Source organism: Coenobita brevimanus, chromosome 30 (genome assembly GCF_032717465.1).
Source record: "Coenobita brevimanus isolate Jiangsu-jjx chromosome 30, ASM3271746v2, whole genome shotgun sequence".
In the NCBI taxonomy this organism is placed as follows: Eukaryota; Metazoa; Arthropoda; class Malacostraca; order Decapoda; family Coenobitidae; genus Coenobita; species Coenobita brevimanus.
Genome location: NC_136983.1, coordinates 11,552,751 through 11,624,839, shown reverse-complemented (window position 1 = coordinate 11,624,839; position 72,089 = coordinate 11,552,751). Strand labels below are relative to the sequence as shown.

The window sequence follows — 72,089 nt, the reverse complement described above, 5'->3', positions numbered from 1 at the left end:
TTCAAGCACTTCATCCTCCAAACTTCTATCCTTACTCATCACACTACCCAAGTACTTAAACGTACTCACATTTTCCATTTCCTTACGATCCATCGTCACTGTACATTCACTGACTTCACCTCTCTCGAAGACCATAACTTTACTCTTCCCTACATTCACCTTTAAATTCCGTTTCTTACATACTCTCCCAAACTCATCCACCAAGCCTCGCAGCTCCCCTTCACTCAACAACACAGTATCACCTGCAAACAACAGTACAGGGAATTTCCAAACACTGCCCTCTCTCATTAGGGCCACTCCAACATCCACTGCCCTGCTTTGTATCTCTTTTATAACCCCATCCATATACAGATTGAACAACCATGGAGACATGACACATCCCTGTTTCAACCCAACCTTCAAACAGAAAAACTCTAGTCACTCAATTCACTATCCACACTCTGTGCAGCCTTAGCACCATCATACATACTCTTCACAGCATTCAACAACTTCCCATCTACTCCATAATTATATTCTTAATACTTTCCACAATCCTTGTCTATCCACCCTGTCATATGCTCCCTCCAAATCCATGAAGGCCGCATACAACTTCTTTTCCTTCTCTAGAAACTTTTCCACTAAAGATCTAAGAATGAATATCTGATCTACACAACCTCTTCCTTTCCAAATCCTCCCTGTTCTTCTCCAACCTTATTCCTCTGTTATTTCCCTACTTCCCTCAATAAGTATCCTACCGTATGTTTTTCCTATTACACTAAGAAGACAAATGCCCCTATGATTACCACACACTTCATTTTCCCCTTTCCCTTTGTACAAGGGAATAATTATACCTGACTTCCAAACCTCCGGGTCTCTACCTTCCTCCCAGGCCAATCTGCACAACTTTCACATCCATTCTACTACTATCTCTCCCCCATGCTTCAGCATTTCACCACACACTCCATCAATTCCTGGGGCTTTCCCCGATTTGACTTTCTTCAGTGCTTCCACAACTTCCATCCTACTGATTCCTTCCTGTCTTCTCACCTCCCTCCTTCTCCCAGCCATTCCCCAGCCACTTATACTCACATTACTTTCATTCTCTATGTTTAACAATTCCTTAAAGTGTTCTCTCCATATGCTCACTTTTTTTCCCTTCTCAACTAGTAATCTACCATTTTTATCTTTCAGTCCCCTACTAACTTCATTGCCACCCTGTCTGACTCACCTCTTTCCAGAACAATTTCTTACATTCCCTCCATTTTACACTCAAATTCCTTCCAAGTTCCTCATCCACTCTCTTCTTACTCTCTCTTACTAATCTTTTCACCTGTCTCTTCCTTTCTACATATAACTCTCTCTTCCGTCTCTCAACTTTTTCCACGCCCCTATTTCTCATCCATTCACTATATGCTTTCCTTTTTTTGTGCCACAGCCTGTCTCACCTCTTCATTCCACCATGCTGTTCCTTGCACCCCCTTTTGTCTTCTCTTCACCCCACACACCACTTCGCATGCTGCACATATTTCCTTTGTGAATATCTTGCACACACCTTTCACACCCCCCATCTGCTCCAATTCATATTTACAGGATCGTTCCTTCACTTCTCTCTTATATTCTACTTTTTTCTCATCCTCTTGTAACCTTACCACTCTCCTTATATCTACTAATTCCTCCCGTCCTTCCCTTCTTCTATTTCTCCATTTTACTTGGGCCTTGATTCTGACCACCACCAAGTGGTGGTCAGAAAGTCCACTCCCCCAACCTCTGTATGCTCTTGAATCCATTTCACATCTTCGCACCCTTTCATCCACACACACATAATCAATCATTGCCTTCCTTTCATTCAGTTCACCATCCACCCTTCTCATCACACGCCATGTAACGTATACCTGTGGATCATTTTGTGCCTGAAGAGGATATTGGCTGTCACCAACCCCCTCCCGGCACAAATGTCCACTAAAACACTGCCATTCTCATCTATCTCATCAGGCACACCCCACTCACCAACTACTCCATCCACATTCACATTCCCTACTTTACCATTCATTTCACCAATCAATAACACTCTCATTCCTTTCAAACTTTTCCATGCACACTTCCACATTTGTCCAGAGCTCTTTTCTCACTTTGCTTGCACGATCTTGTATTGGCGCATACACGCACACTATCCCCCATATTTGTAGTCCAACTTTCAGTCTTACCAAACACAATCCTTGAACCAACTGATCCATACTCTCTTATATTCTCCTTGCATCTGTTACTCACAACAATACATACTCCTTCTTTTGCCCTCTCTTTGTCACCTACTCCTGCTTGTATCCCCCATCCATACTCCCATTCTCTCACACACTAACCTCGCCATTTAGGTTCAGTTAATCCACATACATCCACTTTCGCACCCTCAAGCACCTGGACAATTTCTCTCTCTTTCACCTCGTCATTTGCACCCCTTACATTGCAGGTCGCCATCCGTATCATGTCCTTTGTACGGTTCTTAGTCGTCATCTTTTGGTCAGTCCTGGTCCAAGGCTTCTTGTTCGTATTTTTAGTTAGTTGTTTTCCGGGGAGGGGCACCAACCCTTCGCCAACCAACTTGCTGTCACGTAGGGAACACGTGTCGGTTGGTTATAAGGTTACCACTCAGCGTTGTAAATGATTTTCTGGTTAATAGGAAATCATTTGGCTTGCCATTCGATGTACAGCTACCATAAAAACAGGGTACCACTACACTAAGTAGTTGGATGTTGGGCTCCCCCACCAACCGATTGACGGAATTAAATGCATTTGAGGCATCAACTAATAATACTGCCTGTCAGTCCTCTTCCTCATATATTTACCTCATGGAGTGGACTGCTGCCTCACCTCCTGCCTGCTGGCCTGCACACACTTGGAGGTTGCCAACTGCCTGCTTCACATCATCTTTCTCCACCTCCATGATGCGTTTTCCTATAATCCGTCTTAAGATTTCACCCACCCCGTTGAGCCTACATCCAGGATTCTTATCAAGGGGGATTAGTGTGCAGGCTGTCAGTGCTTCGATGTAACTGCACTGACTTGAAGCCACCTTCCTTGACAGTGAGGCAATGTGTTACATAGGTCTGTTGCTGCCTCCACAAACTTGATGTTACTGAGGATTACTCACCAAGATTTTTCATCCAGGCCTGACGGTCCTGCCCCTTCCTGTGTGTGCATTGCTTTCCGCCACATCATATCTCCAGTTATCCTGTCATATATGATGGGACTGGGAGTAGTGTAGTTGCCTTCAAGCTTTGAATGGCCACTTGCTTGTCGTGCAGTTGGGTGTTTTTCTTTTAGTTGTTGCACCGTTTCATCTGTCAGGTCAAATACTCCATTTGGTGATTCAGCTGACAGGGATCTTGTCGCCATCAAGACCTTCCCCTGTCTCATCTTGCTGCCAAAAATCCTTGCCACATCGTTGGTATTCTGGTTTCTTCTGCTTCTATTGTTTATTCTCATTTGCAAGGCCCTTGCTTCCTCAAGTAGGTTGTCGATTTCACCTCTTATCCATGTTTCAACCCGCCTTTGGATGGCCTTAGTATTTTCTGCAATGCTAGCTCTTGGGCGGGTCTTGTTGAGGAAGAGATGTGGTATCAGTGCAAGGACCTTAAGACAGAATGAGGCAATGGGTGAGTTATTGTTGTAATTGGCTATCAGGCGAGTGATTTCCTTGATCAAGTCAGTTGTAGCATTGCATTTGGGAGGTTCGAAAAGGTTACTTGACGACCATCCAACAATTTCATTATAAGTGGTGTTCACCCAAGTTACTGGATTTTCTCTGGATTTGCCCATCCAGTATGTGGGATAATCCTCTCACACAGACCTGTAAGGCTGTTCTACTTCCTCGTTGTTTGTGTCACTACCGTTCTGGGGACGTATAATACCTGGATGATTCACTCTTTCATGCACTCCTCTATGGTGGTCTTCATCCTGAGTTTCATTTGTATCATAAACTTCATGATGTTCCTCACCCCCAACTTAACTACTATTCACATCCCCATGGTGATTTAACCCACCCAGCGCTTCCACATCTCTCGCATCTTGGCATCCATCCCTATCCCCCTATTCACCACGGGGTCTTTCACCACCACGCATGTCCGTGTGATCGTGCATATTGTCATTGACCGTCCCATCAATTTCCATGTCACCAATCTGTCGCCTGCTATGTTGGAAGCGGTCAAGTACCACTTCTGGTGGGCTGTGATTCCCTAACACATTCATACCGAAAGATCCCAGTCTACAGTGTGTACTGTACATGGCGACCTGTTTGTTGCACAAGAGCACCTGATCCATTTGTGCTGCCTACTGGAGCACTGACAACAATACTGTGGCGTGGCCATGGTGTTAATTAAGTTTTGATACTGTGGTATAGTATTAATAGTAATAATTATGGCTACTTTTTGTAGTACTTTTAAATGAGAATTAAATATAATGTTACTAGAACTACTGGTTTACTATACGATTCTTAAATTTAGATTTGATATAAATGAAGAATATGCTTGTTTTACTCCTATTTTTGCAGATAATATGATGAAGTTATGAAGCAGTTTGCCCGTTTTGCTCTAGTTTTGCCTATCAGTTAATATCTAATTGGTCTTATACTAATAATCGACTGAACTGATACTATTATGTATTTAAATATTGATATGAAGTAAAACAACGCTTCTTTGCGTAAGAGTTAAATAGGTGGCCAATGGGTGTGGTGCAATACTGTGGAGCCTTGTTTATTGGTAATGGGTCTTCAGGCGTTACGGTGTAGGGGTGAGGGTGGTGTGTGGTGTTGTGGTAGTGTGTGTGTGTGTGTGTGTGTGTGTGTGTGTGTGTGTGTGTGTGTGTGTGTGTGTGTGTGTGTGTGTGTGTGTGTGTGTGTGTGTGTTGTTTAGTGATATTGGGTCTTCGGACATTATAGTATTGGGGTGAGAGTGGTGTGATGTGTGGTGTTTGGACAGTGTGTGTGTGTGTGTGTGTGTGTGTGTGTGTGTGTGTGTGTGTGTGTGTGTGTGTGTGTGTGTGTGTGTGTGTGTGTGTGTGTGTGTGTGTGTGTGTGTGTGTGTGTGTGTTGTTTAGTGATATTGGGTCTTCGGACATTATAGTACTGGGGTGAGAGTGGTGTGATGTGTGGTGTTTGGACAGTGTGTGTGTGTGTGTGTGTGTGTGTGTGTGTGTGTGTGTGTGTGTGTGTTTAATGTTACTGGGTCTTCGGACGTTATGGTATAGGGGTAAGAGTGGTGTGATGTGTGGTGTTTGGACAGTGTGTGTGTGTGTGTGTGTGTGTGTGTGTGTGTGTGTGTGTGTGTGTGTGTGTGTGTGTGTGTGTGTGTGTGTGTGTGTGTGTGTGTGTGTGTGTGTGTGTGTGTGTGTGTGTGTGTGTGTGTGTGTGTGTGTGTGTGTGTGTGTGTGTGTGTGTGTGTGTTGTGATATGTGATGTGTGGTTGTGGTGTGTTGTGGGGTTAAGATAGAGGCACCTTGGTTTACTAAGGCACATTGGCATTAAGAAGGTTAGTTTAGTATTTGTTTTGATTACAAGATTGTGATAGAGAATTTTGAGAGGGTTGAGAAAGTAGTTGTAGTTTTTAATTTTATGGAGCTTACATTAGCCCTATTATATTGATATTATATTAAAATTACCCTTATTACTACTGCATTGAATGATAAGAGTGTATTTAAAACTAGGGTATTAAACTTAACTTTGTAATTGAATTGAATTTATATTTATTAATTTTATATATTAAAATTAAAGTCCTATTTAATACTATGCTATTTATTATTATATTATTGACTTATCTCCTGTGATTGGTTGTATATTTATATGATGAGAGTCTGCTACTACAACTATTACTGCTTATAAAAAATAATAATAATATTAACAGTAATAGTAAAAATAATGTTATTGTTATTATTATTATTATTTTTTTTTTCTTCTTCTTCCGCTTCTTCTTCTTCTTCTTCTTCTTCTTATTATTATTATTATTATTATTATTATTATTATTATTATAAAAATGGTAGATTACTAGTGGAGAAGGAAGAAAAAGTGAGCACATGGAGAGAACACTTTAAGGAATTGTTGAACATAGAGAATGGAAGTAATGCGATTATAAGTGGCTGGGGAATGGCTGGGAGAAGGAGGGAGGTGAAGACAGGAAGAAATCAGTAGGATAGAAGATATGAAAACAATGAAGAAAGTCAAATTGGGGAAACCCCTAGGAATTGATGGAGTGTGTGGTGAAATGCTGAAGCATGGGGGAGAGATAGTAGTAGAATGGATGTGGAAGATGTGCAGATTGGCCTGGGAGGAAGGTAGAGTCCCGGAGGATTAGAAGTCAGGTATAATTATTCCCTTGTACATAGGAAAAGGGGAAAAGAAGTGTGTGGTAATCATAGGGGCATTTGTCTTCTTAGTGTAATAGGAAAAGAGTACGGTAGGACACTTATTGACAGAGTTAGGAAAATAACAGAGAAATTAGTTGGAGAAGAACAGGGAGGCTTTAGGAAGGAAAGAGGTTGTGTAGATTAGATAATCATTCTTAGATCTTTACTGCAAAAGTGTCTAGAGAAGAGAAAGAAGTTGTATGCGACCTTCATGGATTTGGAGAAAGCATATGACAGGGTGGATAGACAAAGATTGTAGACAGTATTATGAATATATGGAGTAGATGGGAAGTTGGTGAATGCTGTGAAGAGTATGTGTGATGGTGGTAAGGCTGCAGTGCGTATGGATGGTGAACTGAGTGAATTTTTCTCTTTGAAGATTGGGTTGAAACAGGGATGTGTCATGTCTCCATGGTTGTTCAATCTGTACATGGATGGGGTAATAAAAGAGGTACAAGGTAGGGTAGTGGATGTTGGATTGGTCCTGGTGAGAGAGGATAGTGTTTGGAAACTCCCTGTACTGTTGTTTGCTGATCATACTGTGTTGTTGAGTGAAGACGAAGGGGAGCTGCAAGGCTTGGTGGATGAGTTTGGGAGAGTGTGTAAGAAACGGAATCTAAAAGTGAATGTAGGTAACGTGACGGTCTTTGAGAGAGGTGAAGTCAGTGAATGTACAGTGAGGTTGGATCGTGAGGAAATGGAAAATGTGAATACGTTTAAGTACTTTGGTAGTGTGATGAGTAGGAATGGAAGTTGAGATGGTGAAGTGCTTGAAAGGGTACAACAAGGAAGAAAAGTTGCTGGTTCCTTGAAAGCAGTGATATGAAACAGGGAAGTGAGCATGGAAGTGAAAAAGTTACTACATGACAGTATTGTGATATCAAGTCTGACGTATGGAACTGAAGCTTGGATGTCATTGGACGGACACAAGTCAAGAATGAGAGCAGTGAAAATGGGTTATTTAGGAGGAGCCTGTGGAGTCACATGGAGAAACATGCTGACAAATAAGGATATAAAGGAGAGTTGTGGTGTGGATGTGGATGTGATAGGAAGTGTTAGGAGGAACACACTGAGGTGGTTTGGCCATGTGGAGAGGATGGAGGGTGAAAGACTGACGAGGAGAGTGTATGTGAGTGAGGTGGAGGGGGGAGAGGGAGGGGGAGGCCGAGGATGAGATGGAGGGATGGAATGGAGAGGTATATGAGAGAGGGGGGTGTGAGTTGGGAGCAGGGCAGTGAAATGGCGGGGGACAGGGCGACGTGGAGGCGATTTGTTTGTGGCTACCCCTTACGGGATTAAGGCATCTGGCAATAGATAGATAGATAGATTATTATTATTATTATTATTATTATATTATTATTATTATTATTATTATTATTATTATCATTGTTTTTATGGAAGGAATTTGAGTGAAAGGTGGAGGATATGTAAGAAAATGTTCTGGAAGGAGGTAAAGAGAGTTAAACTGGCTGATACAGAAGTTAGTAGGTGAGTGGAAGATTAAAATGGTAGACTGATAGTTGAGAAAGGAGAAAAAGTGAGCAGGTGGAGAGAACACTTTAAGGAACTATTAAACATAGAGAATGAAAGCAATGCCAGTATATTGTAAGTGGCTGGTGAATGGCTTGGAGGTGGAGGAGGTGAGACGGGAGGAAGAAATCAGTATGTTGGAAGAAGTGGAAGCAGAGAAGAAAGTCAAATTGGGGAAAGCCTAGGAACTGATGTAGTGTGTGGTGAAATCCTGAATCATGGGGGAGAGATAGTAGCAGATTGAATGTGGAAGATGTGGAGATTGGCCTGGAAGGAAGGTAGAGTCCCAAAGGATTGAAAGTAAGGCTTAATTATGCCAGTGTACGAAGGAAATGGGAAAAAAGAAGTGTGTGGTAATCATGTGGACATCTGTCTTCCTGGTGTAGTAGGAAAATTATATGGTAGGATACTTATTCACAGAGTTAGGGAAAAATACAGGAATTAGTTGGAGAAGAACAAGGATGTTTTAGGAAAGGAGTAGGTTGTGTAGATCAGATATTCCTCCTTTGGTTTTTCGTGGAAAAGTTTCCAGAGAAGGGAAAGAAGTTGTATGGTGCCATTATGGATTTGGAGACAGCATATGACAGAGTGGATAGGCAAGGAATGTGGAAAATATTAAGAACATATCGAGTAAATGGGAAGTTGCTGAATGCTATGAACAGTATGTATGAGGGTGCTAAGGCAGCAGTGCTTGTGGACTGTGAACTTAGTGAGTTTTTCTATCTGAATGTTGAACTGAAATAGGGATGTGTTAGGTCTCCATGGTTGTTCAGTCTGTATATGAATGGGGTTATGAATGAGGTACACGGTAGGGCAGTGGATGTTGGAGCGGCCCTAATGAGAGAGGGCAGCGTTTGAAAATTTCCTGTACTGTTGCTTGCAGATGATACTGTATATTAAGTGAAGACAAAGGGGAACTGCAAGGCTTAGCGAATGAGTTTGGGAGAGTGTGTAAGAAATGGATTCTGAAGGTGAATACAGGGAAGAATAAAGTTATGGTCTTTGAGAGGAATGTACAGTGAGGTGGGATGACGAGGAAATGGAAAATGCGAGTGCATTTAAGTACAGTACATACTGTACAGTAGGTAATGTGATGAATAAGGATGGACGTTAGAAGGATGAACTGCTATAAAGGGTGCAACGAGGAAGAAAGGTTGCTGATTCTTTGAAACCAGGGATAAGAAATAGGGACGTGAGCCTGGAAGTGAAAAAACTCTCTGCATTATATTATTGTGATACCAGCTCTAACATATGGCAGTGAAGCTTGGACCTTGTTGGAAGGACACAAGTCATGAGTGGGAGCAGTAAAAACGAGTTATTGGAAAGGTGCATGTGGAGTTACATGGACGACAGGCTGGCAAAAGAGGAAGTGAAGGAGCATTGTGGTGTTTTCGTTTTCGTTTTCGTTTTTAAAGGCTCCAACATGCTTGCATGTGTCGGCCTTGGTCACCTAATGGCGGCTCTCCACGCTGTACGATCCATTGCAGCCTCCCTGTTCAGTCCCTTAACCCTAAGGTCACACTTAATGACCTCGTCCCATGTCTTTCTCGGTCTACCCCTCATAACCCCACCCCCAATATTAACACTTCTCACCTTCCTCACCCAACTATCATCCCCCATCCTCTCCACATGTCCAAACCACCTCAGTCTACCTCTCCTCATCACAACACCAATACACTCCAGTCCCATCCTACCTCTCAACTCTTCCATTGTAAACCCAGCCCCTCCAGGCCTTGGACGCAGGGACGCACTGCACATCCACCTAATCATTGTCATTTCTGTATGTCTGAGCTGGCGAATGTCTTCCTCCTTCACTGCCCAGGTCTCACTGCCATACAGCGTTACACTCCTAACACATGCTGCATACAAAGACCCCTTAGCACGTAGGGAGAGCCCTCTCAATGTCAGGAGAGGCAAGAGCTCCCTGAACTTCTTCCAACCACTTCTCACCCTAGCCACAGAGCTAGCTCCAGCCCCACCTCCAGCACACAACATGTCTCCCAAATAACAAAACTCTTCCACACACTCAAGACATTCACCAGCAAGTTCAATCCTTTCACGTCTGACAATCTCCACCTGCTCACCCCGGCACGCCGTACACATAAAATCAGCATTATCTCAAAGTCTACCTCTGATACCACTACATCTCTTATGCACCCATTTATCACACACACCGCACAAGATGGAATTACTTCCCACGCCCTTGTGGCAAAATGCACATGGCCACTCTCCCTCGTATTTGACAGTACCGCCACCAACCGTAGATATCATCACTTTTGTTTTATCTACATTTACCCTTAAACCCTTTTGTCCCATACCATCTCTCCACTTCCTAAACCTTTCCTCCGCCTCCCTTTCATTCTCTGCAATCAACACCAAATCATCAGCATACAACAACTCCCACGGGAGTCCGTTTCTAAAGTCACGTGAAAGGGCTTCAAGTACCATGATAAACAACATGGGACTCAAGACTGACCCCTGATGCACACCAACATTCACGGAAAACTCATCACTCAAATCTCCATTCACTCTCACCTGGGTGTGAGCACCCACATACATGGCCATAACCACCCTAACCAGCCACTTCTCCAAGCCAAGCTTTCTCATTGCCCACTTCACCACCTCTCTAGGGACTCTGTCAAAGGCCTTTTCCAAATCAACAAAAACAAAATAAAGATCCCTTCTCCTACCAATATATTTTTCCTGAAGCTGTCGAACAATGAATATGGCATCAGTGGTCCCCCTACCTGGCATAAACCCAAACTGCATCTCATCAATATTCACTCTTTCTCTAATCATACCTTCTAAAACTCTCTCCATTACCTTCATTATCTGATCTAAAAGCTTTATACCATTATAATTTCCTCTTTCCAGAGCATCACCCTTCCCTTTATGCACATTTACAATTACACTCTTCAGCCAATCATCTGGGACAACACACTCATAAATAATCCTATTTATCAGGTCAGTGACTAAACTCACCCCTATATCGCCTGAGGCCTTCAACATTTCGGCAGTCAACCCAGACACACCTGCTGCCTTCCCCACCCTCATCCTGCCTATTGCCTCACTCACAGTAGCAGTATCAATCAAAGGCCAAGGGCCAGACACTGGATCTGCTGGCTCCAAACCTTCCCTGTCCCAGTCAAACTCCTCGTTCAACAACCGGTTATAATGCTCTCTCCATGCATCTTTAATATCCTCACTGTTCACCACTACCCTTCCTTCATCATTCTTCACACACTGCTCACCTATGATATCCCGATTATCCCTCTTCACCTGACCTGCCACCCTAAATATATTTTTCCTTTCCCCATGATTTAGGTTATCAAGTAATTGTCTCTGTGACTCAGACTTTGCCCTGTATACCTCTCTTCTAGCCCTACGCTTGGCAGCCAAATATTCCTCTTTGCTACCACCCTTCTTCCATTCCCGGAAAAGCCCTCTTTTCTCCTTAATTGCAGCTTCTACACCCTCATCCCACCATCAAGTTACTTTATGTCTTGGTGGTCCTCTTGTCCAGCCGCATGTTACATCAGTAACTCAAGAAATTGTTCTTGAGGGCTCTGTACTGTTCATTAACGCCTCTGTCTACAGCTTCCTGTTCAGCCACCGCTCTCCTCAACTCGCTATAGAAGGCATCCCTTACTACTTTGTTTTTCAGCTTCCATATTTTCCTCCTAGGTACATAAGTCCTCTTTTTCATCACTTGTTCTTTAAGCACCATATCACAAATCAATAGTTTGTGCTGCTGCACACACTCCTCACTTCCTATAACTTTAACATCCCTCACTAACCTCCTATCGGCCCTCCTAACCAGAAAATAATCTATCTGACTGCTATTTCCCCCACACTCATACGTAATTAACCTACTGTCTCTTTTCCTAAAATATGTATTGCACACAATCATGTCCGTTGCCTCCCCAAACTCGAGTATCCTTTCCCCTTCTGCATTCCTTAGACCATACGCACATCCCCCATGCACTCCTTCATAACCTTGTGCTGCTTCACCTACATGACCATTTAAGTCCCCTCCCAAAATCACTATCTCATCATCCCGCATACCACCCACGACACGTATTAAATCATCCCAAAATCTATCTTTCTCTGATTCATCCAATCTTACCTGTGGAGCATATGCCGATATAATCGCAACTATCTTTCTTCCCAACAGAATTTTCACTACCAATATCCTATCGCTTACTCTCAAAACATTCATAACATATTCCACCCATTTCTCCGCAACCATCACACCAACACCTCCATGTCCGTCTGTCCCCCCCTGCCAAAACAACTTATAGCAACAGTCCTTCCCAACAATCTTTCTGGCTGATCCACCCCTGTACTGGACTTCCTGCAAACACGCCACATCCACCCACCTCCTACTGAATGCCTCAACGACTTCCCCTGCTCTTCCCCTCAAACTTCCCACATTCCATGAACCCACCCTCATCCCCATGGGTGATTTACTGTCCTCAGGCTTGCTTTGAGACTTATTTTGTTTTGTCATCTTCTGTATTAATAAAGGGGGAGAGACACAGCACAGGTCCCACTCACTGCACAGTCCCAGGTCAGGCAATGGATCTGGGACCCCTAGCCCACCAGCTTACCAGTGGCTGTGGTAGTGGCCGCGGGGCACCCTGCCAGGACAGCTGCAGGGACACCCTCCAAGCGCGTCTTGGCACTGCAACTATCCCGCCATTATACACCCACTGATAGGGCAGCCTCCTGGGGCGCTACTCCCAGGTTCGGGCCCCTCTCTATTGGGCGGAAGCGGCAGCCTGGGAACCGCAATGTCCTGTACCCTCTAGCACAGGCCCGAGCCCCATCTAGCCCTAGACCCACGATCTCTGCTGGCGGAACCCACGCTACGCCTCCCCCCAGAAGTCCGCCACTAAGTAGCGGGGGCAAAGTTTTCTGGCCGCATGCCCTTGCTGGTGCCAACCCCTGTAACGTAGTGGGATACGTTGTGTGAAATGTAAAGTGCATGTGGTGTAGTGCATAGATAGTTAGAGGAAATGTTTGGGAGAGTATGCTGGTCTACTCTCCATGTTACTGTCACACTGAAAAGGTCAGCAAAGGGGGATGGTTAGATAGCTAGTGAAACAGGAGCTCCAGCTCTCCCTATCACCAGCATTCCCATTCCCCTCGGGAGTACTACCCTGTTCGGCCCGTGCTATGGATGTGGTTATGATAGAAAGCGTTAGGAGAAATACACTGAGTTGGATTGGCCATGTGGAGAGGATGGAGAGCGAGAGACTAGTGAGGAGAGTGTATATGAGTGAGGTGAAAGGGGGGAGACGGATGGGGAGGCCGAGGATGAGATGGAGGGGTGGAGTGGAGTGGTAAATGAGAGAGGGAGGGTATGAGCTGGGGGAGGGCAGTGAAATGGCCGGAGACGGCGAAATGGAAACAATTTGTAGTCACCCCTTGTGGGATCGAGGCGTCTATAGATAGATGGGTAGACAGATTATTATTATTATTATTATTATTAATATTATTATTATTATATTATTGTTGTTGTGGCTGTTGTTGTTGTTTTTATTATTTTCATTCTTTTTATTATTTTTACTAATAATATTATTAATACCTCTGACAAGGAGGTTATGTTTTAACCTGTGTTGGTCTGTTAGCAGGATTACTCAAAAAGTTATGAAAGGATTTTGATGTTTTATTGAAGGGTGCGCCATGGGACAAGGAAGAAATTATTAAATTTGTGGGCAGAACCGGATCCAGATCCAGAGTATTCCACAGTGTCTCTATGAATTGCAATGAAATTTTGTGGAATGGTGGGCCATAGACCAAGAAAGAACTGATAAAATTTTGGGGCGGATCCGAATCCTATATCTATGGATATGGATCGGGGAATACTGAAATAAGTTATGAGCGGATTTTGATGAAATTTTGGGAAAGGGTGGGCCATGGGCCATGGAAGAAATGATTAAATTTGAAGGCAGATCCGGATCCGGATCAGGAGTATCCCGCACAATATCTCCAAAAATTCTCAATTAATTTCAAAGAAATTTTGTGGAAAGGTGAGCCATTGACCAAGAAAAAATTGATTAAATTTGGGGGCGGCTCCGGATCCGGATACTTTCAAATGGCAATGACACTGGCGGAGATATGCGCTGTCTGGGTGCATTCTAGTCATTATTATTATTATTATTACTTCTACTACTACTATTGGTGTTGTTGTTATTATTGTTATTATTATTATTATCATCCCTCCCGTTAAACAGTATTTAAACACACGAGTATGAAAGTACAGATTTGAAGCCTTACACAAAACGCTGCGCTCACGTACAGTACTGTACTTACATTCTGATAACAACATTATAAGTCCGAAGTGGGTGATAATTAAGACCATATTATAAACAGTAGGACTATTTTACTTCTGCCAATTGACACTTTCGCGCCATCTGAGACAAATGAAATGATCAGGTGTAAGCTGGAAATGGCGATAATAACAGAGTTGTCCCGACAGTGAGGGTGGCTAATAGTACCAGAAATAACACTCTTAGGCTTCTGAATTGTAAGTGCCATGACCTTTAAATAAGCTGGTTTTGTTGCATGACATCAATTTCTTTATTCCTACTCAGTGGAGTGGGCAAGGCACGGTAATGCTCCAGACTGGGTGGAGACGGAAAAGGAAATGGTTCCTATACACAGGTTTTATGGCTCCCTTAAATACTCGGTATCTCTTTGGAAAACGAATGGGGTGGAAGGTTTTCGGAGAATTAAGAATACTAACTTGCATGGAAGCTAAGCAGCTATCTTTATGTTGAAATACACTGTTATAAAATCATTGTGTCTGTCTTCCTCTAACTTAAGGATTGGAAACGTGGAGTCAAGCAAAAATTATTGCAAGGTAAAATTGTAAAATTAGTCACCCTGAGAGAGAGAGAGAGAGAGAGAGAGAGAGAGAGAGAGAGAGAGAGAGAGAGAGAGAGAGAGAGAGGAGTTCACAAATAAAAATTTGTCGTACACAAATGAAAATGAAACAGCATCCTGTATCAGGGAACACGCGAAAGTGGATGATAAAATCACTGCAATAAAAAAGAGGCTGTTATGATCGTGCCCTGACAACCTACCCCTTCAGATTTCGTGTATATGAGACGCATGTGTTTCGTGTATAATATGTTCGTATTTAATAATATTCGTGTATAATATATTCGTGCATAATAATATGATTCATGCATAATATGATACGAAATCGGAAGCACTTTTGAATGGTAGATTGCCAGGGTACGATAATGACAACCTCAGAGTCGTGCGCCGCGACTATAGCCACATATCAGGTGTTCGGATTCAGGCTGATCATGATGGTTGCGATGATAAATGCCCATATGATGAACTGACATCTCTTCCTCTGCTTGACATCAGTAGCCTTAGCACTTTGCAAAGAAATTATGACGTTGATGCGGGGGTGTCGTTAAGAGTTACATTATATCGATATAGCTGGGTGGTGAACTACCCTTTTTATATAAATGTCCTTCAGCTCCCTCCTTATTTCTAGAAAGATGGATGGTTGACTGCAGGATGATGGCATCTTCAGCTTGCAGTCCACTGGGTTCACATCCGGATAGCCTAAACTTGAGACTACAACAATAACAACACAGCAACCTAAATTATTCAAGCTTTCTTCCTTTGAGTTCCATTTACTGCTGTGGTTGGCACCAATGGTCAGTCTTTTCCAATGGGATTACTGAGGCCACAGAACGTTAAGTACACTCATAAATTTGGAATAATTTTAAACTTTTCAAGGATTTCTTATTTCCTCGGCCACAAGTTGTTTCCAGACAATTAAGACAATGACTCTTCTCATATTTTCTCGGAACTGGACCTCACGGGGAAGTTTGTTAGGCTATTATCACTATCGCCCACCCGTTGTTTTCAACATGTTGTAGATAATTGTTATGCCACTATCACCATCAACGTCCTTTTGGTTTAACACGGTAGCAGATAACTGTTACGCCATATCACCATCACCGCCCCGTTGTTTTCAACCTGGTAGTCGATAATTGTTGCGCCACTATCACCATCACCGCTACTTTGTCTTCAACACGGTAGTAGATAATTGCAACGCCACTATCACAATCAACGCCCCTTTGTCATCAGTACGGTAGTAGAGTGTTGCTGATCCACTGTCATCACCGAGCCTTTGCCTTCGGTACGGTAGTAGATAGTTGTTGCGAATCTAACACCATCAGTCACCTTGCTTTGATATTAAAGACACACAGTTTAAAGTGGCAGCCTGAGCTAATACACACCACCCCGAGTATTATATTACAGAGACTCATAACGTAGCTAGGCACATAAAACAATCACCAGACAAAAAATATCATTCCCGCTTAAACAACACCAGACCTTCAAACATTACAATATTTGCAATGAAGAAACAACAACATAGTCATTAATGTGCAGGGCAATACAACACCTCGATCAAAAAATTGTATTACAAGCCCCCTCTCGACATTCATCCAGTCAAAGGTATCCTTAAATAAAACTGGTCGTGTACATCTAGCTAGACTTACTACACGACATCACCCAGCCCTCTTTAATTACCAGCTTAGATTCGGGTTGGGTGGAATCGTAAATGACAAGCGTCCCGTTGAAAGACTAGGCCCGCAAGACACAACACCCATACTGGAGCACAGCACAGCATATTCCAAATTAAGAAACAGACACAATATCAGCAATGTAGAAACATTTGGGACGACCCCACAAGGCAGTTGTTTACCTATGGTTATGGTCGACGGGTTCGTTCAGAAAGACGATTCGACGTTAAGCGACAATATCAACAACAGGCATCCATCAACTTCCCTTCCCCTTTCCACATGCCATGCATGGAGAATGGTGAACTGCAAAATAGCACCTTAAGCCTCCAGTTCACTAGGTATAGTTTCGGTTAGGCCTATGGAAACAACAACAACAATAACGCACTTTCTCCATAATGCTAGTAATCTAACCGTCGCTCACACCATCACTCTGGTTACCAACGCCACCATCATTGCCTCCACCAGTATAAACATCACTGCCGCCACCACCACGACTAATACAACCACCACCTCCATCACCACGACCACCAGGCTCATTGCATTGTGGTTTTAATCAGCTTAGGAAAAGTCCTCACGCAGTGAGGGGTTTAAAGGATCTACAGCATCCTCGTTACAGTTAGGTCATTCTGTAAACGGTAATGAGCGTTGTATCTTAACCACCTCTCTCTCTCTCTCTCTCTCTCTCTCTCTCTCTCTCTCTCTCTCTCTCTCTCTCTCTCTCTCCTCCTTCCTGCCCTCTGAATGGCTAACAACTCCTCCAGTTTTCTGCCTGACTCATATGACACCATTAAGAGCGAGTCTTTTTGCATTGTTTTATACCGGCCAAATAATGTTGTCATATATCCCACTGTGGATGGGCTTGCGCTGACACAAATGACCTTCATCCCTTAGTCTTTTTCGGGGTCTTATCGTACCTCCTCTAAAAATATAAACGTGCCCTACTTTAGAATTAAGATTACAGGTATGCTCTCCTGTTTTCCTATAAAAAAAAAAAAAAATGCATTGGAGTATTTTTGTAACGGTGTTGGCTTTTTTATTTCGTGTGCCATATTTTCTTTTAAATTTATATTTCTTAACATTAATTGTCATTTCCTTGTTATTCAACTTCCTAACGTACATTTAAGGGGACTCGATTGTCTAATATGTAATTTTAGAGCCTGATCATGGGTAACCTAAATACATAAAGAATTCCTTATGTTCCCTAGTTTCTTGTTTTTCCTTTCGTTACCACAAAGAGTTTTTGTGGTATGTAATTGTGGTGAGTTCACAATGTTTCTAATACTCTCAAAAAATCTTTACTCTGGTGTTTTGAGATGGAGTCATTGTCATAAAAAGAATTTGCTTTGCTTTGATATCTTTAAATTTGTGACTCAAAAGTTTGTATAGTTCTTCCGTTTAAAAAAAAATTGATTTTTTGGTTTTCAGTTGCTTTCTTGCCAGTTATGATTGTTTCTGGCTATTTAATAATTACTAGGCATTTCAGATTATTCGTAGGTCGTTCTGGTAAACTACGTTTGTTACACAAAAATGTGGTATTGTTTTCTTTTGACCTTAAAAGCTGAAGTGCTTCTACATGACATTATTATGGATGACCCAAAAATATGGTCTGCATTCTTGCTGATCTATAATTTTGTTCTTCTCGAAGTGCCCTAAAATTCTAATAATTATAGCATGCTTCCAAATTTTGAAGGTTGGCACTCTGTACAGGATATTTTACGATTTCGTGGAGTTTTTCATTTTCATTCATTCATTCATTGCCAGACGCCATGTATCCCAGACGGGGTGGCCAAGGGCTTAGAGTTAATTGTTTTACAGGGAGGGGCACTAATCCTCCACCAACCCCACTTGACACGTAGGGATGCCAACAGCATCTGATGTTCCCAGGCGATCACCCATCCAAGTACTAACCAGACCCAACGTTTTCATTTTAAAATAAAATTACAGCACACTTTCTAAGTGACAATGCTTTTCATGAGCTATCCTATTACATTTATATTTCATGGGTTCTCATTTTCTGATTGCTTATGACTCGTGTCTTCCTTGTACTAACAGCGTAGATACTGCAGGGAAATAGAAGGAATGAAAAAGAAAATTCACCCCCAAAGCTTGGATGACGGCAATAGAAATTATGAAATAGGTGGTCAGGGCAGCTCAAATGACGGGAAGAGAAACTTTGTGTTTCCTACCACTGTTGTAATTCCTACTCATTTTTTTTTTTTTTTTTTTTTTTTGTGCCCAGTGTGTAGCATAGGCATATGAGCAGCAGCTTACTACAATACCAGTCTTTCACTGAGCAAAGGAGGCGTAGGAGCTATGTTTTCCGAATCCATATAAGTAAGCGAGCAGATGTCTGTTGCTGAAGCATCTTGGATTGGGCAAAGCTGGACATCATGAGTCATCCGGAGGCCAGCTGACTTCTTGCAAAATTCTTCTGGAGAGAGAGTTCTAGGTGTAAACTGTATAGTCATGACATTGTGTGTTGGAAACTCTGTACCTGTGCCCAGAAAGATTGTATGAGAGTTAGAATTCAACTACAGTCCGTGAGTGTGACATCTAAGCTCCCAATAAAGCATCCACTAGTACGAGTAATACGAAGTCTTTAAGATCAACTTGTAATCCTGATGATAAATCCCACATTTTGGTGGCAGCGAAGTCAAGAACACACCTTATTTCAAGTCTGTCTACCGTCAAATCCAGTAGCCTGTAAACTGACTGTCTGCCGCCTGTTGCCAACTCAGTCGTTCATAGAACCAGCCTGTCATTGAGCCAGCCTGTCATAGAACCTGCCTGTCACTGAGCCAGTCTTTCATGGAACCCATCTGTCGCCAAAGCCTGTCTGCTGCCAAGCCTGTTAATAAGCCTGTCTGACGCCAAGCCGGTGTGCCTCAAGCCTTCATCCCGGCCTTGATCCTGCTGACTGTCAAACCTTCATGACCCGGTGACCTACAACTCACCCTTTTCACCTCCCACCAGCTATCAGTTCCAGCTCATACAACGCCCTATGCCATATTTATGGATTAGGTAGGATATAGAACCATTCGCTTAAAAGCTCCTTTTATTATCCCCAGAACAATAATCCTAATACATTTTTTCCTCTTATCTAAAAAAATTATATTATTTAAAACAACTTCCCCGCATTAATATTCATACTCTCAATTTTCTTTCACTCTTTTCATCCTTGTTACCACTTCATTTGCAAACACTATATATCAATATCTATATCTATCTATCTATCTGTATCTCTCTCTCTCTCTCTCTCTCTCTCTCTTTATATATATATATATATATATATATACGAGGTGTGTCAGAAAAGTTCCAGGACTGATGTCACAAAAGATATATTTCAAATCCAAACTACAAACTACGAGTTGTCCCCTTCGAAGTAATACCCCTGGAGTCTAACTCACTTTCCCATCCTTCTCTGCCACGCCTCCATGCACTCTATCAGCAGCTCTGTCGTCACGGCCATCTTGATGTCTTCCACGTCTTCAAAACGGGTCCCCTTGATGACCCCCTTGAGCTTGAGGAAGAGGAAAAAATCACACAGAGCCAGGCCGGGTGAGTAGGGAGGTTGCTCCAGCACGGCGATGTTCCTCTTGGCCAGGAACTGTTGGATGCTCAGGGCACTGTGAGCAGGCGCGTTGTCATGGTGAGACAGCCACGAGTTGTCCTGCCACAACTCTCGCCTCTTCTCGCGCACTGAACAAAGCAAATGCCACAGGATCTCTTTGTAGGAGGGCTGGTTAATCGTCTGGCCCTGTGGCAAGAACTCGGTGTGGACGATGCCCCTCACATCGAAGAATGCGATCAACATGACTTTGACTTTGGACTTCGACTGTCTTGCATTCTTCGGCCTTGGCGACATTGGACTCTTCCACTAAAGGCTCTGGCATTTGGTCTCCGGGTCGTACTCGAAGATCCATGACTCATCACCGGTGATGACTCTCCCTAGCAAGTCTGGTTCGGTTTCAAGACACTCGAGGATGTCCTGACACACCTGCATGCGCCGATCCATTTGGTCATCATTCAGCAGCTTCGGCACCATATTTGCGCAGACTTTCCGCATACCCAAATCTTCAGTGATAATCTTCCAGACGCTGTCCCGGTTCATGCCCAGCTCATTTGTGATCAGTCGAACAGTCAACCGACGACCGCCATGCACAATCTGCCTGACACGCTCAATGTTGGCCTCAGTCCTGCTCATTGAAGGCCTTCCGCTCCTGGGGTTGTCTTCCACGTCCTCGCATCCCTCTTTGAACCTCTTGCACAACTCAAAAACATGTGAGCGTGACATCGCCTCATCTCCGTACACTTGCTGCAGCATTCCCAGTGCTTCAGACGGAGTTTTCCCCAACTGGACCAGAAACTTCAAGTTGGTTCGTTGCTCTGTGCTCATCGCTTGACAACCTGAAACAGAGGACCTGTATACAAAAGCATGTGAAAAAAAGATCAGTGGCTGCAGAGAGCTGAGATCACAGTCATATACTCCCTGGATATTACGTCACACGGTGACGCAACCTGCTAATCTCTCTCCCACTCATAGCTCACACAGCACACTCAGTCCTGGAACTTTCTGATACACCTCGTGTATATATATATATATATATATATATATATATATATATATATATGCATACATGGGTTGGACAGGAGGGTGGAAGGGTTGTTGATAAAGCGTTGATGGACTATGTGGCTTTATCCAGGAATGTAAGAGGAATACTGTTGGATGTGAGAGTTCTGAGAGGGGAGGGTGGATGTATGTGTGGCGGGAAAGTTGGGAGTAGATATGAGATGGGTGAGAGGTAGGAGAGTCAGGTGTGGCAGGGAGGTTTTGAAAGTGAGTGAGGTCGAGAAAGAGAGAAAATTATAGAGTACCAGGAGAAATTGAAAGATGAGTGGAACGCAGTGAAAAATCAGGACAATGGCAGTTTGGAGGAGGAATGGCAGTTGTTTAAGAGTGTTGTGGTAGGGCATGCGGAAGAGGTGTGTGGTGTGAGACGAACGGGTGTTGGATTAAGAAAAGGAAGTGAATGGTGGTGCGAGGAAGTAAGTGTGACTGCGGCTGGGAAGAGACGTGCATATGAAGTGTGGCTGCAGAGGAAGGATGAGGTGTCATAAGGGAGGTATAAGGAAAAGAGGAATTGAGCGAGAAGGGCTGAGCGTGATGCTGAAGTGACAAGATGAGAGGTGGAGAAGGCAGTTGACTGAGTATTTTCAACAGAATAAGAAAACGTTTTGGAAGGAGGTGAGAATGGCGCGAAAGGGAGAATCTGGGAAGGAACAGCGAGCAAAAGCAGAGGATGGAAGGATATTAACTGAGATGAATGCAATAAGGAAGACATAGGCAGAGTATTTTGAAAGACTGTTAAATGTAGAGGAGGAAAGGGAAGCTGAGACTGTGGCAGATGGAAGGGTGCAAGGATTACGAGTCTCTTGGGATAGTTGAATTACTCTTTGATCATGATGGAGGAAGTGCGGGAGGCAGTAAAGGAAATGAATGGATGGGTGTGCTGTGGAATGCCTGAAAGGTGGTGAAGCGATTATTGCTGAGTGGTTAGTAAGATTGCTGAATGTGAGATGTATGGTGTCAATTGACCAGGCAAGTGCTTGTGTGGTTCCGTTATATAAAGATAAGGGTGATAAGTATGAATGTACTACCGTTGCTTTAGGGATATAAGTCTGTTGAGGGTTGTAGGTAAGGTGTATGGTAGAGTGTCAAGAAAGTTAGGAAGGGTACAGAGGGAGTGATTGGTGATGAGCAGTGTGGCTTTAGGAGAGGAAGGGGATGCGTGGTTCAGGTGTTTGCTGTGAGACAGGTGTGTGAAAAGTATTTAGCGAAAGGTGAGGATGAATTAGGGCGTTCATGGATTTAGAGATAGCATATGATAGAACTGATAGGGAGGCTTTGTGGATTGCTTTGAGATTGTTTGGACTTGATGGTAGGCTGTTAAAAGGAGTGAAAAGTTTTTATGTAAATATTAGAGCGTGTGTAAGAGTGGTAAATACTGTATGTGATTGGTTTCCGGCGGGAATGGGGCTGCAGCAGGGATGTATGATGTCGCCTAGGTTGTTTAATATTTATATGGATAGTGTTGTAAGGGAGGTGCATGTAGGAGTGTTAGGTGGAGGTTTGAGTCTAGTGAATGCTGATAGCAGAGAGAGGAATCTGAATCAGCTGCTGTTTGCACATGATACTGCACTGGTGGCTGATTTGGAGGACAGATTGAGACAGTTGGTAGAGGGGTTCAGAAGGGTGTGTGAAAGGAGGAAATTGAGTGTAATTGAGAATAACAATAAAATGACGAAGTGTACGAGGTTGGTAGATGGTAGGAGGATGAATATAATTTTGAATGGTGAGTTGCTTGAGGAGATAGAGTGTTTTATGTATATAAGGTCAGATGTTGTTGTGGATGGAATAATAGATGTAGATGTGAAGTTTAGAATGAATGAAGTAGGAAAGGTGTTGCAAGGGATGAAAAAAGTATTTGGGTGTAGTGGTTCCGACTGCATTTTATGGGGCTGAAACATGGATCATGGGAGTAGCAGAGAGGAAAAGTTTGAATGTAATGGAGATGAGGCGTCTGAGGAGTAGGTGAGGAGTGACGCATACGGACTGAGTGAGATATGATGAAGTGCGAAGGAGATCTAGAGTTATGTGGGAAATGGCTGATCAAGTTGAGCAGAGTGTATTGCGATGATTTGGGTAAATGGAGAGAATGGCTGAAAAGTGATTGGTGAAAAAGATAACTGGATCGGAAGTGAGAGGGGTAAGGCTGAGAGGAAGTCCATGAATAGGATGGACGGACAGTGTGAAGAGAGCGTTAGATGTGAGAGGGGTATCTGTTGGGCAAGGATGAGTGGCTGCGCGTGATACTAATGATTGGAGAGAAGTGCAAATGAATAAATGGTGACACAGCCCCACGGTGATCTTCCCCCGCATTTGATCTGATCAGTTTATCAGGTCAGGTGTGGGTTAGGGGATGGTTTCACTATGATGTGGCAGGGGTAAACCAGCTCTGCTGTTGCAGATGTTGCTGATTACAACACGAAGTTGACAATCGTGTGGTATGATGCGGTGAGGATCTGTTCCTTCTCCTCTTGGGGTTAAGATTCTAATAAATGTGTGTGTTTGGATGTGTAAATTGGGAACGTGTCGTCCTGCCTCAGCTACCTCACTTTCTTTAGGGGAAGCAGCCTAGGTATATATATATATATATATATATATATATATATATATATATATATATATATATATATATATATATTGTGCTAGGAAGAAGGAACCATAGGCGACGAACCTGCATTAACCGTTCCTTCTCAAGAGAAAAACAAAATACAAGAGAAAGCCAAATTCAAGATCTGATCATTTCGAGATGCCTGAACACACTGTGAAAGACTGGAGATCATACCTAGTAGGAAATACAGACAGAGGGAGACAGTTCCAGAGTTGACCTGTTACATAAATGAAGGACTGGGAATAACGGTTAACTCTTGCATTAGAGAGTTGGAGAGAAAAGGGATGAGAGTTTGCTGCTAGACGGGTGCAACATACCCGTCGTAGAAGTGGAGGGATGCAAGCAGACAGTTCAGAGGAGCAGTGGCCATTGAAGTAGCGATAGAAAAGAGCTAAAGATGCAACAGTGCGGCAAGGAGACAGAAGCTGAAGGGAGCCAGTAAGAAAAGGAGAGCTAATGAGACGAAAAGCCTTTGACTCCACCATATTGAGAAGAGCTGTATGTGGGGAGCCTCCCCACACATAAGAGTTGTACTCCACACAGGGGCGGATATATATATATATATATATATATATATATATATATATATATATATATACAGATATATAGATAGATAGATAAATATAGATAGATATAGATAGATAGATATAGACAGATATAGATATAGAAAGATAGAAAGATATATATATATATATATATATATATATATATATATACATATATATATATATATATATACATATGTATATATATATATATATTTATATATATATATATATATATATATATATATATATATATATACACATATATATATATATATATATATATATATATATATATATAATGTATATAATATATATATATATATATATATATATATATATATATATATATATATATATATATATATATACAGTATATACATATCTATATATTTGTATCTATCTATCTATATCTATCTATCTATCTATCTATCTATATATATATATATATATATATATATATATATATATATATACACAGTACACGTATTCGTCCACTGGTCAAACCCTTCGTCCTTTTCCTGTGTTTTCCAATAATATCTTCCTCATCACCAGCTGTTTCTTTTGAGAATACTATAGTCCATATAACTCATTTCCATCATCACTTTTCTTGAACCTTCATTGTTTTTGTATATTCCCTTACTACATTCACCACAGTAAGATTTTTGTTGGTATTCATAGCGATTTTTTTGTCCGTTACTGTGTTGAACGTATGGGACTCCATGAGATTAGGTTCCAACATGGAACAGGGAAAACAGGGAAACTTTTTAAAATTGAAAACGAAATGAAATTTGAACTCGACACAGAAGTTGGAGAAATTTGAGTGAGACTGATAAAATGAACAAAACATGGCCTACTCCACCTCCACTATACAATGTTGATTTGTTTGAAAATGTGTAGACACCCAACCTAATATGTGAACATTATTTAGTTATTTCGAGACCTTATTCTCTCATATACCACTGTGATTCCTGTATAAGCAGCTCTTATACGATTTTTTTTTTTTTCATCATCGCTTTAACATACATCAATATTGTAGAATTCACTTATGTATGTACAGTCGGGGAAAGTTCCGCATTACCCACCTACCGAAGCACTGGTGTGAGACAGGTGAATGTGAAGCAGTAGCCAGACCTCATAAGTCTGGTAATGTGAGTGCGAAGGAAGGGGAGGCGGGGAATTGGGGTCAGAGGAGGGTTTAGTGATAGACTGGGAATCACCTGTAGGTCAGCAATGTATGACTTGAAAGGAGTGTTTGAGTCATCGGTACTTTGGTAAGGATAGATGACAATAAAATGCTAGTATTTTATGAAAAAGATTACGTAGATGTCTGTAGAGTTAGTGTTGTCAGGAAAGTTATAGAAGTTTGCTGGGTTCGGACAGAGGTTTGAGTACTTTCATTCCCTCTCGACTTTATCATGAGACGTTTCCCCAGGAGATATCCGTCACGATATAACATATATCATGCGTTAACTCAAAACAAAACCTGTATATTAGCTGTATCTGTCTTTCTATCTATTTATCTTTATCTATATGTAAGTTTTTATAAATTTATTTATTTATCCTTTGTCATCCGACTCTAAACATCCGCCTGTAAAGATTTCCAGTGTTATTCTGGTAATTATTAATCTCGATTTTAGAGTCTAAGGTAGTGTGGAATAATAATAACAAACAATCTATATGAGTGATTAACAGGTTTTTCGTTTTCCTTTAGACAGAATGACATGGGAAGTCCTATTGATAAGATCGGTCTCTGTAACTATCATTCCTATCGAACATTACAAAACGAAGGCACAGAAGCATACCTTTGACAGTAAACACATATTGATACGGTGACATGAGCAACTCACCAAACCCTCCATCCCCAGGCCACCCTCCCTCTCATTCACAGTTACCACACAAGTGGGTCTGGCTGCTGCTTCGTGGCTGTACGTCGACCACCAATGCTCCGAACTGTGGGTAATGCGGAACTTTTCCTGACTGTACATTAGTTTAGTTAGATATTCTCCCTGTTAAGCAGTATTCTCTCATTAGTAGTATAATATATTGTCATATGATTTTCTTATCATTCACTTATAATACTGGTAATACTGGTGTTGTTTTAGTAATTACATTGTCCTCTATTTACCTCTGTATGAGGGAAAATGTCGGTAGACATCTGATTTACCAAGAGGGGACAGAAATGTATGCAAGCGGATGTTTGTTGTTGATGCATCTTTGGTTGGGAAAACTGGACTTCATGACTGATGCAGGGGCCTGCTGACTTCCTACAAAATTTTGCTGGAGAGACAGTTCTGTGTGTAAACAGTGTACTCGTGACACTGGGCAACACAAAAAAGAAACTCTCTACCTGCGCCCTGAACTATTGTATGAGAGATTTAAACTACACTCTGCAGGTATAACATCTAAGCTCCTAATAAAGCATCCAGTAGTTACAGAGTCTTTAAGATCAACCTGAAATTCTGATGACAAATCTACGGGTCCATTTCTTACACAGAGTCCAATTCACTTACTGTCACGTCTGCCTGTACCTTGCCACCTCCACCGTGTTCCTTGCGTCCCACTCGTGCAGGGAAGGGGTTGAATAATAATTCGATTGGGAAAGTATTAGAGACGACAGTGTCGTCATAATCGAGTGGAGGGACGACATCTGAGAAAGAAGTTATTTCATAGAGTGTAAAATTACATTTGCTGACCACCTTTTATGGTCCCCATAAATTACTCAAGAAAGTTGCGCGCAGAAATACAGAAATTTTCTTTGAAGATTTATGTATATGAATGAAAAGACTGATATTCATTTAGTTAAGCAATGTTATACAGGTAGGCTTAGGGTGGCGTTTTATACCTGGAGTTGTGGAGAACCTTTCCAGAAATTATGTGTTCTGTTGTAGGATTAGACTGGTGTTCGGAAATGTGTTGAAACATTCTGGAGATTTCGTCATATGTTTTGTTTTCGTTCTCTCTTACGCTAGAAAACAGTTCTTGTCATGACCGTTATAAGATATTGTTAATTTAGGTATATTACTGTGTGAGAAAAATGTGAGTTCTCTGCTAGGATCTACTGTAGAATTTGCATTATTGCATAAGGAAATATGAGTTCCTTTACTAGAATATCCTGAACTGGGGCATAAGAGTGTTTAAAAACCGTTCTTCATCCGAGTCACTTCATTTCGGTTTAGTATGTACCAGAGAAAGATTGCTGGACAGTGGAGTCTTAGTGAATCAGCTACGAGTTGTGTCTTTCGCCAGTGAATCACTGAATCAGTGACAGCGTAACTGAGGCAAACAGAGAGAGTAATTAGTAGAGGACGGAGCAGGTAAGTAGAGAGTCAGTGTGAATTAGCCAGTGAATGGGCTGTGAACGAAAAACAGAGTTTACATGAAAGAGAAAAGCCAAGTGTACCTCAGCTGTATACAGAAGAAATAAAACCCTGAAGTGTTCATCTGCCTTTGATTAAGCGCCTGACATGTTTACGTGCCATTATCGAAGTATCAACGAATCACTAAGGTTATAGCAACTGGTGTCAGAAGTGACCACTATGGAAAGAACTCCTAAGTTTGGGAGTGGGATGAACTCCTATGGTCTAACAACAGGTGACAGTTAAGAGAATACATTTTGGGAAGTGGAGATGCATGGACAGGCTGGAGTAATGGTGGACATATCTCTGGCAGACACATCCGAAGTGTTGAAAGAAATGCAAGAAGAATGAAAGAAGTTTTATGAAGAACAAAAGACACAGCATAAAGAACAAATGAAACGGCGTGAAGAGGCAAAGATTGATAAACTCACAACGTTCAGAGCACAGCCAGAACAGGAGAAACATCAAGAATATCAAGAAGGACAAATACGACAGCAAGAAGAACAAAAGGAATATTACCATGGTGTTGAAAGAAGATTATGAAGAGGAAAAAAACTACTGAGAAGAAAAGGAAGGTATACTTGCAGTGTTGAGAACAATTCATGAAAATCAAAAGCCTCATATAATCGCAATGTTCAGAAATCATGAAGTACAAAATAAATGAACCATGAAGCACAGCAAAAAGAATAAGCGATATGCCGAGGAGCACAGCATGGAAAACAGTTGAAATATCGGGAAGCACAGCAAGAAAACTTAGGAAATTATTATGGAGAACAAAAGAATTACTTCGAACAATAAAAAAATTAAGATGCACAACGATAAATGAAATACAGCGAGATAGAAAGAGTAAGTGACCAGGTAAGAGGAGTGAGGCAAGAGGAATCATGTGTAGTAAAGTATAAAGTAAGAAGTGAAAACCAGGATGTGAGTACCGGTGTAAAAGTTCTGGAACAATGTTTGGATATGGATCAGTGCCCAGCACACCCCTTAGGTGTCAGCAATAGGTGCATTGAGGGAGATGGTGAGATTTAGGGAGTAGTGTGCCCAATGGTCGTTGACACAAGATCAGAGAGGCAGCTGGAAATGGTGGGTCATAGGCAGCTCCAACAGATTTCACACTGTCTTTGGGGGAGTTACAAGGCGTTGCAGTGGATTTTGGGAACCAATGGGTGTCGAGGTACGGCAGGGAGGTAAGGAAGAGACTTTTGCCATGTGTGTTGCTGACACTGGGGACCACTGCATCTTGGGTCTGGATTGCCTGGTGTCTCGCCGCTGCCTGCTCTACTTCTATTCAATGTAAAGGCAGCTAGGAGGAAGGAGTGTTTCTCAGGGGGCTCTGGAGCATTGACATTTACTAGTGACAACTAGGTGAAATACATTTATCCTCCCTTTGCCAGAGAGGCTACTGCCCTGCAAGATCAAAAGCATGCTGCACACAGTCCTGGGATTGATGGGCCACAGGAACCATGCCATGATGGAAGAGAGATTCATGGTGGGCAGGACCTTATTTGACCCTACTACAAAAGATGTACCCGTCGTCCGAAGAAGATACATCAGGGCACAGCTATGGGATTGTGCCAAGAAGTCAATCACGAGCTACCAAGCAGTGTATGCAAAAGTAGTACTGTTAAACTCTAGGGAGGAGTACCCTGATCACTTGTGGAATCTGATTGCTAGAAGCACTCAATGTGCAGAAAAAAGAGATAGAACAGATGGAGGGGTTCTTGGTGAAGCATGCTGATGTATGATTCTCAGGGGATATCATGGACCTGGGTAGTTCTCTTGTAGTGGAGCCAGGCACCTGCTGGTCGCTGGAGATAAAAGAAAGGCACGTGAGAATGAGGGAGTTGGCACCACTGGAGATCCAGTTCTTTGAACTGTTCGGCCTTGACAACAGAGTTGATGGCAATGACCTATTAGTTTGGAAGTTTAAGCTGCATATACTTTATATAGGTAGGATTATGCAGTTCTGTCGGGGACGACACATCAGAGAAATTACCAATATGCCGGAAATCGAACCCAAGACTCTCAGGTGAGAGCCAGGCAGCATACCACTACACCACGACCAGGTAAAAGTTAACTCACGTTGTCACAATCCTGTAACCAACGTCCCTCCGCCCTCCAATGTGGGCCTGAAGAGGGTGAGTTAACCCCCTGGCATTCGGGCAAGTTGATGCTTTTAATCTATCCCAAGCACTTACGGCAAGTCTGATGATATTTCCTGTGTAAAAATACAGGTTCTCTCTTCATTCTGACTTGCCGTAAGTGCTTGGGATAGATTAAAAGCATCTACTTGTCCGAGTGCCAGGGGGTTAACTCACCCTCTTCATGCCCACAGTGGGGGTCGGAGGGACGTTGGTTACAAGATTGTGACAACGTGAGTTAACTTTTACCTGGTCGTGGTGTAGTGGTATGCTGCCTGGCTCTCACCTGAGAGTCTTGGGTTCGATTCCCGGCATATTGGTAATTTCACTGATGATTTTTCTTGTGTAAAAATATAGGTTCTCTCTTCGGGGACGACACAGTTGTGAGGGAGGGGCAGCATTAGGTTGGAGTTTTATATCTATAGATGTGGGGAATCTTCTACAAATAAACTGTATGTTGTTGGTTTAGGCTGATGTTTGTAGTTGGAAATGTGTGGAACAAGCTGGTGACTTTGGCATTTGTTTTGTTGTTCTATCTTATATTGAGAATTTGTTTTCGTCGTGACTGTTAATGGATATTGTTCGTTTAAGTGTATAACTGTGTGAGAAAATTTTAGTTTTCTCCCAAGATCTAGAATTAGCATTATTTCAGCAGAAAATGTGAGTTCCTTTACTAGAATATTGGGGAGTGCGGTAGCTCAGTGGTAGGGTGTCGGGCTCGTAATCGTCAGGTTGCGAGTTCGCGCCCTGCCCGGTGGCTGCTGTGCTGGGAGGGGTAGCGCTCTCCTGTAACCCTAGCAGGGCTATATGATCTGAGGAGGTCTAGCTCGGGGATTAATCCCTTTACTAGAATATTCTATGCTTGTAGGGAAAGCCAGGGAGTGAGAGAGTTTCAAGACTAACCTGCTGGGAGAGAGAGAGAGAGTGGAGTGTTGGTGAATTAGCTACGAGTTGTGCTTTTCGCCAGAGAACAGTCAATGAATTACTGACAGAGATAGTGAGTCAAACAGTGAGAGTAATCATTGAAGGACGGAGTAATAAGGCAAAGAGTCAGTAATCGTTTGCCAGCTAAAGAGCAGCATTGAGCGAGGGACAGATTTAATGTAGGAGAGAAAAGTCAGTTTGTGCAAGTGTACCTTAGCTATATCTGGAAGTAATAAATTCCTGAAGTGTTCATCTGCCTTTAATTAACTGCCTCACCCGTCTATGTGTCATTCTCAACGTATCAACGAACAACTAAGTTTGTAAGTACTGGTGTTGAGAGTGAAACCAAACCTACGTATGTAACAACTATTATCAATCTTCCTTAATCAAACTTTTTTCTTAGGCAAGCTAACAAACTACTAAACAACCCAAATGATAACAAAATATTCTGGTCTATCCTTAATTCAATCAAATCTAACTTCACTACCACCTCTTCCATTCCACAGTTACAGTCCCCAGTGGAAAACTAGTAAATAACGCACGTGGAAAAGCCAACCTTCTTGTTGATATTTTTCAACAAACTCAACCCTAAATACAGAAAATCACAATATTCCTGTAATTGATTTAGATTCTCCTAAATGCCCTCTTTCAAGATTCACGCAAGATACATACTTCTGTATTACAGAATCTCTCAGTAGACAAAACTACTGGTCCAGATGTAATTCCTCCAATAGTACTTAAAAAATGCTTCTCAGTGTTGGCTCCTATATTGGCAAAATTTTTCCCCTTATGCATCTGTACCTCGAGTTTTCCAGCCTCTTGGAAAGAAGCAAATATCCATCCTGTCCCTAAAAAGAGGGTCACTTCTGATCCATCAAGCTATAGACCAATTGTTATAACTTCCGTTCTCGTTTAAGTTTTTGAGACACTAATAAACAAACACATAGTCAAGCACCTAGAAATTAATAATCAGTGATCGGCAGGATGGATTTAGACAAAAACGTGCAAGTGTAGACATTCTTTGCCTTCTTACCCATCAGATTAACAAAACAATAGACCAACATGGTGAAACACACACGGTAGCATTTGATATTTCAAAAGCATTTGAAAGAGTGTGGCACCGGGCCATATTTTCCAAGATGTCACACTATGGCCTTGCATCACTGGTTCCTCTCATTTCTTCTTACCTTCATTATAGAAAAATACGGGTCATGGTAGATGGAATTTATTTCCAGTTTCATTCCATAAGTGATGGTGTACCTCACGGATCGGTTTTGGACCCAACCCTCTTCTCATTCATATAAATGACCTCCTTTCTGTCACTCACAACCCAATACACTCTTATACTGAAGACTCGACACTTCATAGTTCTTTCACATTTAGTACCTCTTTTACACAATCTGATATTATAAATACCCAAATAAACACAGCATTTTTTTTTATTTAATCAATGGGGACAAATAAATCTGGTCTCATTTAATGCTCAGAAAACTAATTACATTAATTTCCCCAACAGAAAGAATCCATCAGACTCTCACATAATTTTAAATGATGTCAATATTCCCATATCCACTACAATTGATATCCTAGGTGTTACGATAAACCCCAACCTAAGCTGGACAGCTTATGTTAAATCCCTTGCTAAAAAGTTCGTGAATTCTTCACTGAAGAGCAGTTGGCCACAGTATACAAAAGTCATGTGCGTCTCAGATCGATTACTGTTCGCCACTGTGGAGTGGATGTGGAGCAGTTGCAATGAGGCAGTTGGACAAAACTCAAAATAAAGCCATTAGATTGATAAATAATCGTGCTTTTATGCAGGACCTTCCTCCATTATCAGTACACTGAGACGTTGCAGCCTTAGCATTATTATACCGATATTTTTACCGTAAATGCTCTGACGAACTTGCTTCAATTGTGCCTCCCTTTCACATTTTCTTCCGAAATACTCAGGCAGCTGGGAGCGTCCATGAACTTACATCTCTCCCCTGCAATACAAAACCTCTTCTTATAAAAATTCATATATCCCCAGAACTACAGTACTTCTCTCTGAAATTCACTTCCTGGGAGTTGCTTTCCACAAACATTTAATCCACTTAAAAAAAAAATTCCAGTTGTTATAAATATTTTATGAATAGAGGATGCCTTTAGGCACATGGACTTGTTTTCTTTATTTTTTTTTTGTTTTTCCTTCCTCCATTCATTGTCTCTTTTTAAAAAATGATCTCAAGAGGGGTATAACATTAAGGCTAGAAAAAAAATACTGGAAAGCCATGGAAAATCGGGTAAACTACAAATAAAAGTTACAGTAGCCAACAGTTTATTTATTGTGATACTGTGATTTATTGTGATATAATTTTTGTGCAATAACAGTAAGGCTAGAAAAAAAAATATAGAAAAGCCACAAAAAATCAGGAAAACTACAAATAAGAGTTACATTAACCAACAATTTATTTATTGTGATAAGACTGCTGTGAAGTAATAAATTAGTCAAATTAGTGGTACAGAAAATTAAGAATGGGAATAAGCGCTTATGAAAGGAAGAACGCATACTCATTTACTGAAGTAACATTGTAGAAAAAAATATAAAAACTCTACAGAAGATAATGCAAACTAAAAGTATGTTACAATAACCAACAAGTTACAGTATACTTGTGATAAAGCTGTCATGAAAGAAGAATTAGTTAACTAATTGCTTTAGAAAATAATGTAAACCACTGATGGTGGAAAATAAAAAGACCTTATGGATAGCTAAAGTGATCTTATATGACACAGAACATTTAATCCCAGGAGAATATAAGTGATCCATCACAGCAAGTAACGCATAATAAACCTAGGAATTTTCTTCCTATTCTTGCCACAATAACATGGAATAATGATTCATTCATGAGGAAGTGGCAGAGTGCAGTGGATGGAGGTGTCAAGTTCAAGTGAGGCAAGAGGAAGCATGAACGAATGCGAGTGGGGAATCCCCATTTGGCCCAGGCAGGCCCACAGAAAGCTAGCTGAAGCCATCGACTCACGAACTCATGAACACAGCCTGTCATGAACACACAAATTGCTTCCTTTCATCACGTCTTACTTCCACAATGCCTTCACCTAGAAACTTTGAGAATACTTGCCTGGAGAGAGGAAGCTCGTTTGAGTGTTTTGATCTCTATCTGAAACTTAAGTGGGTTGGGGTTAAGGAGAAATGACAACTTATATTCAACTTACATTTCGGGAAACACACACACACACACACAGAGGCAGTCAAAGGAAGCAGACGTGCGACATCGGCGCTCTTTATACACGGCCAGTGGCATTACCTAAATTAGTATGTTTGTATGAATCAAGCTCTGTACCAGGTTAAACTAAATGATTTTTCATTATTAAAAGAAAAAAAAAAAAAAGGTTAAACAAGACTTGTTCAAACAGAAAAGAGAACCAAGACGAAAGAATGCGCTCAGTCAGCTGAGGTTTGTTTACAGCAGCACGGAGAATGTAAGTACATACTCTGTACTTTTAGTATTGCAAAATGGATACATACTTTAGTAAAGCAAATTTGGAAAAGAAAAGGGATAAAGGTAGAAAGCAAAATGATGATTTCTACCAAGAACTGGTTGAAGTGGAGACTCACAACAGACTGGTTGAACGTGTACACAAACTAGAAATGGCTTTCAAAAATAAAATTGATGAAATAAAGAAGCAGATGCACTTGCAAAAGGAAGAAATAGAAAAACTAGGAAGGGAGGCCAATAAGAAAGACACAACCATCAGTGAACTAACAGTGGAATTGAGTACACTTAGGAAGAAAATGAGTGAAATGGCAAGTACAATAGTCAATCACGAGAGTGTTATGGAAGAGTTCAAAAATGACACAGAGACAATTAGGCAAGTAAGCAGTCTAATAGACCAAAGCAGTGATATTGAGAAGATAACACAGGTGAATGAAGCTGTGCAAAGCTACAAAAATGTTGTGGAAACCACGTGTGCTGAAATGGTGAAAGTAAAGAAAGACTTAAAAACAAGGGTGGAGGAAAAAAGCATTAAACAAGAAGTGAAAAGAATAATCCAAAACAATCCAAAGTTAGTCAGAGATTCAGTAGATATAAACAAATCTATAGTAATCACTGGTATAGAAGAGGAAGAAGTAAAAAACAAGATCACAAGAGACAAAAAGGAGATGGCAAATGTAATGAGCTTACTGAAAGAAATATCAGAGGAAATCTGTCGTAACGACATAGAGGAACACAAAAGGTTAGGGAAATACGAGAAAAGCAGGACAAGACCTCTAAAGGTGACTTTCCAGAGTGTAAACACCGTGGAGGAGATACTAAAAAATGCAAAGAATCTTGTGGAAAAAGAGGAGTTCAAAAATGTATGGATAAAAAGTTGCCTAACACAAGAGGAACTGGAATTACTGAAAGAGAAAAGGGAGGAAGCAAAAACAAAAAATGAGGGAAGATCAGAAGAGGAGAAGAAGAAATTTTTTTTACAAAGTAATAGGATTGCAGGTACGAAAGTGGTACACAAACAGGATGGAATAAAAAGGAGGAAGATAGTAAAACCATATCATGACAAGTATATAAACAAGATGATAAAGTTGATGTACTCAAATGTGGATGGAATGGTATCTAAATTACTAGAGATGAATGGTTATGTCAAAGAAAATGAACCACAAATAATATGCCTAACTGAAACAAAATTAACACCAAGGATATCCAATGACATACTAAACTTAGAGGAATACAATATGGAGAAGGGACAGAAATTCAAAAAAAGGAGGAATTATAATATTAACTAAGAAAAATCTAAAAGTCAATGAAATAAAACTAGATATACCATCACAAGTAGAACTGATTGCAGTAGAGATCAACACATCTGAATGGAAAGTAATTGTAGCCAATTTGTACATGCCACCCAGATCACACACATGGGAAAGAGACGAATATAAGGACCTGGCAGAGAGTACAATTCAGAGTTTAAGATTATTACTACATAAAATGGAAGAGAAATCAGAAAGAATTATACTAACTGGAGATTTTAATACAAATATAAATTGGAATACTCTAGATATAATTAACCAAGAAAGCTCTTGGGAACAAAAGCTCCTGGATCTCGTGCAAGAGTTTTTCCTAACGCAACATGTGAGGGAATCCACCAGAAAAAGAGGACTCGATGTACCTTCAGTGCTAGATCTACTATTTACTAGGCAAGAAAATGATATTGACAGTATAATATATCATCCTCCACTCGGCAAAAGCGATCATGCAGTACTAAATTACAACTTCAGGATAGCATATGACATAGTTAACAGCAATGAAAGTTACAAAAAGAGCCTAAACTATAAAAAGGGAAAATATCAAAACCTAAAGAAGTATTTCTTAGAAGTTGATTGGGAAAATGAGCTTAGAGGACAAAATTTATATGCTGTATATAAAAAATTCTGTGAATTTTATGAAATAGGAGTCCAGAAGTACATCCCGTAGCACAAAGAAGCAGATAAGAAAATACAGAAATGGTTCAATACAGAATGTAAAAAATCAAAAGAAAGAAAAGATTTGTTGTGGAATAGATACAGAAGACACAATAGTGAAAGGGCGTATAATAATTACAAACAGGCAAGAAATGATTATACAAGAATAAGGAGGGAAGCCCCAAAACAGTTTGAGGAGGATATAATAAATAAAAGTAGTGATCAACCAAAGCTGTTTTACAGCTATATCAGAAGCAAAACCAAAGTAAAAGATATAATACAATCCATTACGGACGAGGGAATCAGTTATACACAAGAGAAAGATATTTGTGAAGCACTAAAGAAGAATTTCCAATTAGTTTCTACAGAAGAAAAAAATTTTGAGAGGGACTATGTGGAACATGCATGTCCACACATACTACCAGATATACAAATAGCAGAAAAAGTAATACAGGAGGAGTTAAGTAAATTAGACAGAGGAAAAGCAAGTGGTCCTGATGAAATTTCATGTTGGGTACTAGGAGAATGTGCAAAGGAGTTAAGTAAACCATTATTTTTAATTTTCAAGAAATCCTTGAGTCAAGGTAAACTACCTGATATTTGGAAAAAAGCAAATATTGTCCCCTTATTCAAGAAAGGAAATAGACAAAATCCACTCAACTACCGACCAGTATCACTGACCAGTGTTGTAAGCAAGGTATTAGAAAAGCTTATAAGAAAAGCTTGGGTAAATCATCTAGAAGAACACAGTATGATAACAGAAAGACAGTTTGGTTTCAGAAAAGGAAAGTCATGTGTAACTACTCTGCCGAGCTACTATGACAGAGTAACAAACACAATACAGGAAAGAGAAGGATGGGTGGACAGTATCTATTTAGATTTCAAGAAAGCTTTTGACACAGTACCACACCAAAGACTTTTATGGAAACTGTACCATCAAGGAGGAATTCGAGGCAAACTGTTTTGTTGGATGCAAGATTTTCTCATAAAAAGAGAAATGACAACAGTACTAAGGGGAAACTACTCATCAAGGAAAGAAGTGACTAGTGGAGTACCACAGGGTTCAGTGCTGGCACCAGTCATGTTTTTAGTGTATATAAATGATATAAACAGTAACACTGGAAATGAGAGCTATCTGAATATGTTTGGAGATGATGCAAAAATACAAAGGAGAATTACTAACACAGACTCTTGTAAAGAGCTACAAGAAGAATTAAATAAACTTCATGAATGGAGTAATACATGGCAAATGGAATTCAGTGTGGACAAGTGTCATGTAATCAAGTTTGGTAAAAGTGGAAAAAGACCTGATTGGGATTATAAGTTAGGAAAAAAAAAAACCTATACACATCAGAAGGAGAGAAGGACCTAGGTGTGATTATCAATAACAGACTATCTCTGGCTGACCACATCAGCGAGAAGGTACGGAACATGTATACACTGCTTGCAAATATGAGAATAGCATTCACATACATAAATGAAGACATGCTAAGAAGGATAATAACATCATTCATTAGACCAACCCTGGAATATGCATCAGTAGTCTGGAGTCCTCATCTCCAAAAACACATAGACAAGATTGAAAAAGTTCAAAGGGCCGCTACAAGATGGATACCAAGCTTAAGGGACCTAAGCTATTAAGAATGACTAAATAAACTGAATCTACCAACACTACAGGAGAGAAGGAAAAGAGGTGACATGATAATGCTATATAAGTGCATATCAGGGAAGGAGAAAATAGACATAAATGATTACTTCACATATAGAGAAGCATCAGCAAGAGGACACTGGAAAAAACTGCATAAGAAGAGACGTGATAAAGACGTAAGGAAATTCAGTTTCCCAATCAGAGCAATTGATCAATGGAATGCACTACCGAATGAAATAGTTTGTGCCAAAACAATTCACAAATTTAAGGATATGTACGATAAATATGGTTTAAGACACGGAATAGTACGAGCTTGACTCATTCCTGTAAAGATACAATTAGGTAAGAATAATTAGGTAAGAACACACACACACACACACACACACACTGGGTAAGCACTCAGTTTGAAAACCCCCGAGCTTTGGAGGTTAAACTGAAAAAGGATACACTACATTATTAATGTCAGAGAACTTCCTACTCCGGCAGAATATAAACCTCATAGTAAGAGTAAGAACTATCATGTTGACAAAAGTACCTATAAAATATGAAACACATACAGTATAAATGCATTGTTACATTTATTTTTTTGTTTTTAATGGGTACAAGAATATATGAAAAGCAATGAGTATTTGTTGTTCTTCAACCATAGTCCGTCTGATCGAGGAGGCCCATCAACCGTAAGTAAATAACTGCCACTAATGGGTTGTGTCTGCATCTTAATATGGCATGTGCAGTCTAGTACTCTGTTATGTGTGCTATCTTTTGTAGGCCTATTCCATACGCATTGTGTGTCATCTATGACTCCACACAACTCAAAGCAGTTAGCTGAGGAGGATTGGGTGATGTCCTGGTGTAAGTCTTGCTAAGTTATCTCGATCATCTCTATATTAGGGCATCTCCGATGTGTGGATATCAGGAAGAAAGGCTTGTAGTAGTGTTCTGGTCGAGATATTCTAGTGGGTTTGATAATCTGGACAAAATTTAAAAAGTGTTATGATTCTAGTATATCTTGAGAAGATTATAAACATGAAACTGTAAATTTCGAATATAATATCCAATTTTCGCTAGCACGTCCAGTTTTCAAGAACTAGTACACCAGACGAAAATCTGCTCGTACGTGGGAAAATCCGACCCGACACCTAGTTATACCTTATAGGGGCGCACTTCAGCTAGTTCTTGTGACGATCATATCGGTTTCAGTCAAGTATTTGAATCACAAGATATTTTGCAATTCAAAGTGAATCAGCCAAAGTTGGGTATAATTTTCCCACAATCAAGCAGATCATTTTTGTTTTGCACCAATGCATGCATAAGTAGTCTTCCATTTGCCATTATTCCATTTCAGATTTTCTTTACTGCCTTGATCTGTGTTGGCATGCAATGGAGCACCGTAACTGTGTGAATGCATCAGACACTTTGTGTTACATTTGCAGGCTCTTTTCACATGAAAGCCTGAAGAAACCAGTTACATGGTATCTTAAAGCCACTTACAAACACCACTTCAAATGTCCTGTTGATCATCAAGACAAGAATGGGCACCCCATATAGTACGCAGTCTTTGTGTAAACCATATGAATGAATGGAAGCTTGGTAAACGGCCATCAGGTATGCCTTTTGCTGTACCAATGGTTTGGCGCGAACCAAAGGATCACTGTACTGACTGCTACTTTTGTCTCACTAACACTACAAGGTTTTCAGTGAAACCTCGTCTAAGATCAAGTATCCTAACGTACCTTCTGCTCTTAGGCCGGTACCTCATGGCCCTGAACTTCCACTTCAAAATCCTCCATTAAGTACCGGAAGTGAATCAGAAACTGGTGAGGATAGTTACATGGATGCCGACTTTCAAGAAGATTTAGAAAGGAGCCGCACGTCATTAGTAACGCACAGCTGCATGACCTTATAGGAGACCTTAACCTACGCAAGGAGAAAAGTGAACTCCTCGCATCTCGGCTCATGCAATGGAACCTGCTACAAGATGGAGTTTGTACGATTGTATTGTTAATGCAACACCATAGTAAGCCTTGTCCTCATCAAACAGGAGAATGGCAGATGTTCATAGATTCTGGGAGGAAAATACTGAAGGCAGTCTTCCTCCATAATGGAAATGAGCTTCCCTTTGTTCCAATTGTATATGCCAATGGAATGAACGTTTTTGACTACAAAACACATCAATGTAACCTCTGTGGGGACCTGAAGGTAATCTGCTTATTTCTAGGACTTCAGCAAGGTTACAAAAATCACATGTGTTTTCTTTGTTTATGGGACAGGAGGGCTGATGCTAAGCATTACACACAAAAGGAATGGCCAGTGCGACTGAAAGATATGACTGGAAGGTTCAACTGTCCTCACAAACTTCTCATTGACCCCGAGAAGGTATTCTTGCCTCCACTTCATTTGAAGCTTGGTTTGATGAAGAACTTTGTGTAGGCCATGGATCAGGATGGTTCTGGCTTCTACTACTTGCTATCGAAGTTCCAAGGCATTGTTTCTGAGGCCAAAGTAAAGGCAGGTGTTTTCAGGGTCCTCATATTCGTCTTTTATTCAGTGATCAGGATTTTGTAAAGAGCTTTTCTGAGCTGGGAAGGACTGCTTGGCAGATGTTCATGAATCTTACCAAGAAATACCTGGGAAATTTTCGAGCACTGAATGATGAGGAGATTGTGGACAAGATGTTCAAGAGCTTCCATGAAATCTGTGCTCAAATGTCACTCAAATTACATTTATTCCATTCTAATTTGAACTTCTATCTATCTATCTGTTGCCAGACGCCTCAATCACGTTCGGGGTGGCCACAAACAAATCTCCTCCACGTCGCCCTGTCCCCCGCCATTTCACTGCCCCACTCCCAACTCACACCCCCCTCTCTCATATACCTCTCCACCCCATCCCTCCATCTCATCCTCGGCCTCCTCTCTCTTCCCCCCTCCACGTCACTCACATACACTCTCTTCGTCACTCTTTCACCCTCCATCCTCTCCACATGGCCAAACCACCTCAGTGTATTCCTCCCAACACTTCCTATCACATCCACACCACAATGCTCCTTTATATCCTCATTTGTCAGCCTGTCTCTCCATGTGACTCCACAGGCTCCTCTTAAATAACTCATTTCCACTGCTCTCACTCTTGACTTGTGTCCTTCCAGCAACGTCCAAGTGTCACTTCCATACGTTAGAGTTGGTATCACAATACTGTCGTGTAGTAACTTTTTCACTTCCATGCTCACTTCCCTGTTTCTTATCACTGCTTTCAAGGAACCAGCAACCTTTCTTCCCTGCTGTACCCTTTCAAGCACTTCACCCTCCAAACTTCCATCTTTATTCATCACACTACCCAAGTACTTAAATGTACTCACATTTTCCAATTCCTCACCATCAACCTCGCTGTACATTCACTGACTTCACCTCTCCCAAAGACCATCGCTTTACTCTTCCCTACATTCACCTTTAGATTCCGTTTCTTACACACTCTCCCAAACTCATCCACCAAGCCTTGCAGCTCTCATTCATCTTCACTCAACAACACAGTATCATCTGCAAACAACAGTACAGGGAGTTTCCAAACACTATCCTCTCTCACCAGGGCCACTCCAACATCCACTACCCTACCTTGTACCTCTTTTATTACCCCATCCATGTACAGTTTGAACAACCATGGAGACATGACACATCCCTGATTCAACCCAACCTTCAAAGAGAAAAATTCACCCAGTTCACCATCTACACGCACTGCAGCCTTACCACCATCATACATACTCTTCACAGCATTCAGCAACTTCCCATCTACTCCATATATTCTTACTACTTTCCACAATCCTTGTCTATCCACCCTGTCATATGCTTTCTCTAAATCCATGAAGGTCGCATACAACTTCTTTCTCTTCTCTAGAAACTGTTCCACTAAGATCTAAGAATTAATATCTGATCTACAAAACCTCTTCCCTTCCTAAAGCTTCCCTGTTCTTCTCCAACTAATTCCTCTGTTCTTTCTCTAACTCTGTTAATAAGTATCCTACCATACACTTTTCCTATTATACTAAGAAGACAGATGCCCCTATGATTACCACACACTTCTTTTTCCCCTTTTCCTTTGTACAAGGGAATAATTATACCTGACTTCCAATCCTCCGGGACTCTACCTTCCTCCCAGGCCAATCTGCAAATTTTCCACATCCATTCTACTAATATCTCTCCCCCATACTTCAGCATTTCACCACAAACTTCATCAATTCCTGGGGCTTTCCCCAATTTAACTTTCTTCATTGCTTCCACAACTTCTATCCTACTGATTTCTTCCTGTCTTCTCACCTCCCTTCTCCTCCCAGCCATTCCCCAGCCACTTATACTCACATTACTTCCATCCTCTATGTTCAACAACTCCTTAACCACTTAACCGCGGGGCGTCACTTTCGTGATGCTTGGGAGCAAGGGATCATACTGTGGGGCATCACTTTTGTGATTCTGCGTTATTTTGAATTCGCCCAGGCTTTCAAGTGGTGGCTTGTAACATCTATCAGTACTGCCAATGTCCAACACTAGTCAGCACTACTAATCTCATCTGTACTTCCATCTATTGTGGACAATTTAGCCATTTCTCCCCATCTTGATTCCCCTCCCTACCTCCCCTCCATTACCCTCTCCTCTTGCCTGCCCGTCTGTGCTACACTAAGTAAATCTTCCCTGGAATTTTCCACTGATTTCATCCATTGAAACAAGCCCTATGCCCTATTCTTATACCAAATAATATATACAAAAAAGAAATAAGGTAAGTGAGAGTGCCATTCACCTAGAATTGGGTAATTACCACCTGACAACACCTCACGTGCACTTGTTTACTAATTTTTGCTGTTTATTTCCCCTTGAAATATGCCGTATAATCTATTCTCATAATAAAAATATATATAAGTAAGGAAGGGAGAAGCCTAAGTGATATTTACATTCACCTGGAACTACCTAATTATTGCAGGCCACCACACTGTATTCTACGCTAAGTAAATCTTCCTTGGAATTTTCCACTGATTTCGTCCATTGCAATAAGCCCTATGCCCTATTCTTATACCAAATAATATATACAAAAAAGAAATAAGGTAAGTGATAATGCCATACACCTGGAATTGGCTAATTATCACCTGACAACACCTCATGTGCACTCGTTCGCTAATTTTTGCTGTTTATTTCCCCTTGAAATAAGCCGTATAATCTATTCTCATAATAAAAATATATATAAGGAGGGAAGGGAGAAGCCTAAGTGATATTTACATTCACCTGGAACTACCTAATTTATTATGTATTATCTAGATTTCCTGCCAATCATTTCAGAGCTATATATTAGCAGCTGTCACAAGGCTAACGTTGGCAGTATTGCACTCCCCCTAGGCAGCCTGGCAGGCCACCAGTATCAGTTTACTGTCGTCTTTCAAAGCGAAAGTATGTCAGATTCGCACCTGTCAAATTCTGCCGCTTTTTAGTCCCATGCAAAGGGCCCTGTGACCTCTACGCCCTACTAAACCTCGTGTGGAAAGAGGTAAAGGGCTGACAAATGATAGAGAGTGACTACGATCTTTCTGGTGAGTAAAACAGTGCAAGTGGAAATGTAAATAATGTGTAAATAATGTGCAAACAGCAAGTGAATGCAACGAATGTAAATATAACTGAACAGTGGAAAATAGTTTTATAAGTTACTGCAAGTGACAGCGCCTAACACAGTGTAAATAAAATAGAAATGTAAATAATGTAAATAAAATAGAGAATGTAAATAGAAATGTAAATGAGAAGTATTATAAGAACACGAGTATATATACTAGGAGTGGTGAAAGTGAAAGTTTCACTCTAGCATGTATGAATACTATGAGTTACGAAAGTGAAGGGGAAAGTGACATTCACTCTCAACACTAGTATACAGGACGAGAAAGTGAATGCTACGTATTTTACTGAAAGAGAAATTGAATGCCTACAGAGACAATAAACTACTATTACTGAAGGAAACTTATGGATAAAGACTGTAGATATATATAAGTGTTATATAGTAATAGAAATATAAAGTGTGAGGGGTTTTATGAATAATAAATGACAGAACACCAGCAGCAAACGATCGCAAGTGGGAAGATAATGCCCTCGTAATTTTCATTGCTTTCACAGTGTTTTTTTTTGGAGTATGGATTCCAAACTATTTGAGAATCATAGAATAGTGTTTCTAGTGATAATATCAGGCTGTGGTAATCATATTACGGGTTGTCGGGAAGTGTAAAGTGAAGACTTCGTTACCCAACTTCAGAGGTCTACACAAGTCCTATGGTACTGGATGAAGGCTCAAAAAACATTCCGGGAGAAAGCTGAAGGTATGTGCCATATGCACATTTAATTTTAATATTCTAGGACTAATAAGTGATTTTTGGCAAATATTTTTAGAGAGTCTGTCGGAGCGCGAATATGCCCACGGGAGCCGCAAGTCAAAGCAAAACAAGCCCACAGTTTAGGGGTTAAAGTGTTCTCTCCATCTGCTTACTTTTTCTCCCTTCTCCACTAGTAATCTGCCATTTTTATCTTTCACTTCCCTGCTAACTTCACTTCCACCCTGTCTTATTCTTTTCACCTCTTTCCAGAACATTTTCTTACAGTCTCTCCACTTTACACTCAAGTTCCTTCCAAATTCCTCATCCACTCTCTTCTTACTCTCACTTACTAATCTTTTCACCTCTCTCTTTCTATCTACATATAACTCTCTCTTCCGCCTCTCAACTTCTTCCACACCCCTATTTCTCATCCATTCATTGTATGCTTTCTTCTTTTGTGCCACAACCTGTTTCACCTCTTCATTCCACCACGCTGTTCCTTGCACACCCCTCCATCTTCTCTTCATCCCACACACCACATCACATGCTGCACATATTTCTTCTGTATATATCCTGCACACACCTTCCACGTTCCCCATCTGCTCCAATTCATATTTGCTCAATCATTCCTCCACTTCTCTCTTATACTCTGCCTTTTTCTCATCCTCTTGTAACCTTTCCACTCTCCTTACAAATACTCCTTCTTCCCGTCCTTCCCTTCTCCTATTTCTCGATCCTAATGTTAAGTCCCCCAACCTCTATAAGCTCTTGCATCCATTACACATTTTCGCATCCTTTCATCCAAACACACATATTCAGTCATTACCTTCCTTTCATTCAATTCACCACCCACCCTTCTCATCACTCGCCATGTATACCTGTGGATCATTTTGTCCCTGAAAAGGGTATTGGCTATCACCAACCCCCCTCCCGGCACAAATGTCCCCTAATGCACTGCCATTCTCATTTATCTCAGCAGGCACACCCCACTCACCAACTATTCCATCCACCGTCACATTCCCTACTTTACCATTCATATCACCGATCAGAAACACTCTCTCATTCTTTCCGAACTTTTCCATGCACACTTCCACATTTGTCCAGAACTCTTCTCTCACTCTGCTTGCACGATCTTGTGTTGGTGCATGCACACACACAAACGCCCACATTTGTATTCCAACTTTCAATCTTACCCGCACAATCCTTGACCCAACTGATCCATACTGTCTTATGCTCTTCTTCCATCTTTTATTCACTTCTTGCCAATTAATACTGGCGATGTCAATGATGAACATGGCTAGAGGGTTCACCCAGGAATTGCCATAATGGTGCGACGTTACCATGGCTGATTCATTTCCAACATGATGGGCGACTGCAGCTGGACTTTACAGCTTGAGTATTTGTTTCTACTGTACAAATGCAAACGCAGAGTACAGAAACACTCCTAATGTGCAAAGGTCTAGTAAGAATGTTTTGTATGTAGGCTATCAATTTTTGCTTAGTATATGATATATATATATATATATATATATATATATATATATATATATATATATATAAACTTTAATATTATTTTTTGTTACAATACATAGACTTGTAGACACTTACTTAACGAGTTTGCATGCTTCAAGGAATATTCCAACACATGATGTACTACGTCGAGGTTACATGATAGCCATATTTTGGGGTCAGATTAGAAATCGGGGGGTACCGAATTAGTGTGAAATAGTTGAAAGTAAGTCAGAACCATTTTGGCTGTTGGCCAGTGATGATGTTTGTGAGATGATTGTTTTATGTGGAGTGTGTCTCTCGCATGAAGCTACGGGGATTTTGCATACGGACACAGGCTGCTGCATAGATCTGTGTGCCTCTCATATCATCATAGTCTCTAACAGGGAGATCCTTAGTTTCAGAGTAAAAGCGAGATGTGGAAATGGTTTCAGCGCAGTCACAAGTGATGTAAAGGGTGTTGTTCTGTCTGGTTTGGAAGGTGTTGTTGTGATTATTAGATTGGATGGGAGCCCATTCCGAGGAGGCATAGTCCATCACTGATCTGATGTATTGTCTGTAGAGTATGAAGTGTGTTTATACTTCTTCCCCAGAGTCTGGCCCTGTAAATGCACGAGTGCATTGTGTCTGGGGGTGCACCGCCTCTTTGATGCTTTGTGCGTGGTTCTTAAAAGCGAGTCCAGTGTCATTCGTCACTTCAGACATCGTACTGGAGGGGAAGTGTGGCACAGGTACTGTACATTGTTAAGTGTGATGTCATCGGAGTGCCAGTGTTCTTGTCTGCTTGTGGTAATGAATGTGGTTGTAGATGTGTTCGAAGCATCACTATTTTCTAAAACTATTTATATATTAACAAACTTTTAGCCTAACATCATCGTAATTATTAACTCAATTTAACATTCTCATTTGTATGTACGAATTTCGTCAGAATAAATTACGAAACTGGACACAAATCCATATGTAACCTACTATTATAACTGATATGCATAGAATACAATAATCGTAAATTTGAAATTCAGCTCAGTTCTCAGAATCACAAAACATATTCCTTCATTCCTACTCATTTTTTAAAAGACGTTATTAAACTGTATATAGATAAGTTGGCATAATTACTACCTACATACCAAAAGCACTTTGACCAAATCTCAGCACACTTCTTGAGTCCAGAAAATATATTACTTTATTTATACAATTTTCCTCTGAAGTATGGTCCAAACTACATACAGTATACTGTAGATCCTTTTGCACTATCATATTTCCATACCAACACTTTCAACCAAGCCTCAGATACAATAAAGATATTAACTCCTGCAGTTCGATAATGTATTCCCCACTATATTCATGCTGCTAACAGACAGTCTTATTCAATCTGTGGTAGTTTTCGAACTGGTTGACTTATAAACATCCTTCTGTGCCGTCACCAATATTACGTACAGCACATGTATTACTTACATAACGGAAGAGCGTTATTTTCAACTAAATTTAGTTGTCTGGAGGAAAAAAGAATAGAATAAAAAGAAGCATCATCAGACAAGAGATTAAGTATCTAAGACTTGTTGAACATAATACAGGAAACATATTGCAGAAGAGTCAAACCATCCACTACATACATTTATCTAGTTAATATTTCGGTATTATTTTTTGCCAGTTATACTGTAAATACTATCCAGACAAAGTCGAGGGGATATTCTGACTGTACGATATTCATAAACTCATGAGCCTCAGTTGCGTATAAGATTACTAATTTATATTTTGCTTTTCACCAACACTGATCATTTACTTCACAGGCAACCTAGTGTGTATATAAAAAGATGAAAAACGACATTTGTTTGTAAAAATCACTGTTATTAGCACTTCTTTATCGCAAAAACCTGGCTCGCCCATTCACGATGATGACCAATTTTAAATTGCATCTTGTCGTCTCCAGATGAATACATTCAGCTACTTAGAAAATTCCAGGTTGGAACACCTGAGATGACTTTCATTAACTTCTTCAGCAAGAAGGGTCTTTCTTAAGGTGAGCAAATCGTGTGGTAGCAGAAGCACAGAAATAAAACTAGCGTTCTTTGTTGTTTATTATTGCTTCTGTCAAATGGTTATATTAGGCAGAGAACACTCTCTGCTGATAAACGGATTAAAGAAAGTGCATGTAACCCATACAGATTATTAAATATATCCGAGCCTGCAATAAAAAATAAGTGGTTTAGAACAGCAAGACTGAAATGAAAACATATCATCTGACTGGAGAGATATTAGCCAGTTCACAGTAATGATATACTAATCTAGTTTGTTCCTGTTCATTTCAGACGATTTTCTGCAAATTATATGAGGACTCCCTAATGGTGACGGAGTTAGTGAAGGACTTATGTAAGAATATCCTATGAATAAAACCGTTTGGGTATTGCAAGAGTAAGGTGAAATAATACTTCATGATGCAACAATCAGGGCCGGTTTTCTAAATAACAAAAGCATATCTCCGCAATTCATTTTGTACATTACACCTTAACTTTCTCTTGCATGCTACTTATATTGTTTTAGTGTACTGTAGACATAACTTACATCAGTAACATATGATTGCACTGAGGTGTAAGTTGGGAAATAAATTGGTGAGAAAGAGATGTTATGAAATTTCCAGAGCAACTCAGAATACAACTAAAAGATCATTTCCAAAAAGTTCCCTAGGTCTTTTCACACTGCGGTTATAGATATCGCCTTCTAAGATTACCGCATAAATCATTAATGCCTTTATTTTTTGGCTGTGTTGTCTCTGTACCTCTTGTTGTATTGTTCTAGCCAGTATTACAAATCACCTCGAGCATATTGCAACCTGGACAATAATTCAAGTGCAGATCCATACATAATAGCTGCCTTGCTCCACATACCACAGTGATGTATAGGTTCATTCCACCACTGCATTCATCCATAGAATTGTTGTGTAGGAGTAGAAGGGCCATATTATTTTTAGTTTGTCCTAAAATTACCAGCATTTCACCTAGGCTCCAAAAAATTGCTTTGCAAAGTATGTAGGGATTTAGTATTGTTTTATCCTACCACTGAGCTGCATACAAGAAACAGGAAGAAGTAAAAAATCTAGGCAACGTTAAGGTAAAATAACTACCGTGGGTTATAGTCAACAAATACGAAAACTTTTAGCGGAGTTCGTGGTAGTTACATTGTGGTTATTGTTTCTTGTTACAATTCCAATGGTGCCTGCAGAGGGACGCCTTCCCGTGGTGACCCCAGTGACGTACCTGAGGGGGGCGGGGGGGAGGGGAGGCTGTTTGAAACTGCCCCCCCGGGCCCCCAATTGAAGGGGGGGGGGCAAAAAAGCCTTAAAAATTTATAAGCTTTCTTATTAATATTTAAATATTTATATATATATTTATCATCCGACAATCACGGCTGAGATATTAGATAAGTTTTGAGAATGAAGGGGGCTAGGTTCTTTGCGGGGCCCCCCTCAAGAAGCGGGACCCGGCAAAGAACCTAGCCCCCCGGGCCCCCCAATCTCTAGGTACGTCCCTGAGTGACCCCGATATAACTGGGGTCCTGGAATTCACTAACGTCCTTTAGCTCCTTCCAAGTTCCCTAACGATGAGGGGTGGACTGCAGAAGGACAGCTTAAGCCTGCAGTCCATCGGGTTTCACGTTCAGATGAGTCTGAGGCAAAAACTACGCAACCATTTTATATGCTGTTTTTCTTTGTTTTTCCTACCTGTAGACATTTCATTTAACTTGAGAAATATCTCATTTTACTGAAGAAGTTAAGGAAGTCCATATCTATCCTGTTTTGTTTGAAGTCATTGGTAAAGTAAATATTACTGTGTGAAGATAAAAAATATAGAACTTACAAGACGTCACTTGATTCAAAGAGTTATATCCTTGGAAGGTAAGCTTATGAGTGCCTAGAGGCGATTGGAAAAGATTATGTCGGGTGTCGCGTGGAGAGATCAAAAGACAGTTTCCTGGATAAGGGGAAAGACGAAAACAAAAGAATTTACGTTTAACAAGCAGAAGTAGATATGGCCATTTCAGGTGCTTCACAAAGTATATATGAGGGACAGGGGTGGAGTAGGAACTGTGCAAGCAGGAGCGATTAAATTTAGAGAATGCTAGGCTTCGCCAGAACAGCAAAAAGGTCCGTTTTGAAAAAGAACGAGAGACTCCAATGTTCTCAAATGGATTATCTTAGCCTATTGATGATGACGAGGAGGAGGGTATGCTTCTAACTCTGGTGACGTCCCTTCTAGTATGTTCTTGATAAATTTGGACTAGTTCATTCCGCTTGAGTGAGACTTACCAGACTTGGTGGATGAGGTATATTTTCAATAATAATTTTTTGAAGCATCTAATAGCAACAAGAATTGACGGTATGAAAGCAAAATTTGTAAAATTTAAGGTGATTTTGCACATATTTTTGTAATAAGTGAAAAACTTTTGATACCCGCTTGGTATATTGTACCAATTTATCGGTCATTTTAATAATTTTCTTGCCCGCTTGCTACATATTTTTAAACTTAGCCAAATTTGGTGGAGATTTGTTGATCGAATTTTTCCGAAAATAAAAAAAAAAAAAAAAATATATATATATATATATATATATATATATATATATATATATATATATATATTTTATAAACTGAATTTCTTCACGATTTTCCTTAGGTGTTTGTACTTAGAAATATACTATTCGACAGGTGCATGGCAATTGTGGATTGAGTTTAGCAGTTGCGGCGGGAGAGATGACTGTGTGTGTGTGTGTGTGTGTGTGTGTGTGTGTGTGTGGTGTTTGTACTTAGAAATATACTATTCGACAGATGCATGGCAATTGTGGATTGAGTTTAGCAGTTGCGGCGGGAGAGATGACTGTGTGTGTGTGTTTGTGTGTGTGTGTGTGTGTGGACCCTGTGGCTTGGTTGTTCGATGATTATTTGGCTGGAGCTCTGCTGTGATAAGCTAAAGCAATTGTGAGGCGACATTGTTGTCCAGGTTGGCATAACAGAACGTGGCAAGAATATGGGATGAGGATGTGTTCAGGGTGAGTACAAAGGGACACAGATGGATCTAAACTGCAACAGAACACGGGAAAATGACAGGATGGCAAAATATATCGTGCCCAGAATGATGCTGAACAGCGTGGAGAGAGAATACAAAGAAACCGAAATGACAATGAGCTGCAAAAAACGTATTAGTCTGAATACGTTACCAAATAGAAAAATGTCAGCTGTTTCTTAATCACATTCATTAAATCAACAGCAATGCCGACTAGAGAGAGAGAGAGAGAGAGAGAGAATGTACAACTGAATTATACTGTCCAGAAAAAAACTCTTATCTATCACAGTGGTCCTGTGCTGTTGATAAGCATGTATATAACCCATATTAAATTACCAGTGTGAAATCCAGACTCGATGGCCTGTTTGTTGGTAAAGTTTGCATGCATGAAAAACATAAACTGGGTGTTTGCTAAGTATGAGTTGCACGTCACATTTTTAAAGGATCTATTGTCCTCGTATGCCCAGGGAAAAATGTGGAAGACAAATACTCTGTTTAAACTTCAAGTGCCACCGACAAACTTGGTATGCCATTCTCGAGATTTATAGTGCCAGTTGTGTAGATAATGATTTTATAGTTAGAAGCACAATCTTGACATATATTGAGAACCATTAGTTGTTCTGGTCTCATTCTCTTTTGAACATGAAACTGATCGATTCTAGGACGAAGGTGTTCTACCCCTATAGTATACCGCCCTCCTTTTGGGGACGAGGGAGAGAGATAAGGGATGTTGTGTAACGGGGTAGCAGCTTCTTGTATACTGGTGACACCACATTAGGACTTCTCTACTCAACAATAGGACCACCTGTGTGTGTACAATAGCGGGTCGGGATATTACATTGCTGGGAAGCTATGTTTCCGCCAGATATGGACTCTATGTAGGTATGAATAAAGAAGGGACACATTCGTTGCAATAATAAGATGAGAGAGAGAGAGAGAGAGGGAAGGAAGGAAGCGCTGAGGGAGCTGGGAGTTGTCGCTGCAGTCGTCGTTACTGTTGTTGTTTTAGTTGCTGCTGTAAGTGGTGTTACTGCTGTTGTTGTTAGCTGATACTAGTTGCCTCCAATGAATTACGATGATTGCTCCAACAACACTCTCAGGCCTGTTTCAGTGTCATCTGAATAAGATCGCTTAACCTCAACTGCACTAGAATACTAGAATTATTGTCCCGAATATGAGAGGTTTATCGGTACCAGCATTAGCACCCTCATGCTCGTGTGGCTTATTAGCAGCTGAATATGTATGTAATTGTCTGGCGTTAGCTGAATTAAATTACGAGAAAAGACAGGTCCATGGGAAGATTAAGCACATCATACATAGCTAATGTCTGTCAGAAGTCCAAGAACATTAGGTCAAAATAATTTAACCAAAAGCTGGAAAAAATTCCTAACAAGTTGATTATTTTTCTTCAGGATTCACGCAGAGTGGGGCTCTAGATAACGTACTAAAAGTCCCTGGATTCCCAGAACAGGAAAACCTTGAAATTCAAGATGGTGGCCATAATGATGATTTCTTATAGATAGCATTGAAGAATCCATAACTCTGCATCAGTGATCAAACAGTGGTGTGTAATTCATATATATATATATATAGTTTTTTTTTTTGGCACGTGGAATTTATTTACAAACGCTAAAATTCCCTGCAGGCACTTTTAAGCGGGAAGATGAGTGAAATGTCATTATTCTGGTGTAAAAATACAATTTAAAATATGTCAAAACAATTATTCAGTATGTACAGTAAATTAAACAAAGTAAAGTAAGACAACTGATACATTGTTCATGTAAAAAAAAAAAAAAATGGAATAACAGTTAATGTACAACACTGAAAACATTTACTACTTATAATTTTTATAGAATGTGGAAATGTAATCACAACGCCATTGTTTAATTAGGTTGTCATGACACAAATGCTTTCAATTATGTTCATCATTACATGATTGTCGGTGCTCATCCAGTGGACTTGTATGAATAAAGCTGTCAGGTGTATAATGTCTGTGAATTTCCTTACACTCTACATAGGTTACATAACACTTACTGTACTTAATTTTCAAAACTCCAGGCGCATCTGAATTAACCTGGATGTTGGACCATGAAGTCCGTAAAAGTAACTGCATATAAATGAACAGTTTAACCCCCTTTTTCGGCAGCTGCAATTCCTACCACATCCAGTTTTGCAGCCACAGTGGATCATACGCAGCACTCTGGGTGGGGCAACTGCCTTACCTGTCTCTATGGCTGCCAATGTGAGAATTGCTGTCATTTTCCAACCTCATTCCAAGGGAGGTATTTCATAGCCGATCTACTGTTGCACAGTGTGACAGGCGCAGTATGAATAAAGTTTGGCTGATGCACTTGTAGGCGGCAGGGATTCTATCTTAAACACAGAGAGACCAAGATGTTTTACTGACTGATCAACTTTACGTGATGTGGTGCTGTTCATCCGGTGACTTTGCTCTCTTTGATCCATATAACTGCAGGATAAAAGCTTCCTCAGTTCTTGATATTTCTTCATGGATACTGTTTGGTAAATGAAAGGTTTCCAGTACAGTACAATCTTCACCAGAGCTGATAACATCTAGAACTATTAGTTCCCCTTTCATGTGGATGGCAGAGGTTGTGTCACAGCCAGCAACAGCATGCACAAACATGAGGTGGTGCTTGACACTGATGATGGCTGATTGTATTGCCTGAATACTGTAGAGTTGCACTGGGTTTCGGCTGCAGAGTATCTGGATATTTGCATTTGGGGAGAACAGTGACACCAGCATCACCAAAATGTCTGTGTCCTTTCCAGCTAGAATAAATGGCCTCTCAGTCTCTTCACTCATACTTGAGTGCCGTTGAGACTACCAGAGGATCAGCATCAGCCCTATGTTGTTTCACTACAATCCCACTGTTTTGAAGGCCCAGTGTAAGGAAGTTGATAACTCGAGACGTTTTTCTTATTATGTAGGAAAGCTTTCTGAGTAGTAGCAACTTTCATGGACCTTTCAAACAGTATATCAGCAGATGTACAGTGCAAAGCACGGCGCTGTTGCTCTGCAGCTTTGGTTGTCAGGGAGTCACTGTATCCATCAAATACCACAACTGACTCCTTACCATAATGATGTGTTACATAGGCTACATATGTGTCACACACTTCTTCTTAGGTAGCATAACTGGCCATAGCACGGTGTGGAGAAGGTGTCCCCCATCTAACACAAACTGAGCAATCTCTGGAATTCGAGTACTGGCACTAACTTTTTTGGGATATGTCCCTGCTAAATTTTTATTGGCTTTCTTATTGACCCTTTATCAAACAGTGAGGGATGTTGCTGGGCCAGCTCGTAGCGTAAGTACTCTCCCATCTCTGTGGAATCTTTGATAACACATGTTCTGCACATGAAAAGAACTGTTGGATTGACTACAGCATCTTGCCCTTGTGCTTTGATGGTGTTTGTTGACCTAGATATAGTGGACACCCGATATTTGCAACTAAAACTTACATCAGCCAGGCATTTGCCCTCTTCACTACATGCTGCAGTCATGCCAATGGCAAAGTCTTTATCACAGTTTACTTCATTTCCATCAACCTTGTCAGTTGAGCTTGAGATAGGAGATACACAATCAGCATAGGCAAAGGTTGAATGATACACCAGCCATTGAGCAAAAAATTTACAGTCTTATGCATCTCTGGCTTCACTACTGGCCGTAGGCCTTTGGATTGTTCAGATGATGTGGCATGGACTCCTGTGAATCCTTCCAATGAATCACAGACTAGGATAGTATAGCACAAAGAATGCATCCAATTTGTCAAGGAACTCAGTTATCCCTCTACCATGTGTCATGCCTCCGGAAGTCATCAGTAACCACATTAACCCTATCAGGTTTCTGTGCCCGTACTTATAAAACACTAAGACTGCGTCTCAAGGTGAAAGTCTGTCCTAAATTCACAGGAGTGAGTCATAATTCCTCATATTCGACCTAACCTGAATCAATGCTAAAGACACCTCCTGAGTTGGTACAGCGCTTAGGACGCGGCTAATGGCTCCATCATAACGTTAACCCGCGGCGTCCCGTCGACGTTCTTCCACGTCCTCACGTTTTGTCACTGCCAATCCCGTCGATGTACTTTAACATCCTGCAATTGCAAGGTTCATAATTTCCACAATTTTCAAAATTCGCACGAGATTTTCGTTTCGCCCACCTACCCAAGCCTCCCCTACCTGCTGCCAGGCGGGCAGCGTCCCAGACCCCGCGTGACCCGCGCTCGCCCTTGTCTCGGTCACTCACCTGTTAGCAGTGACCCAGGTCAGACATGGCGCGTAAAGGTCTCTCAGATGACGAAATAGCATCTGCCCTGGAGGCCTTCACTGGAGATAGTGATTCTCCACTTGATGATGATGTGGTGGATCAAGATTACGTCCAGCCAGAGGAAGAAATAACAAGCAGTGATGAGGAGGTCCCTTCGCCCCGGAAAAAGTGGTATGTGACATATCGTAAGGCAAGGGAAGGCCAGCCTGCACCCCAACCACCTGCACGGACCTCTCTCCATCCCGATTCTGATGAGTACGAGGATGAGGACGATGACGATGACGGCGGCTTAGGACGTGATATCGCCTCGTGGTTGGGGAAGGAGAAAATCTCACCCCGAGGATCAGAAGGTGGGGCGAGAAGACAAATAAGGTATGGTCCAAGTGTTTTGTCTGGGGAAGTCGAAAGTGGTGTGGTGGGAGTGCGGGGTGAAAGGGAAAGTGGTGTGGCGGGAGTGCAGGGTGAAAGGGAAAGTGGTGTGGCGGGAGTGTGGGGTGAAAGGGAAAGTGGTGTGAGGGAGGCAGCATGAGCACGTGGTGCACGTAGGCCTAGGGGAGAGGAGGTGGAGCCACTCCCCAGCACGTCTTTCGCCCCACAATATTCCCAAACTTCCTCCCCACAGCCCCAGGATGTGGGGAAAGGAAGGAAAGGGAAAGGAAAGGGTAAAGGAAAAGGGAGAGGGAAGAGAAGTGCGAGTGATGAAAGGCGCCGCTCTCCACCTCCCCAACCTCCCCCACCACCCTCACCTCCCCACCCTGAAGGCGACGATGGGGACGTGGCTGGAGACGGTGGTGTCTCGTAGAACTGGGAAGATGGGAGTAATTTTACTCCCATCATTCACCATTTCACTGAGGAGTGGCAGTCTGGTTGCACGGCTCCAGATGTGCATGCGGGTTCCACTAGGGTGGATTTTTTCTACTTGTTCTTTGGGGAGGCGTTTGTGGGGCGCATAGTGGAACAGACAAACATATTTTCACGAACACAGCGCCGTGAAAGTGAACGTTTGGGAACAACGAGCAGGCATTCCCAGCAATATGACTATCCTGTGACAATTTCTGAGATGTTCTTATTTTTTGCCCTGGTTCCCTTGATGAGTGTGGTAAGAAAAAACCAAATTCGTGCATACTGGACAACTGACCCAATGATCCTCACACCTTTCTTTGGAAAGGTGATGAGTCGTAACAGATTTCAGTAGATTCTCGGCCGCCTCCACTTTTTTGATGCAGAAGATCCAGCTAATGCAAATAACACTGATAAAATGAGGAGAAGTAGGCTGGTATTTGATCATTTACGGGAAATGTTCCGCTCCTCATTTTATCCTTACAGAGACCTCGTCATAGACGAGAGTCTTGTGTTGTGGAGAGGCAATATTTCCTTTCACCAGTACATACCCAGCAAGAGACACCGTTTCAGGTTCAAGATCTTTGTTATGTGTGACTGTAAGACTGGTTATGTGCAAGACATAGTCTTGTACACGGGCGCACAGACAGATATAACAGAAGATCGTAGTATAGGACTCTCAGGGGCCGTGGTGAAGACAATGATAGAGGAGTACCTTCATCGTGGTCATGTGTTGTACCTGGACAACTGGTACACTAGCCCTCTTCTCGCTAGGTTCCTCCACCAACATGACACCGGAGTCTGTGGTACAGTCAAAGGAAACCGTCGCCATATGGTCAAGATAGGGAGGAAACTTGACAAGAACGAGGTGGTTTTCTTCCAGGCAAATAACATCCTTGCCACCCTGTGGAACCACAACAGGGAAGTTTCCCTCCTATCAACTGTACACAGCCCCCTGATGCACTGCACAGACTCCTTTGATCACTGTAGCGAGAGGACGCGCAACGTCTGGAAACCCGAGTCTGTACTGGACTATAATCTGAACATGAGGCAAGTGGATCAGTCAGACTCGATGATTTCCGGTGTTGACTGTGCCAGGACCACGATGAAGTGGTACAAAAAGCTCTTTTTTCACTTGCTCGACATCACGGTCCTAAACGCACACTACCTGCACGCCATGACAACAGGAGTATCAGAGACCTTTGAGGGGTTTGTGAGGGAGCTGGCACGTGAAATAATCGCCAGGCATGCCCAGGACAGACCCACACACCGCACCCACACCCCCATGGCTGCCCAGACTCCCCTACGCCTCGCAGGACGCCACTATCCTAGCACAGTCCCTTCCGAACCAAACCGTCGTAAACCCCAGCGCCGCTGCCATGTATGCAAGCACTCGACAGTCAGACCAGCCACTCAAAGAAAAGACACAAGGTACGAGTGTGTAGAGTGCAATGTTGCGTTGTGCCTTCAGCCATGTTTCAGAGAGTACCATAACTTCCTACACTACTGAAACCGTGTGGGATGGCGATATGACGCTCAGTATAATGGTAAGGCCAGTCAGTATGTGCTAAGTCTTATATAAAGTTGAAATGGGTGTAATGTTTTCAGGAAAGTAATGTATAAGTTGAGAAATAGTGTAAGTTGAAAGAAGTGATATCAAAACTGCACCCACTGTGTAAATCTGCGAAAATATGATGCTCAGTATAACACTCTGGTCAGTAAATATGTGATAGCAAGAATATAAAGTGGAAACGGGTGTAATGTTAGCAGGAAAATAACGTATAAGTTGAAAAATAGTGTAAGTTGTAACAATTGATGTCACGAGCACACCCACTGTGTAAATCTGCGAAAATATTACGCTCAGTAGAACATTCTGGTCAGTAAGTATGTGATAGGAATGATATAAAGTGGAAAAGGGTGTAATGTTAGTAGGAAAGTAATTTATAAGTTGAATACTAGTGTAAGATGAAACAAATGATATCGCGATAACACTCACTGTGTAAATATGCGATAATATGACGCTCAGTAGAATAGTAAGGTCTCCAATTATCTGATATCAAATATATCACGTGGAAACATGTGCAATGTTAGTGGAGAATTATTATATAAGGACAAAAATAGGTTGTAAGTTGAAATAGTAGTCATAGCGACTTCACCGTCTGTGTTATTATGCGCTATTATTACGCTAAATATTTACATAAGGCCTGAAACTATCTCAAAACAGTTCTCAAAAGTGGAAAAGTGTATAATGTTATTAGGAAAGTGTTATGTAAGTTGAAAAAACACAATACGAGTTGAAACAACAGTCACAGCGAGTTCACTCACTACATAAATAAGCGCTAACATTACACTAAATGTTATCGAAAGGCCTGTGAATACGTAAAAACAGTTCAATAAAATGTAAAATGGTATAATGTTATTGGAGATGTATTATGTAAGTAGAAAAAATGATATGTATCATGATTCAGGAATGTTAGCGATTCATCGTGACCAGTCTGGCCGATTTTGCTCGGTTCACACGATGGTACAATGCTTATTTCAGCTCTATTTTTGTATAAAATCCAATTTACTCTTGTATCACATGTTTTTATGTTTGTAATAAATACATATCTACTTACTTTCATTGGTTTCCCAGACTTATAATACCATAGAAAACATGAGAGCCTCAGACCACCTACAGAGAACACGGTACCAGGTGTGACGAAGGTATACCTGTTTAGGCCACTTATGGACCCCGGTGAACACTTTCTTGGTGATTGTGATTGTTTCTGACCAAAAGCGAAAGTTTTAGCAAAAAAAATTTGGGTCCAAAAATGGTCGGGATTGGGGGGTACCAGTGGTGAAAAAGTGGTCGGGACGGGGCGAGTTAAACAAGGCCACCGCACCAAAACAAATGAGCCACCGTCAACCAAGACGTTCTCGTGGCAGGAAAGATGTGCTTAATGAGTTAAGTGATGCAAAACTGGAAGAGAGATACCGCTTGGACCGTACAGACATAATTTTTATGACAAATTTGGTGCGGGAGTCCCTAACAAGACCAACGGCCAGAAACGAGACTATAACGTCAGAAACGAAAGTTATTTTAATGTTGCATTACCTTGCAACTGGAAAAATGCAACTCTGTAGTGGTGACGACCACCTGTTCGTTTCTCAATCGTACTGTTGGAGTTCTCCATGCTGCTGGTGGCGGTGGTGTTGTTTGTTTACGGGATGGTGTGGTGAGGCAACATGTCCTCGTCCACAGTAAAACAGTGTGATAAATAAATAATTCCAAAACTTGACATTAACAGTTGATTTTTGCCGAAAACATTTAAAAAATACATTATAGTAATTTTAGATTTTTTGTTACGTCATTTCTCTGCTGTGTGTGTGTGTATGTGTGTGTGTGTTTCTTCAATTTTCAAAACTCGCAAGTGCTACACATAGCAAACAGCTACCTCAGCATCTTTTGACTTCGACATAACAAAGTCTCGACTTTGTTATGACCAGCTTCTAAAGTCTCACATTTCTGACTTTCACCTAACTATGATGTAGGTTTTGTAAGTACAGCCCCTGGGCCGGGCACATTTTGTCTCTGCTAGAATCGACCACTCTCACGCTGATCCACATCTCCATGGTGCGATATTTTTCTTTGATCCCTCTGTGTAAATACACTCTTCTTGATAGAATGTTGGTTGTGGTGTCATTTTAAAGCTGAATAGTTGTACTTTATCGTTGTATGTTCAAAAAAGGAGATCAAAGAAAATGAAATGTCAAAATGACGAGTTGAAGTTAGGTGAATCCAAAAATTTTATACCTTGCCGTAGAAAAATATTAGACAAAAAAATAATAATAATAAACATAAGTAAGTCTAGTTTAAACCATGCAAAGCTACCTTAAATTACCTTTTACAATGATATATAGGTTATGGTAAATTTTGCATTTTATTGTGCGGTAAAACGAAAGGAAAGAGATACACAATTTTATTTTAGTTTCGGCCGCACATTTGCTCTGCAATCTTTTTTTTTTTTTATCAGTCAGTGTAAACAGGCTACACTTTTCATGATAGGATGCTGGTTGTGGTGTTATTTTGAAGCTGAATGTTTATACTTTATTACAGTATGTTCAAAAAAAGAAAACAAAGAAAATAAAAAGTCGAAGCGACGAGTTGAAGTTAGGCAAAACTCCAAAATTTATACCTTGCTGTAGAATAATATTCGCCAAGAATAAAGTAATAAAGAAACAAAGCCATGAGTCTGACCATGTCTGCAGTATCCGCCACGCATAGAGCAACCATTCCGTGACGTCACATTCAAGTCTCTTTCTTATGATGTGTAAACGCGATTTATGGTGAATATTTTCCAAAAGTTTCTTAAAATGATGATTAAAAACGTCATCGGAATCTCTGAGGTTGGATTTGAAATGACAATCAAAATCTTCATCGGAATCTTAAAGGATTAACTCTTGTTCAATTGTTTGATTAGAGAAACTTCCTCCACAGACTGACAGAAAATGTCATCAAACACTTAATTCAAGCCATATTATTTTGGGGCCACCAGATATATTGATATTATATAGATTTGTCATAGAAATAATGCCTGAAAGTCTTAATAATGTAAATAAATGAATTCCTTGTGGTCGAAAATATATATTTTGATGTAATACACATTAACTTATGATACGTGTGTGATAATATGAATTTGTCAACAGTTTCAATGACTCAAATGACATCATGGGGACCATCTTGGATTTTAGGGTTTTCCCTGACTCAGATTCCAGGGAACTTTTAGTATGTTGTTAAGAGTGCATGTTAAGAGAATCCTGGTATAATTAGCTTGTTTGGAATTTTTCCAGGTCAGACCTAATGTTCCTGGACTACAGTTCTTGCACTGGCACTCATAATGTAGACACAGATTTGTATACAACCAAAAGCAAAAGCAACAGCATCCTCATCATTCTTCCTTCATCACATTTCTTCACCCCGACCACCAACATTCTGCCTTCTCTACCACCATCCCTCTTTTTGTAATTCCCGTTCCTGTCTCTTCATCACCACTATCTAAATCCTCTTTCCTTCACCATCATGCAATCTTTAGTTAAACTACATTTTTTTTCCACATGAACATTATTCTTCCTCACCCAGATCCCCCATAGTCCACCATTTCTCGCCACCGTTCGCCAGCACAATCCTTCCTCAGCCCCACTCTCCGTTCTCCACCATTCCTGACCATCACTATCACCACCACTATCACATGCTGCTGCCTTTAGTAGATTTTTTTTTTTTTATCCCACTTCTTTTCACTCTTCCACCAACACCGCCATCCTTCTGACTTCAACGCAGTCCTTTTACCACGCCACCAACACCTGCCATTCCTGCCAATCGGCTGAGTGAATTATGACCAACTGGGTACAAGTCCCGACCTCCTTCCACCCACACACATGCCATCAGTAGATCTTCTATACAGTCTCAGAACTGTGACAGATCTTGGTACGATATGATTTGCTAAAACCTGGTATGATATGATTTACTAAAACCTGGTGTGATGTGATTTACTAAAACGATGTGATATGATTTACGTTCAACTTGTTATGATGTGACTTACTAAAACCTGGTGTCATATTATATATTATAATCTGATGCGATATGATTCGCTAAAACCTGGTGCGTTATGATCTGCTAAAGCCTGAGATGATATGAGTCACCAAAATCTGGTTTGATATGATTTGTCATATCTTAGTTATATGATTTACTAAAACCTGGTGTAATGGGATTTGAGAATACAGTGTTTCACAACTCAAAAGTGTGTGCATTCTTAGTAATACCTCAGAATAGAAATACATCCCACCCCTGGTAAACCCCACACCATCTTCCACAGACATCATATTCTGTTCGCCAACGCTTGCACTCAACACGACTTCGGCGAACAGAAGCTAAATTTGGTACAGATCATCTCATCATTATCAAAATAGAACCCGAGGGATATCGCCTCACATACACAGACGACAAGAGAGCTGACTGGATAAAATTCATTGAAGAAATTGAACAACGTTTCAGCACACTAAAAATATACCCATGGCATGTTACAGAGTTCAACATTGGGACAACGCAGACAAACACCTCATTCCAATGGGCGAAAGAAGACATTACAACAAAGATTTTACATCTGAGATTGCATGCTTCATAAAACAGTGACAGACATAAACAATTTCGCCTCTCCCACAAACACAATACACTATCAAGAGGCTCCCGGAACTTATCAGTAGAATAAACAACGGCATCAGTACAAAGAGAACTGAAAATGGAAAGTCATTAAAATAACACTTAGTCACTACACAGACCCTTCTCGGCTCCACAAAATATTTACTATTATAACTAAATCACAAACATGCACTCCCAAGTCCATATCGCCATCATCTCCAACACCCAACACATCCCTTCCGACAAAGAACAAGTAAACATACTCGTAAACGCAAACTTAAGTCACTTAACACAAACATGCACTGAGGCTAAAAAACAGCTCTCTCAACATAGGCCGTCTTTTTTGCGTGATCACAATGCAACCCCCTTCACTCCACAGATATCAAGAAAACAAAAAACTCCACAAGCACATGTAGGTAGACCGGTGCTACGTGCCCCGCCTCGTTGAGTACAAGGATACAAATTGATAGACGAGGGGTGAAGTGATCAATGAATATGGAACAAGAGACAGAGATGCTACACTACAGGAACGTCACGATGAACTAGCTAATGCTACACTATTATTAAGCCAGATGATTTTACCATTAGTGGTCCAAAAGTTAATCTATTGCTGAATTCAAGCTGGTATAACATGGGAGCTTGGAAATGTATCCATTACTGAGCACGCATGCATGCTCACATCACGCAGGAAACAGTAAAGAAAATTTGCACAATATTTTTCATCATATGGGCGTGGTTTAATCGATGACATCACATCCTGGCCACAGTAGTGAGCATTCTGATTGGCAGAGTGGGGAGAGAGGGCTCGGCTAACCCTCGCTGCGATACATATCTATCTATTTATCCCTTTATCTGTCTCGTATATCTCTTCGTTCATCTGTGTATCCATGTCTATCCTTATTTGATAAATTTTGATGTTTATCAAAGAAAAAAATTGGAAATTCTTACAAGTAGCTATTCCATTCATCTGAAAAGCATGCAGAATTTGATGATGAAAGAGAAAGGCAAAAATGGTTTTCCATTGTCACGCCAGGAGGTAACCACATCCGTGGCAGTGCTTTAGCAGCAAAAATGAGCAACATAATTTACACTGTGACAAGCTTTGCTCAACCACTCCCATGCTCAGTCTCTCTGGGGTCTTGCATGCCCCCTCGATGGAAATATTGCTTTGCTTCCATTCACATATTTAATTCAGAGCAAAACAAACCATCAGCCCATACTGCTAATTCAGTTCACTACCAGATTTTCTGCAGACAACCTTGCATCATTTTTTAGTCAAGCTTTGAAAATTTTATGAGTGAATGTAGATGAGAACCTTGAAAAATTTTCATAAGGAAAGATGGCCAAGTTTTTTTTTTTTTTTTTTTTTTTTTTTTTTTTTTTTTGCATCTAGTCACAGCACCTTACATTGGAAACTGCAAAGAAAATTGGTGCAGTACTTTTCGTCACAGGTTATTAGACTTGTACATTTAGACCAAGTATGTATGTCTGTATTTTTTTATCATTTATAATTTTTTGTTATAATTTTCAGCTAAAAATTTTCAAGTATCGTAGTAGTTGTTCCCTAGGCAGTCTGGCCGAACAGCCCCGTCAAGTATCGTAATTCGTTGTTGCTTAACCCTTGTAAGGTAACCCTACAACTCCCATTACATGTCAATTAACCCGTGGTCTCCCAGACCCCAATCTTTAGAAAATCACCAAAAATGCAACACCTTTATTCAACCGATCACTTGTACACAATTTCTTTAGTCCTTTTCCTTCAATTTGGTGCAAAATGTATGAAAATATAAGTAACGAATTATTGAGGAAAATTAAAATTTAAAACACTGAATTTATGCCAACTGAAACTAGTGGCTTCCATAACAAAACTGATATGTTCCACCTGTTTTCTATCAATGCCTGCTGTAGACCAATGGCCAATGTATCTTTAAGAAGAACGACAAATGTCATGATAAATAATTTTGGGTATGGAAGATATATATGGGAAAAAAGATCACAGATTAGGTAACCTGCGGTCCACTGGACCCCAAATGCCCTTTTCATGAAAATAGAGCCAGATCCCGAACTGACCCCAACACTTCCCTAAACTATTCTACTAGTCAGGAACGTAGAGGAAAAACCAGATCCCAAGACCCTGTAGTAATATATGAAAAACACTAAGAAAAATCATGTGGGGATCATTTGGGGTCCAGTAGACCCCAGGTTACCTTAAAAGGGTTAATCCATGTCTTGCAACTGCATATAATTCATACCATGCTAAGGTGATTTTTGATAATCCCCACTCACAGCTTTAGGTGCACAAGACAGGAAACCACCCGTGCAAACGCAATTTGAAAGCCTCTTCAATCATTCATTATTGTTTCTCTGTATTTCGTCACAGTGGCTTCAAAGGTCTCTCTTGTTTTCAGTTGGGCATAAAAGTCTCGCCATGTTCTCTTTTTGTGAGCCACGAGCTGCCTGGCCAATTACTTGACGTGGCTTGTTCTTTGGCCACAACAGCTTTCAGTTGTCGTGCTGCCTTTTTTGTGCTAATACTGCACACTGCACTGAGGCATTCCTTATTCTCACCCCTACTGCTCATTCATGCTTTAACTTTCAGCTGCCACCACTCTCTCTCTCTCTCTCTCTCTCTCTCTCTCTCTCTCTCTCTCTCTCTCTCACACACACACACACACACACACCTTTGAGTTCCCAACAGCATCTCGTGTCGTCAAAACATCAGTCTGATAAGATGCAATCCGGTCAGTAATTCATTTACACTTCAGTGTGGCTTAAACCAAATAATGATATATTAAACCATTAAATTATGCAGAAAAGTTTCACTTTTTAAACCAAATAATGATATATTAAACCATTAAATTATGCAGAGGTTTCACTTTTCAAACCAAATAATGATATGAGGCGTTGTGCATAGAAAGGGTCCAACACGCCACTTAAAAATCGCCAGAAAATGCAGTCAAAGTTTGCCAAAATGAAAATGATTGTTACTCAGTTACTTTAAGAGCTGGTGCCTTCATTTCTTTTCTTTTTTTAAACCAGAAATGCATACTTTTTGAAAAAGGAAATGCTTTAGAACTTTTTTATAGTTCAGAAATTTATGTTACTGTTGCGTAATACAAAACTAAATATTTAAAAATTAATAAATTCCAAATTGTTCCCATCTGCTATTACCGAACTTTGAGTGCAGTTTCTGGCACAATATTGGTTCATAAATGGTGGTACATGCTATCTATCTATCTTTCTACTGCCAGACGCCATAATCCCGTAAGGGGTGGCCATTTGACTTTGAGTTAGTTTTACGGGGAGGGGCATTAACCCTCCACCAACCCACCTGTTGACACGTAGGGAGCACGTATGGTTTGGTTATATGGGTACCACCAAGCGTTGTAAATGGTTTCTTGGCTTACAGGAAACCATTTGGCTTGTCACTCAATGTAAAGCCACCTGTAAAGGAAAGAAAAGCAATAAGAAGCGACCGGAAAGATGGGAGAAATAGGAAGAGAGGAGGACAGGCACTGAAAAAGAATGATAAAGGCTAAGGAAGAAGTAGGCAGCACTGCATCAAGTGAATGCTCATATGCATAATAATATGGTTTTAAAACATGTTAATAATAATAATATTAATAATCAGAGTAGTAATACAGTGGTGGTCTTATTATCTCATTTTCTCCCATTCTCCCTCTGTCTGTCCTTGTCAGTCCATTCATCATTAATGTTTTCAGTCACTCTGTATTCATCGTAACAAACACAATAATAATGAAGGCAATACTAGTCTTATAATAATAATAATGATAATATTAAGCTTTGCTATGAATAATAACATTACAGTCCTGTTGTTAGTGTCCTTCATCTTCGCATTCTCCCTCTGTCTAAGTGTATTCGACAAAAATTGTTGCCCTACTTTTCACATTCTTTTCTGAGAATATACCACAGTAAACCTGGATAATAAACACAAATGTGCGAAGATCCTGATGCACACGTAAACAGACGCCAGTGTAGCAATGGACTGGCATGTTCCTGGGCTCCATCCCAGGTGATGATTGGGTGAAAGAGGGGGTGTGCTCACGAGCAACCTGCTGATTGGCGTACGAGTCCTGCCAAGCATGATGTCACCTCCTTGTCACCACCCTCCCACCCCCTACCCTCCGCACCGCTCACGGAGTTAACAGGATATTACACCCTGTTTATATGCAGGCTGCCTGGGACAACCTCTGCCCAGCCTCTAAGGTCGATTCACACATGCTGCTTTGTATGGACTATGAACCATACGTTGAGTGGAGCAAGGGTCTTCCATCCAAGCCCAGCCCATAGAGGAAGAGTGAAAACAGTGTTATATGCAATAAAACAGGTTTGGCCGGGGGTGGCGTGTTGGGCCCTTACTAATGCAACCCCTCATATACTAAACCATTAAATTATGCAGAAAAGTTTCACTTTTTTCAAGAAGGTAACAGAACTATTGAAAGCATATGCTAATGAATCTCACTTTTCATATATTGATTTCATGTAAACACCTTTGCTTCCAGATACTGTTAAAGATCTGTTGAAGCCATGACCACTTATCTATCGGGTGTGGCAGTGGAAGGTGTTAAATTAAGTACATTTCTGCAATAGGAATATGAAGCACACCACAAAAACGTACGGAAAGGAAAGATACGCTCTGTTTGTTGGGAGAAAAGAGAACTATTGAAGGCTGAATTAGTGATGCATCGGATATCCGCCTCCGCCTCTGACTCCATGGAGCCTCCGCAGTGAAAATAATGTCCGCATTACTATCCGCATCCACATCTTCAGACAACTAAAGCTCCACATCATTATCCGCCACCGCATTTTCAGATGATAAAAGTTCCGCATAACAATCCACCTCCGCGTCAAAGAACTGCAGAGATTGCTGATCTCCACCCATCCAATATTTCTCCTTTCTCTTTTTGTCATAATTCTCTTTCTCTCTCCTTTTCATCCACAACTCTCCTCTCCATTCCCCTCACCTACCAGTTCCTCTTCCTTTTTCTGTTTTCTTCTCTATCAGCTCTCTTCCTCCCTCCATCTCTCATTGTTCCTCTTCTCTCTCTCTCTGTCTCTCTCTGTCTCTCTCTCTCTCTGTCTCTCAGTAGTTACAGGAGCTGTCAATATATATGCATATCTGGACTAAAGCCAATACTATTTCATAGTATGACAAGAGTTTTGTTATTTCTTTAAAGTTATTAATTTATCAAAAGATATACATTCTTCTCTTCTTTTATTATATCTCTTTAATTTATTTTTCACTTTTATGATCTTTCTTTCTCTCCTCTCTTCCTTTGTATAACTGCATAAATGTACCGTAATATGTGTAAAAAAATAATCCGCGTCTACGTCCATAACCACGGTCATGGAAGTAAAAGTAACCTGCAGTTGTGTCCGCATCCGCAAAAATTAATATCTTAACCTCCGCAGTTTTATCCGCAACTGCATTTTATGAGAAGTAGATATCCGGCTCCGCCTCCGCCTACACGGAGCTCTAAAATTTGGTATCTGATACATCACTAGGCTGAATTCACTGCTGGCAGTGGTTTATCAGCGAAATTTTACTTGGGGATGTAAATGCACCCTGCGTTCCTTGGATTTGGAACTAATCTCTCGTAATATTCTGACCGTTTTGATCTGCCATTAGGTTCTGACACTATTTTGATTTCACATTAGACTCAGACACTGTTTTGATTTCTCAATTGATTTTGACACTGTTTTTGTGTGGCTTTAGGCTCTGACACTGTTTCAAGACATCCACGGGCCCTCAGACACAGATTTGGGATATCACTTGATGCTCCAACAATGTACAGAAACTATTGACAACACCTGAACCTATTATCTGCGAACAGTGCTGACAGGGTGGTGATATTGCTGTACTTCAGAGGAAAAGTCAAGGTCACATGGCAAGATTAACTTAACAGTTCAATGTAGGGCAACCTTTGTAGAAGAGCTCCACTTAAATTATAGGTAAATAAATTCAATTTTCAGAACACCCAGTTAATGTTCAAAGCTACACCTAAATGCCAAAAATCAAGGTTACTGGGAAAAGACAACTAAAAAAGTTTTTATCTGATATGAACCAAAGTTGGTGTAAATGTTAAAGGTTAGGCAAGAATTACATAAATTGATTTTGAGAGTAATCAGTCGTAGGTAAGGGACACAGGGCAAAGGAAATATTCGGTCCTAAAACTGGTTGGTGGGTGTGGATATTGTACAATGTTTTCTTCTATGTTTTCTCTTTTCAGCAACAGTTCTCAGTAACACATTACATCCATTTTGAAGGTCCTAGACAGGGACATGGCGACACCGATACAACCAAGTTAATCTACTGCCTGGTTATATGCATGTCTCGCAACACCCTCACGTCCAGATTAATGTAGGAGAACAATAACAATGCACTTTAACCCGCGGCGTTCCGTCGACGTGAATTAACGTCTACACGTTTTGTCACTGCCAATCCCGTCAACGTACATAAACGCGAATCAATTGCAAGGTCCCTAATTTGCACAATTTTCGATTTTCGCGAATGATTTTTGGTACATATACATGGGACACCTTCCTCTACAAGGTGCCAGGCAAGGACAATGCCTTACCCAGCATGACCTCCCCCCCCTGCATGCCATTGTCTCAGCAATTCACCTGTTACCAGTGACCTGGCCAGTAAAGCCATGTCATGCCACAGTACGAAATTCAGGGCCAGAGTGATTCCCCAATCGATGACAATGTGGAGGACAAGCTTTACATAGCATTAGAGGAAGAAACGGTCAGAAATGATGATCAGGAAATGTCGCCAAAAAAGGTCAGGTATGTTGATGTGTTTCATGAGTGAAACAATGCTTATATTGCCTATATTACCATGTGAAAACCAATATTCTCTCATACTACATATAAATTCGTACCAAATAAATAAATAAATACCGTTTATGAGTGGTGTGGAATGGTTACTCTCCCATAGAACTCGTTTTCTTTGGAGCCAGCCTGATAGAAAACACAGTAAGGTGAGGAGGTACTGCTACCTGTTTCGAGTATTTTAAACCTCAGGTGAGCGATTTCTCTATGATTTTTCGATGTTTCTCACCAAAAGTGGAGGTTTAAGCCAAAAAAAAAATTTCCCAAAAATGGTCGGGATTGGGGGGAGTCAGTGGTGGAAAAGTGGTCGGGATGGGGCGGGTTAAGTCAAGTGTGTACTCTGCATTTTTTCTCAGGTACTTCTCTGAATTGTTTTCAAATAGTTTAACTATAAACACATACCTTTTCCCTTACTTCCTTCTTTCAGTTACATGCTGATACTCTCACGTTAACAACCCATCTCGGTAACACGATATATCAGCTCGAAGTCACGTGTGTAGTTTACGTTTTTCTTCTAGCATTTTGCAGAGTTGCTATACGAAACTGTTTTACCATGATCACATCTCTCCTTCCTGCTGCTGCTTTAATTGACCCCACATGACCCTGCACGTTTACTAACACTTTTCAGTATCACACTGTCCGTTGTCTTCGAAGTTTGTATTGATTTTACTTTGGTCTCCTCTCCCGGACGTACTGTTGTTTCTCCCCTCTGTCTTCTCGATTTTCGCTCTTAACTTCTTCAGTTCGGTAACGCATTTTTACATATTATTCGCGATACCTCCAGATGAATTTACTCAATTTAGGAAACGGAATCTGTTATTTGAAGTTCTTACCAAAGACAATATCCAACTCCAATGGATCGAACAGTGTCTCCAAAATAAAGAAAAAAAAAATGTCTTGTGGTAGTAAATAAGCTATATTGACACGTTCATTATATAATCGTCTGTTTTTGGCAAAATGGTTATTGCTTATCTTGTAATTAAGTCAGCTATCCATAGCAACTTTTGGGATATGTCATATATTATTACCGAAAGTCTTTCTCTCAAGTTTATTCTATTCTCGCTTCGTTCAGATAACCTTATTCGACTTAGAAGAGGCTCTTCGAACAAAGTCCTCTGTCTGAATGATTTGCCCATTTAATCAGGAATATAATATGTACATTTTTTTTCTTGCCATCGCAAGAAAGTTTTATTTATTCTGGACAGATTCTTCTAAAGTGGAAGCAACACAGAGGCGTCATTAATCTCTTCCCTACGAGAGGTTTCCCTAAAGTGAATCAGACGTGTGTAAGTAGTATATTAATAGAGGTAACGTCTTTGGGTTGCACAAGCTGAGGAAGTTCCAAGTGAATGCAGGAAATAATTTATCATCGTCACCTCCGCTGCTTGATATATTTTTGTCCCTCTAGGAAGGCTAGTAAGGCAGCCATTATGACTGTTAATTTACTACCGCTTCAAAAAGTCTATGATACCAAAGCAAGCGATGGACCATCAGACACTACACGGTGAATCGATCCTATAAATATCTGCAACCTTTTAGCTCTTAATATTTTGAAACATTGGGCAATGAAGTTGTAAATAATTTCCAGTAACTTTTCATGGAACTGCTCTGTGTACCTTCTGTTCTTTATTAATGCAGCATGTTGCTGGGTTTTATAAACTATATGAAATACACTATCCATTCAGAATTTCGTGCCCTAGGAATAGAAGCGAGCATAAAAAACGCGAAGATACTTTGCATGATTTAGTGCATATGTAATGTAATGTAAATTGTATACATAAAAGAAAAAGACAGCAGTTTGCCCCGGAGGAATAACAGACACACAAAACAAACTTGTAGTCAGTAATAATAAACACATACAAAAACTTAAACAAAAGCAAAACCACAGTGCAAGGACATACTTATAATTAAACCACAAACACACACACACACACACACACACACACACGCACACACACACACACACACACACACACACACACACACACACACACACACACATTATTGAAAGTGCCGACATTCCCAAGGGAATGCAAGATGGTCTCCAAACAGCGTCACTACACATACATATGGGAAGCGAATTACGCCTCTGTAAATGACCACGATGATTAATGAACGAACAAGAACTAGGATGTGTCTGTATGGTCTGATCTTCGCCCCCCTCCCTCTCTAAATAAAATATCAATTGGCGTAAATCGAAAAAAAAAAAAAGTCTGGTGGTATTTGCTAAAGGAACAGTTGCACCAACTTTGAAGCGAACTAGTAAAGAATTGAAAGAAAAACACTGAAATGAAAAGTGTTTGCAAGCAAGAAAGAACACAGATACTGAACAGTACAGTATGGGTATTGTCCGCTGGTAATAAGAGTTCCTGATAGCTGTGGTAATAGTTATTGAAAGTGTTTAAGGAAGATTAAAGTGCCTACTGATGAAGACGCAGTTGTTGATAATGATGGTAATAAATGTTCTTCCCTTTTTTATTTATTTTTTGTTACATACCTAACTACAGCAAAGTTGTTGATGGTACTGGTAACGCTGCCTGGTGGTGGTCCTGGAACCTGAAAGCAGGTTTGTTAAGCATGGTAAAGGTTCTTAAATGTGGTGTTTGATTTTCATTGTATGTGTTCCTGATGGAGTCAAGTGTGCGTCATCATTATTATCATCATCATCATCATCATCATGACGGTGACGCTGACAATGATAAAGATGACGATGACCGTGACGATGACGAAGATAAAGATAATAATGATCATGTTGATGATATTGTCAGATGACGATGACAACGTTTCCTGATTACGGTGGCAAGAGGCCTGATGATGTAAAGCTGCCTGTTGGTGTTGATAACAGTACCTGAAAGGGTAGTAATCGTACAAATTAGGGTGCCATTATGGTGATGATTTTGATGAGAAGCATGTCTAATGATTTTGATGATAGTAAGGGTGGCAAATGATGTAAATGCGCTACCCCTAATAATGATTATGATGATTGGAATGCTTATTAATGGTAAGTGTATGTAATAATGATAATGAGGATATGAATTGTTGTCAGTACTGTTTACTTATGATCATATACCTTTCGCTTACTCACTCCTCTCAGTTTCAAGCCGATTCATTCACGTTAACAATCCATCTCATTAACACGAAGTATCAGCTCGAAGTCAAGTGTGTAGCTATATGTTTTTTCTCTGGTATTTTGCGGAGTTGCACTAAGTTCTTTAATCATGATCGCACCTCCCTTTCCTGGTACTGCTTTATCTGACCC

General features: G+C 40.7%; 1 protein-coding gene across 1 annotated transcript; it reads right to left on the bottom strand.

The window, feature by feature from the left end:
• Positions 1-20,334: 20,334 nt before the first annotated feature.
• LOC145395235 (protein GVQW3-like) lies at positions 20,335-52,924 on the bottom strand. The gene is made up of 2 exons (XM_080268925.1): positions 52,888-52,924; positions 20,335-20,864 (listed from the first exon to the last, which is right to left on the bottom strand). Exons 1-2 carry the CDS (start codon positions 52,922-52,924, stop codon positions 20,335-20,337), a joined length of 567 nt encoding a protein of 188 aa, XP_080125051.1.
• Between the last annotated feature and the right edge of the window lie 19,165 nt (positions 52,925-72,089).

What these genes read in the sequence shown, in the direction of transcription:
- LOC145395235 (XM_080268925.1), bottom strand. Translation starts at nt 52,924, where the DNA reads ATGACAGCAATTCTCACATTGGCAGCCATAGAGACAG. An exon ending in ATTGGCAGCCATAGAGACAG is followed by an intron (nt 20,865 to 52,887) that starts GTAAGGCAGTTG and finishes CCTCTGTTTCAG; the next exon opens with GTTGTCAAGCGATGAGCACA.